This window comes from Carassius auratus, chromosome 43, assembly GCF_003368295.1.
Source record: "Carassius auratus strain Wakin chromosome 43, ASM336829v1, whole genome shotgun sequence".
Taxonomy (NCBI): Eukaryota; Metazoa; Chordata; class Actinopteri; order Cypriniformes; family Cyprinidae; genus Carassius; species Carassius auratus.
Window position 1 is genome coordinate 4,991,827 of NC_039285.1, and position 72,089 is coordinate 5,063,915.

The window sequence follows — 72,089 nt, forward strand, 5'->3', positions numbered from 1 at the left end:
GCAGAAGGAGGATTGCTGAAGATACAATTCTGAAGTTGGTGGAGAAGATCCTGGCAGTCTGGAACAAAACCAGTCTGAGGGAGTCAATGGTTGTTCACACTTAGGTCTTAAGAATGAAGGACTGTGATCAGCAAAAGGGAACATGGTGATTGGATCAGTCTTTGATCAATGGAATGCTGAAGTCCTCATTCTTGCCTTCGACAAATGATAATATTGAGAGAGAACAAATCACTTCCTGTGTGCGGTGTTCTGTCAATGTTGTAGTATGTTAATATAATGTTTTTATCTAAAGGCAAAAGGCAACCTTTATTGCCTATAAAGCATATATATATATATATATATATATATATATACAACACACACACATACACACACACATATATATATATATATATATATATATATATATATATATATATATATATATATATATATATAAACTTAAAATAATTCTAAGTCTATCACATATAGTCATATAGCACATATAGTAAGATATTCCCTTTTTTTCCCCTTCCAAAACAGTCAATCTTGGGATGTGTGCAGTGAAGTACCAATTATTCAAGATGAGCAGAAGCCAAAGAAACAAAAACAGTGTTTGAAATGGTTCCTGTATGCTATTGTTGGTGTACTTGTCTTCACCCTTGTGCTGCTCAGTAAGGTGAGCTGCTTTATTAAGCATTCGCTAATCATTTTTATTCATGATGGGTTAACAATTAAAGGAATAGTTCAAATAAAAAATTAAATATACTGTTACATTACTCATACTCAGACCATGAAAGATGTAGTTTGTAGATGTAAATATGTAGTAGATGTAGTTTTTTTCTTCAGTAGAACAGTAAAGACGATTTTTATCTGAAACTGTGGTTCTTGGTGATTCATAAAATGCAAGTCAACAGCTACTGGTTTTTGAGAATAATAAAAAAAAGCATTTCAAGGAACACAAAATTAATATCCGTCACTCCTGACAATGTATTGATTTATTAATTTACTAGTTTATGTAATCACACAATGACATAACGTAGGTAGGTGACTCTTTTTTTCTTAAGTAGAACAGTGAAGAAGATTTTTAGCTGAAACCGTGGTCCTTGGTGATTCATAAAATGCAAGTCATGCATATATATGCATCGTTTTGCTTCATAAGACCTCAATATATCGGCAGGAGCCATGGGTATCAATTTTGTGTTTCCTGATGTCCTTTTTTTAATTCTCAAAAACCATTAGCCGCTGACTTGCATCTTATAAATCACCAAGGACCTGTTCCAGCTAAAAATCTTCTTTACTGTTCTACTGAATAAAAACTAAATCTTGGATGGCCTGAGGTTAAGTAAATTAACAGCAAGTTTTCATTTTCCACTTTTTTTTGTCTTTACAGACATCATTTCTGATTTTGATATCATTTGGGAACAATCAAACTGATATTATATGTTCAGAACAAAAAACAACAGTCCTACTTGGCATTGGCTTCATTCTGGTTGGACCGAGTGTTCTTCTACTGCTAAAGAGCACATGGAAGTTCATTTTCAAGAGTTCAACCATGCCCTCTAAAAAAACTATTTTTTGGGTAAGCAAACATAAATGTTTAATGAACAGATCTGTACAATAAAGACATTTTTGAAGTTAATAAAAGAGATTATTGGAGTATGTTTCTCAACAAATTTGAGGTTTGATACAGAGTATTAATTGCCATTTCTTTTTTTATTGCTTGTTATACTTACTAGCCATTTCTAAGTGTAAATAATTGTTTTTACATCCAGTTTTTTTTTCAATCGAGTAGCATAGAATCTGATTATATTGTCTGGAACCTTTCTGACTTTGATTTGACCTTTCCCTTAGGTTCTGGGTTGTGAGTTCCTGGTAGGACTGGGAGCTGCAGTTCTAACAATAGTAGCCATGCCACACTTTGACATTGTCACCAATGTGATGATTCTAAACAGTGTGAGCATCCTGTCCGCAGTGTTCCAGGTGGTCGCTGATTGCCTTGCCAAAGAGAGAAAGTGGCTCATAATGGTCCCTGTATGCTCCATTTTCTTAATCGTCACAGGTTATGTGCTCTTTGCCATCAATTATTTGGCATTCGAAAGTTCCTTAGAGACAAAAATATCAGTTGGCCTTGCCATTGGTGGAACCATCTGTGTTTCTGTGAACTGGTGGGAGAGCTATAGCACGCTCTTTAATGTGTCATTTCTAAAGGAAATTTCCGGAGACATTGCTCAGTCCCGTAACATGGTCAGCATCATCTCTAGTTTGATAAGAATCCTGATTACGTCAGCTGTGATTGCAGGTTATGTTCCTCTATCAGGTCAGGAATGGAAATCGGTAAAACTTGTCTTTGAAACAGTTGTCATTGCATTGGTGGCAATCCAGATTATATCCTCTGCCTTGTGCCGCTGGTTTGTGGTTTTGGCTTGTAAGATGCGCGCTGTGCGCTGCAGCTTCATCGTGCCCATGTACCTTGCCTCTATCACAGTTTCGGCTGGGTTTTTGGTTCCACATATAGTCAGGCTCCCAGAATCCAATCAAACTTCTACCTGTTTTGAGAACTTTCAGCCGAAATCCAGTGACGAATGGTTAAATTTGATATTGACTGATGTTATAAGAACTCTGAATGCCAGGGACATTGTGATACACATGAAGACAGGAGGACTGGCCTGTTTGGGCTGCTCTGCTCTGAGCTGGTGGCTTGGACTCATACTCAGTACAATTTACATCTGGTACCTGAAGATCCATCGAATAGAAAGAACCCAAGATCTGTTTGTGCGACCTATGTATGAAGGAGCATTTATGGAACAGTCTATGTTGCTAAACACTCGTTTTGAAATCAGAAAGAGAATCAAGGAGAGACGGAGGTAAGTGTTTTAACTTACCAAGTATAATAGATATTTTTTTATTAATCTATATCAATATTTAGTATTTTATGCTGAATGGTATTGTTTTACATTTATTTTTTTATATTCTATGTAATTCACATATGGCATTTAAAAGTTATATAATTATTTATTTTTAATGTTTTTTTTTCTATATTTAGATAATAAAATAATAATAATAATAATAATAATAATAACAACCATTTATTCGTTACTCTCACATGACTACTTATTGGCTTATTGGTATGAATCAGATACTTACTATGAGAGCATCCCTTTAAATCATCCTCTCATTAAATGTGTTCCCATTAAAAATTACAAATGGGATAGGTTTAATGTCTTAGTTCTTTTTCCGAGATGTTAGTGAGATTGAAAGGAGATTAAATCACCAATTTTTAAGGTGTTTCATCTGAGAAAAAGACCACTGTAATTTCACATGTATCTCTTTTAGAATTTTTTTTAATCACTTTAGCATCTCAAACTGTGCCTACATTTACTAAAGTCCCTGCAATAAAATTTCTGCAATAAAGCCTTTATTTTCTAATATAAACTCTTTAAGTCTGAGAACTTTGAGTCTGTTCATCTATGAAAGTTTAACTTTTTAAATTAAAAAAATTAAAAATAAAAATTAAAAAAAATTTTTTATTTCTTAATATGAAATGACTTCATACATATAATGTACTCCTCAGTGCAAAAGAAACCATCAGAGTGTTTCTGTGTGCAACGATGTGGCATGAGAGCTATGATGAAATGATGAAGATGATCATCTCTATGTTCAGGTAAACAGACTACACTTACTCAATTTGTAAAAATTTCTAATTTATTTGTAATTCCAATACTATTTATTTTACTACCAGACTTGATAAATACAGTCCCAAACACAAAAACAGCGATCTCCAGTTTGAATTCCATATTTATTTTGATGATGCTTTCAAGGATGTTGATAATGGAAGGCATGCAAATGAATATGCTGAAAGTATTGTGGATGTCATCAAAGAAGTCTACACGTAAGTATCCTTCTTATATAACTATATCTGTTTTTATGTGCAAAACTAATCTTCTAATACTTCAAATACATTAGCATTTTCAGTGAAGAAGACCGATCCATATTCAAGCAGAAGGCAGCACTACCACCCCAGAAGATCATAAACACCCCTTATGGGGGGCGGCTGGAATACACCCTCCCTAAAGGCAATCTGATGATGATTCATTTCAAAGACAAGACACTTATTCGTCACAAAAAAAGATGGTCTCAGGTAAGATTCATTAAAGATCCAGTTAAAATGCAGCTACAGTGTTTTTGTATCCACTATTTTACCAATAATCTGTGTTTGCAGATAATGTACTTGTATTACATTCTTGGCTGGAGACTTAACAGAAAGTACTTCAAAGAGTTTGAGGAAGGTAAAGAACTGGAATCCATTGAGGAGAGACAGAAGGTTAGAGGATTAACTTTAGACTTCATTACTAGTTCTTCTAGAAAGTAATACAATATGCTAGGCTTTTGATGTTTTACTATGTTTTTAATGCTCCTTAGAAAGAAAGGGAGAACATGTATATCTTGGCCCTGGATGGGGACACTGATTTCCAGCCATCTGCAGTCATGCTGTTAATCGACAGACTTAAACTCTACCCAGAGGTTGGGGCTGCCTGTGGCAGGATTCATCCAACAGGCACAGGTTGGGATAGATATTAAGCATTGTTGAGAAATTTTATTGTTTTTGATTATTTGGTCATTTCATTGTTTGGTCATTTCCATTGTTCAGTAAAGCTAAGTTCAAACTGACAGGATGAGATAACGATTTTTCCTACATTTATTTTAAAAGCCTCGTCACATACATGGGTTTGCCTACATTGATACCAAAGCAACCCATGCAGATTATTAGTGACAAATAGTCAATTATTCTTTGTTAGATTAATCAATAATCAAAATAATTGCTTGTTGCAGTGATAGTTCTAGAATGGTTTAGTATGATGCAGAGAAGGTGTGAAGAATAATTCACCAAATAAAACAAAAAATAAATAAAAAAAGAAAATAAATTAAAATAATGACCAAATATTTCTGATCTGTAGCTCTGTCTTTTGTATAGGGATAAATGCAAGCAAATTTCAGTTACCATATATTCGCTGCTATGGGGACAAAAGAAACAAGCAGAAGCAATTTCATGTTTTGTTGTTGACAAACTGGTATTTTTCAGCAAATACATTTGTCATTTCGTAGAAACTAGTCAATTTAGGTAAATGGCAAGAAAGACATTTTCTTTGAAAACCATGAAAAAAAATCTATAGAAGGTAAATAAAATACAAGTGACTATAGATTATAAAGGTAATAAATTGGCTAATGAGATAATTTCTTCACTATGCTTGAAGGGCCCATGGTGTGGTATCAGAAGTTTGAATATGCGGTAGGCCACTGGCTACAAAAGACTGCAGAGCACGTGTTCGGCTGTGTACTGTGCAGTCCTGGATGTTTCAGTCTTTTTAGAGGAGCCGCACTCATGGACGACAATGTCATGAAGAGATACACAACCAAAGCCAATGAAGCAAGCCAATACGTCCAGTGTGATCAAGGTCTGCTTGAATCTAACAACTGACAAATAATACCAATTAAACCTAGACTAACATAATTCCCCATCTGTTTGGTGTAATGTCAGGTGAGGACCGCTGGTTGTGCACTCTGCTGCTGCAGCAGGGCTGGAGGGTGGAGTATAACGCAGCATCTGATGCATACACCAAAGCTCCACAGGAATTTAAAGAGTTCTACAACCAGCGCAGACGCTGGGGACCCTCTACCTTGGCCAACACCATTGACCTCTTGGGTTCAGGAGAACTGACCTCTCAGAGGAACAGCTCTATCTCAAAACCTTACATCTTGTACCAGATTATCAACACTGCCGCTTCCATCCTGGGCCCTGCCACTGTCTGTCTCATGATATCAGGTAAAGTTTTGCATTAAAAATAATTATAGATAAACCGACCATAAATTGGAACTGGCTGTTTTTATTTTATTTTTATTTTTTTTGTATTATTATTTTTGCTCCAAACACATGATCATCAAACAAACATTTTTATTTATTTATTTTTTGGCTGATCTCTTTTCCAGAAACGCACACAAACTGTATTGCAATAATTTCCCAAAATATAACTTGTGTGGAAATATTATGAAGTCTATAAATGGCCAAAAACAGAGGCCAGAGATGCTGTAGATGGATGCAAAGAGAAAAAAATACTGTCGCTTGCAGAGCAAGATGTTCACGATGCACAACATATTGGAAGAAAAATATAAATAATTAACTGGGGGTAGGGAGTTTATATGAATATATCACTCAAGGGAACTGATCGTCTTCAGAAAAGTTTAGATTGCCATTTTCTTTTCCTTTTACTTCCATATAAAGTAGTGTTTATAAGAGCATTACTGCTTTGTTTACAACAGTAACCAAGGAAAGGCTATGGAGCAAATGAACAACATGCTTAAACAAAGATAGAAATCTGCCAAAAAAATAAAAACTAAATTTTGTTTGCATCACTTAAAAAATGTTTAAGAAACAAGGTTCACTGAATTTATTTTCCTGTATTTTCAGTATGCCAACAAGATTTCAAGAACTTTTCAGTTACATTTTTCCAAAATCTATTTTAAAGTGCTTTGTTTCTCTTGCAGGAAGCTTTGTGTTCATCTTTAATATGAATGCAAATCTAGCCCTTATTTTGGGCATAGTTCCTCCTACTGTGTTCCTCATCCTGTGCTTCAAACTGAAATCTGACACACAGATTACAATTGCAGCAATCATGAGTGTACTCTATGCATTTCTCATGGTGGGAACAATTCTCTCAATCATAGGTAATGGTTGTTTTTTGTTGTGGTTGTTTTTTTATGTTTAAAAAACAATTGTGATTTTATTTAAACTGCTTTTTGTCTCTTGTCTTCCCAATGTCAGTATATTTCCTACTGACAAAATTATTTGTTTTGGAAAGAAATAAGAACTTCTCTACAGTTAACAAAAATGAAAACTGATACTAAAAATTAATTATATATATAAAACATTTTGTTACCTGAAATAACCTCACTTTAACTAAAATAAAGTGAAGCATTAAAAAGTTCAGCTAGTTTTAGCTAGTTGCCAAAGCAAAACTTCTAATTTTAGCACAATGTTTTAATCAACACTGATAATCAAAATAAATTATTATTAAAGCAATAAGGCAACATATTAGAATAAATTCTGAAGACTGTATTAATGGCTGCTGAAAACTAAGCTTAAAATGATATTTTAAAATATATGAAAGTATAAGACAGTTATTTTAAATTGTAATAATATTTCAAAATAACCCTTTAGTCCATCAATATTTTTAGACTGTTAAAAGATGGCAGTACTATCTAAACTTGGACATTGATTAAAAGCCACAAAAACTCTAATTTTGCTTCTAAATACCCAAGAGAGAAAACATGTCAGTTAGCTGAAGGACTTGACAAGTAACAAATGGGTGAAATATCTATCTATAAACCTTTTTCTCCTCATGTCAACTCTCATAGGTGATCTATTGAGACAACAGACTTTTGTGACTCCCAGTGGTATGTTCCTCATTGGCATAGTGGCTTTGTACCTCATCACGGCAGCTTTACACCCCCAGGAGTTCCCACTGGTCATCTATGGACTGGTATATTTCCTCTGCATTCCCAGTGGGTATCTACTCTTAATTATTTACTCCATAGTCAACATGAACAATGTCACATGGGGCACCCGTGAATCCGGCAGCAAGGCTAAAGCTACAGCAGTCAATACCATCAAGAAGAGGTTCATGAATTCCATATGCTGGAAATGTCCATGCTTGGAATCTGAAGATCAGATTGAGGAGATACTGCCAACAGAAACCATAACACAGAGGTAAAAACATGTCCACACTTTAGGATAGTTTCACACTGACACTTTTATTATAGCGTTTTATTTTGTAACTATTTTTATATATGGGTTTGTTTTTAATACTACTACTAAAACTTATACTGCATTCCTACTACGCAGGGAACACGAGTTTCAGCTTAGTCCTCATCAAAGTAAGTATGACTTCCATACTTAAAGGGACAATTCACCCAAAAATCACCCTCAAGATCTTTCAAACCTGTAAGAGTTTATTTCTTCTGTTGGACATAAAAGAAGAATAAAGAAGAAATATACATTTTATCGAAGTCATCCAGAAACTGATTGGTTACCCTCAATATTCAAAATATATTATTTTGTGTTCAGAAGAAGAAAGAAATTCATAGAGCTTTGGAACAATTTAAGGATGAGTAGGCCTAAGTGATCGACGGAATTTTCTTTTTTGGTTGAATTATCCCTTTAATATCCTAACATTCTAGGTAGAATCACTGAATTTGACTACCATTAATACTAATGTGTGTTTAATTCCAAAAGCTTGGATTGAACGACTGCAGATGAAATCTAACGACTTTCTCTTGTTTGAATCTGAACTCCCTTCGGTAAGTCTAACTGGTTTAGGAGTGCTCATGATTCCTTTAAGTACCGGTGGTACTGAGTAAAAAAAAAACGTAATTTTTTAAAAGAAATAACTAACACAATATCTCTTTCATGTTTTAATTTTAATAGCAAATCCCCTTTATTTACCAAAAAATTTAATGTTTAAATTTCACTTATTAAAATACAAATTAAAATTGGGTGAAAATTGTTTAATGTTTTTCATAATTATATTACTTGTAGAAAAACTTTAAACACGATTCGTCCCCTTGGAATTATAAGGTTCTATCTGACATTTTTGTCAAAATTGAGTTATTCATCTCATTCTGTGTCAACGTATTTACATTATGTGATAGATTTTTTTTATGTTGTGTACATTATGGGACTTTTTATAAAAAAAATAAAAAAAAAGGTTCTATCTACACAGTTGAATGGAACACAAAAACTTCGAAGCTCAATATCTCAAAACTACTCGGAATGCAGATAGAACCTTATAATTCAAAGGGGACGAATTGTAAATAAGTATAAAGAATGGTATTGGTTTTATTTTTAGTGATAAAAAGTGTTGTTGTTTTTTTAATTAGCATATTTTTGTGTTTTGCTTTGGTACCGAAATTGGTACTGAGAACCGTGGATTTTTAACTGGTTTCGGTACAGAATACTGAAATGTTGGTACCGTGACAACACTAGGTGGACATTTAATATACTTTGGCAGCAGGCCCAGGTAAAGTTTGTGTGCGGGAAGCCCTGTTGTGGTAACTGTAAAATAAGCAGAATAATTTACTCTTGTCCACTGATATATAATATGATATAATAAAATAAAATATATATAGAATTATTAGAAAATAATGCGCACCTGCCTCGCATCATTACCACCTCGGGTGTTTTTTCTAATAATTCAATGGCCGTGTTGCTGATTAGATATTAGTATTATGTAAATTTACACTGATATGCTTTAATGCCTCTTTTTCTGTTGCAGGATGAAATCTATTTCTGGAGAGAACTGCAGAAGAAATATCTGGAACCTCTTAAAGAGAATAAAGAGCATCAGGAAAAAATTGCTAATGATCTGAGGGATCTTCGAAATAAAGTAAGTCAGTTTGCCAGCATGCAAAAAGTGCTTTTTATGTGGTTTTGTCTCTAATATTTGCTGTGGAGCAGTAATTTTTTGTTTTTTTTCTTTTCTATACAGGCTACATTTGTCTTTTTCTTCTGCAATGCACTTTGGCTGGTGGCAACTTTCTTCCTTCAGGCAATTGGCACCACAGTGTCCATAAAGATCCCAAAAGTCTATCCAAATGGGACTCATGCCATGTCAGAAGACTTTTCTATAGATCCAATCGCACTGATGTTTCTACTGAGCTTTGCATCATTGCTGTTAATTCAGTTTTTTGCAATGCTTTACCACAGGTAATAAAACATGCACAGAAAAATTTAATAATGATTGCTGATAAAGAGACATATTTGTTTTATGTGCAAAAAAAATGATCAGACCGATTTTATTTTAGTATTTCAATAAAAAAGTAGAAAATCGAGTGTATTATTCATTACACTATTAATGTATATTATAAATTATAAATGTAAAAGCAGTTTTAATATGGGTATATATCATACTGATTTAATCCTATTTCATATATAGTATATGTAAGTAATGGATTATATTTTTTTGTTTTTGTTTCAGAATCTACACATTAATCCATTTTGTGGCATATGCTGACACAGAAATTAAATCTTATAGAAATCGGTCACATCAGGTGAGCCAACAAATCACACACAAAATTAAGATGTATAAAATGTTATATATACATTTATGAACCAACCATGTCCACCATGTTGCACAGATCCCGGACTCAAACCACCAGCCTGAGATGAATGACCCAGACACACCCTTATATTTTGAGAACCCCTCTGTCATGCCTACAAATGCAGTATAATGTTTTGTATTTAATAATATTAATTTTTATAGTCTGGTGGTTACTAATATAGATCAAATATAATGTTCTGAATATTTATTTAGTGTATAAATCTGAATGTTCTGTTGTAAAGTAAAAAATCATGCCAGCCAATTAACTGATTAAAATATTTTTTTATTGTATTTATTACATGAGATGCCAAGAAATAATAAAATAATCACAATCAATCACATATTGAATATTAGCATTACATATTATTCAAAATACAAGAAATGGCTAATTATTTATTGTTTGTTAGTCATTATATTATTTGCTTTCACTTTATTATTTCCATTCCATATACCATCTTTCTTTTTAAAAATTAACCACACTAAAATAACATGTTAAACTGACAGTCATATAGAAATACTTTAAGTTTAGTTTGTACATATTTACTTTAGAGTGTAAATAGGAAAACATTAAATATATTAAAATGATATATGCTCTTTTGAAAATGTCTCTCACTGTGACTCAGTAAGTTTTCATGTTATTAAACAGTTCAGTTTCTGTGAATACTTGTATACTTGCTTTTCTGTCTGAAAAGACAAACAGAGCTCCATCAATTGGTTAGGTTTTTTTAATGCTACAAATAATTATTTTATTGTTTTATGTTATAAAAAAAAATGATGTTACGGGCGGACGGACACCACCCTTAACATCAAGGAGAGACGCACACAGATCAGCTTGTGTCAAAGGAAGGTTTAAAAGAAAGGTTAACAAATTATAGATATGGTAACACACACACACTCACAAAAACAACAAATACAAAGGCGGAACGTTTGCTACAACTGGGTGGACGGCAATCATTATAACTTTAGATAGCACGGCTGTGCATCGGCTTTGTTCTCAGGCTCTCTGTGTGCGCACTCAGATGTGGTTTCGGAAACTCTTTATAGGGCTCCGCACAGGTGTGGATCATAATTAAGAGAAGGGGAAGAGACACTGCTTTCAAACACATGTATATGAACAAACAGAGCTGGGGGATGTAACACCCCCACCCCGAAATGGTGACCTGTCACCATACTTTTGACCTGAGTAATACTCATTTTACTCATGCATTTTGTGTTCAGCTTAATGTTCGAACTAACCCATATAGAGTTCCGACTAATAAAATGTACCTCGATTCAGGCATGCCTATGCAAAAAGGTAGAATTACACAGGAGTGTAGTATTTTGTCACATCACAGGCAATACACAACGATACGCGACGCAATACCTAGAGACTTACCTTAGATTAGCAAGCCAAACAAAAAGTAACACCCCCACCCCCCCAAAAAAAATTAAAATAAAAAATATATACAATGAGGTAAATCACTTAACTGTTACGGTGTTTTTACTTGTTAAAACTAACTTTCCTGTCTACTTTGCATCACTGGTTAAAAGAAATATCGCTCTGAAAAGATTTAGGAGTGTACACGACATAATTATCGCACATATGCGTTAATCGACTTCAAAGGGTTAAATCAATGTGATGTTATAAAATACATATTTTAAATGAGATAAAAACACTTACTTCGGGATTTTCCAGTTTTGAATAAAAGTCATCGTCTGTTCCGCATCGCCAGTGAAAGGAAATGTCTCTGAGAAATGTATAGGCGCATACAGCACATACATATCGTTATAAAACGAGCAAAGAAAATGGTGTCTTTGAAAAATATTCCAGACGGGTCAGGTTCGCACACGAGAAAATGTCCCGGATTTGACTAATAACACTCAACAGTGTTAATAAAGGTTACTCTCAGTTTTTACACCGCAAGAGGGTGCTGTTTACACCAGCTAGTGTTAATTGTTTGAAATTCAACACCACAACTTTAACTCTTTAGTTAACTTTTTACCCTCACCTGCTGTTAGCATTCCATTGACTCCCATTCATTTTGGCGTCACTTTGACAGTGAATAACTTTACATCTGAGGCGTTTCAAGACTCCATTTGTCCATTACTTATTTCTAAAGAAACACGAAAATATATAAAGGGCTCCATTACCTTGTATCTTACGTTATGTTCCCGTAGAAGCAGTTTCTGTATAAAATAGGCTAACGATTGCGTCATTACCAGCGACTCTCTGTCGCACAGTAGAGAAATTACCGTATGGACAGGAGGAGAAGCTCGCAGGCAATCTTTTACTAAGATTCTGTGGTTGATTCAGATTTCTCTTGGCACAGCGATTAGAAGACGTACAGGTTGCTCACGTGACATTTACGTCATCAAGCTCAGTTTGAGTCTGCACGCCCGACCCCCAGGAAATAAGTGCTTCTAACTGAGTTAATTTGTCTCCGTTGAATCCAATGGGGTCGCTTTGTCCATTTCTTTTACTGTCTATGATTTCGCTGCGTTCGAAAGTTCAAGTTTGGTGAACTCAGACCTGCGAAAGTGCTAATTTTAGCCATAGCGCAGCATCCTATTTTATATAATACACATTTAAAGGATAATAAAAAAAAGAAGCTGCATGGTTCGCAGTGTCAATGGAAACTGGAACAGTTGGTACATTCGAATGAGGACACTTTCTATATATTTTTTATTGTTTAGTGTGTATATATTTATAGAGAGCGAGAGAGACAGAGAGTACAATATAATGAGACACTTTCAACGCCGTCGCAAAAGACACAGTAAAAGCACAGATTAATCCATGTTATGATAACTGAGGGGAAACCGTTATATCTTGCTCCCGGCCTATATTCGCAGCGGCGTCCGAAATAATTTCGCACGTTCAAAGGCTAGTGTGACCGCCCCTTTACTCTGAAAGTCCTTAACACTGGGATTTCAACACTGAAGATTTTACTGTGAAATTATGCCATATAAATAAAATGTGTTAATAAAATGCCATAAAATGTGTCAATATTTGAGGGTGGGGTGGATAATTTTATCAGTTGTTTATTTTTCATGCAAAAATACATATTGCTGTTATAGCTTCAATTAACCATTGCTATGTGAAAACTTGGTGCTCTTATATACTGTATGTCTTTAGAATGATTTGAAAATGTAACTATTTTGATATACTGAATGAAATGGTATATGGCTGGTGTTTGAATATTTCATTTCCAGTGTTGGGAGTAACGCATTACAAAAGTAATACATTACCCCACATAGCAAAAGGACTTGGCCCAAATGTGGCCTCATGTCGGCAATGGCATGTACCCTTTCAGCCAGTGCCAGGCCACGTGTGGCAATGACAGCACGGTGGGGATCCGGCAAACAACATGAGGGCCGATTGTTGGTGGGAGGAGTGTGGCCAAAATCAGGCTAAGATCTGGCAGCATATTATGTGACCCATGATAAACAAGATAAATACAATATTGCATGATAATGGTTAAATGATCACATACATTTTTTATGAAGTGTAGTATTGTTAAAATTTATTCTTTGAAAGGGCAAGTCAAAACAGAATATCAAAATTAAGCAAATCAGTCAAGTGTATTAAACTACTTATTTATGATTTTATTAAATTGTATATTATTATTCTTGGCACAAATAATCTTAGAATCCTTACATGAAAATAAAGAGAAAGAGAGAGAGTATTTAACCATTATCATATAATATTTATTTGGTTTACTATGGGACACACACTGATCTATAATAGAGATTGGGGTCACATAATTTTTATTAGTATGCTGTCATGAACAAGCATTAAATGAAATGATAATGAAAGTATTTTATTTGTATTTAAATCCTGTATCCGTGTGATGCTTGGTGTGAGGAACAGATCCATTCAAACGGCATTCATTGGCGATATGTATCTCCTTCCTCTGTAGCTATAGTTACTATTTAAAAATGCAACATTAAGAAGTTTTACCAGGGGGGCAGGGTTCCATATTTTTTTGAAGCACCCCTGGGCGCTGCCATTGGCTAGCAGACCTCCACCTGCTGTTAGCATTCCATTGACTCCCATTCATTTTGGCGTCACTTTGACAACGAATAACTTCACATCTGAGGCGTTTAAAGACTCCATTTGTCAATTAATTATTTCTAAGGAAACACAAAAATGTATAAAAGGCTCCATTACCTTGTATCTCACTGTCACAGTGTCTGGGTTGTGTTCCCTGGGTTTCCACTAGATGTCCTCCTTTCCCACGATGTCTGTCACTTTATTAATGGTCTGTTCCCTTATTTGGTCACCTTCCTCCTTGTTTGGGTTAATTGATTATTCCCCACCTGTCTCTAGTTCCCTCATTACCTTCTGTGTATTTATAGCCGGTCTGTTTGAGCATGTGTCACGGAGTCCTTGTCTATGTTTCATGCTTTCTGTAGTCTTGCCCTTGCCGTGTGTTATTGTCTGTTTTCATGTTGTTTGGATATTCTGGGTTTGACCCTGCCTGGACTGTTTACCCCTTTGGATTTGCCCTGAAATAAACATCATACCTGCAATTGGTTCTCTCCATGGTTTCCTGTATCACTGATCGTGACACTTACGTTATGGTCACGTAGAAGCAGTTTTTGTAAAAAATAGGCTAACGATTGCGTCATAACCTGCGACTCTGTTGCGCAGTAGAGAAATTACCATATGTGCAGGAGGCACATGGAAGCATAACGTCAAGGGAGATAATTATTAAGAATACTTACCAAAATTTGCTCCTGTTCATGCTCGCCTTCTCTGGAAGATTCGGTGGGTGATTCAGATTTCTCTTGGCACAGCAATTAGAAGACTTACAGATTGCTCACGGGACATCTACGTCATCAAGCTCAGTTTGAGTCTGCGCAGTACTTCACTTGTCTCCGTTAAATCCAATGGGGTCGCTGTGTCCATTGCTCTTACTGTCTATGAGTTTTACAACAACTTTTACGGCAGCGATGTCAAACGCTCATTGGCTCTTGCCGGTTTCATTTACTGTCTATGGTTTCAGTTTCGTCAGAGATTGCGACATGCCGTGTTTCCGGTGATTCGTGTTTTGAATGAGAGGTGCTGTGTCCGAAAACGCTCCCTATCCACTATATAGTGCACTATATGGGGTGTCAGCCATTTTGTAGTGCTGTCCGAATTCTGAGTGAACTACTTCATTCCCTACATTTGTCAACTACTTTTTACCCACAATTCATTCTGATTTTGAGTGTAAAACCGATGTACACTCACTGAAGCACTATTTCCCACAATCCAATGCAGAGTAGCGTCGGGCTGGAAGCGAGAGCTGGAGGGAGCGAGTTTGAATGAGAGATGAAGTTTACATCTTTATTATTTCGGTTTTAAAGTTTTTCCTACATTATTTATATTAAAATATGTTATGTAGGCAATAATATTTGACTAATTTACTGAGGTGGCATCGTTGTTAACTTACAAAAATGATGATAATTTGGTGGATAATTTACATAATAACATTAAAGAGTAACTAAACCCTAAACCAACTATTTTTAGTTAATGATCTATCAGAATGGGGCTTTATTAGTGCTGTTCATTGTTTCGAGTAACTTTTTTTACATTTGAGTATAAAGTGTTTTAATTCTACAATATATTATTTCACTAGTTCACGCTTACATATAATTAGCTGAGGTATGGTATGCGTATTTGGCGTGCTGTCCGGGGAAGGGCTCCGAGCTCGGGAATTGCCCGAAACTAGAGTACCCCCCCTTCCCCGTATATTGTAAAGTGAACTTGAAGTGAGGAGATGGGGTGGAGGAGGGATGCTGATAAACCGTCAATGGATAGAGGTAAGTCAGCGATATTTATACTGTGGGATTGATTACTTGATTGTGGTCCACCTGTGATGATTAGGCTAAGTATCTGACGCGCTCCTCCCGAATCTTCATTGATAATTACATTTCACTAGTTCACACTTACATATAATTAGCTGAGGTATGGTATGCGTATTTGGCGTGCTGTCCGGGGAAGGGCTCCGAGCTCGGGAATTGCCCGAAACTAGAGTACCCCCCAAAAAGGCAAATGTACAAGAGGACAGCCGCCAGTTTAAAGAATGCCCCCCCATAAAAGCAGAGTACTGGCGGGGGCTGATTTGGTTTCTGAGAAGTCATCTCGTTGGCAGGCTGGAAGGGCCTACGTACTCCGGAGGGAGCGACATGGGAGTTGGGAGAGTAGGCCCTACCGGCTGCAGCTAGTGAACTACGTGGTTGTTGGCGCCCGGTCGGTAGGGCTCGGGCCGATGCTCAACTGGAGCTTTTTGGCGTTGGAACGGTGAGCCCTACCGGCCGATGAGGAGGAGCAGCGTGGTTGTGGTGCCCGACCGGGAGGACCCGAGTTGCCTCGACCGGAATAGGTCACGGTGTCGGCGTACGGGCCCTACTGGCTGATAGCCCCTGCTATTCAGTGGGTGAAGGGCCTAACGCTGACCGAGAGGGCCCATGAAGCCTCCGACAGGAGATTGAGACTCAGGATGACGGACGTCTGGGTCCTCTCGGTTTGGCAGATAAAAAGCTTTTGGGCTAGCCGACAAGGAGGACTCTGGCAACATCCGAAGGGAGATCCCGACTCACGGCATTGGATGGATGAGACTCGCTTGCGGCTGGCAAGCATAGGCCCGTCCGGGAGACTCTCGCCAGACGTCTGAAGGGAGCACACGCGACAGACGGGTAAGCCTCGGCGGACGGGGAGGGTTGGAAAGGAAAACCCGACTGGGAGGACTCTCGCAGCATCCGATGGGGCCTCTAACTCAGAACATCGAACGGGTAAGCCTCGCCAGACGGGGTTAAAAGATGTGAGAGTAGCTGAGGGTAGCTTTTTTTTTTTTTTTTTTTTTTTTTTTTATGCAGGATTTGGCGAGAGGACGAGACTCGTAGCGTCGGACGGTTAAGCCTTGCCTACCGTCAAATGGAAAGGTAAGTTGCGTGGCCGAGAGACTGTTACCGACGTCCGAAGGGAGCACACACATCGAACGGGTAAGCCTCGCCGACCGTAGAGTGGAAACGTAAAGCAAGTCTGTCGAGGAGGCTCTCGCCAGCGTTCGAAGGGAGCACACACATCGAACGGGTAAGCCTCGCTGACCATAGAAAAGGAAAAGGTAAGGTTGTCTAACCGGGAGGCTCTCACCGGCGTCCGAAGGGAGCACACGCATCGAACGGGTAAGCCTCTCCGGATGGCGGACAGAAAAGGTAACGATAGGTGGCCAGGAGGCTCTTGCCAGCGTCCGGCGGGGACAAAACTGGGTGAGCCTCGCAGGCCGTAGGATGGAAAAGGTAAGTTTGTGTGGTCGTTAGGCTGTCGTCGGCGTTTTAAGGGAGTTTGCTACTCTCGGCAAGAGACGGGTTAGCCTTGGCGACCCTAGGAAGGAAGGAGAGTTTATTGTGTGTTTGGTACTTGCAGCATTTGAACAGCTTGCTTGTAGGTTTGTAACCTAAACCACGCGGGAAGGTCGTGGTTGGCTGGCCAGGAGGCTGTCGCCAGCGTCCGATGGGAGCACTCGCATCGGACGGGTAAGCCTCACTGGCCGAGGGTGGAAAAGGTCAGGTTGTCTAGCCGGGAGGCTCGGACCGACGTCCGATAGGAGCTTAGCTCCAGGAATCGAACGGGTAAACCTCTCTGGCTGAAAGACTTTTTTTTTTTTTTTTTTTTTTTTTTTTTTTTATGCAGGATTTGGCGAGAGGACGAGACTCGTAGCGTCGGACGGTTAAGCCTCGCCTACCGTCAAATGGAAAGGTAAGTTGCGTGGCCGAGAGACTGTTACCGACGTCCGAAGGGAGCACACACATCGAACGGGTAAGCCTCGCCGACCGTAGAGTGGAAACGTAAAGCAAGTCTGTCCAGGAGGCTCTCGCCAGCGTTCGAAGGGAGCACACACATCGAACGGGTAAGCCTCGCTGACCATAGAAAGGAAAAGGTAAGGTTGTCTAACCGGGAGGCTCTCGCCGGCGTCCGAAGGGAGCACACGCATCGAACGGGTAAGCCTCTCCGGATGGCGGACAGAAAAGGTAACGATAGGTGGCCAGGAGGCTCTTGCCAGCGTCCGGCGGGGACAAAACTGGGTGAGCCTCGCAGGCCGTAGGATGGAAAAGGTAAGTTTGTGTGGTCGTTAGGCTGTCGTCTGCGTTTTAAGGGAGTTTGCTACTCTCGGCAAGAGACGGGTTAGCCTTGGCGACCCTAGGAAGGAAGGAGAGTTTATTGTGTGTTTGGTACTTGCAGCATTTGAACAGCTTGCTTGTAGGTTTGTAACCTAAACCACGCGGGAAGGTCGTGGTTGGCTGGCCAGGAGGCTGTCGCCAGCGTCCGATGGGAGCACTCGCATCGGACGGGTAAGCCTCACTGGCCGAGGGTGGAAAAGGTCAGGTTGTCTAGCCGGGAGGCTCGGACCGACGTCCGATAGGAGCTTAGCTCCAGGAATCGAACGGGTAAACCTCTCTGGCTGAAAGACGGAAAAGGTTGTCCGGCCGGGAGGCTCTTACCTTCGTCCGACAGGAGCTTAGCTCCCGGATAGAACGGTTAAGCCTCGCTGGCCAAAGGACGGAAAAGGTAAGGTTGTCTAGCCGGGAAGCTCTCACCTACATTCAATGGGAGCCCTGACTCCATGCATTGGATGGGTAAACCTCTCCGTACGTAAGACAGAATGGCAAAGCAGGTAGCCGGGGGCTTTCACCTACGTCCGAAGGGAGTGTGAGCTCCTGGCAACGAACGGGTAAGCCTTGCTGGCCGCAGAATGGAAAAGGTGAGGTTGTCTGGCCGGGAGGCTCTCGTCAGCATCCGATGGGAGCTCAAGCTCTTGGCATCGAAGAGAGAAGCCTTGCCGGCCATAGGATTGAAAAAGGTAAGGTTATCTGGTCGGGAGGCTATGGCCAGCATCCGGTGTCTTTTTATTTATTAATTTATTTATTTTCTATATTTATTTTTATTTATTATATTTATTAAAATTTGCGACACCAGATGGGTAGTCTCTCCGGCCATCGGAGGGAAAATTTAGATTGTTTATCTGCGAAGAGCCCGTTAGTGTTTGGCGAAACGTAACTTGCGGTATTGGATGGGTACATCTTGCCATCGGAGGGAAAATTTGTTTGGGCTGCAATGTACTCATTGGTGTTCGATAGGTAAATGTTGGTTTTTTTTTTTTTTTTTTTTTTTTTTTTTTTTTGGTTAATCGGCCTATTTTAATCGGGTAATCTTCGCTGGTGGTCGGATGGAAAGTCCAAGATTGCTTAAGTGGGAAAGCATCTGGCAGGATTTTAATACTTGCGATGTCAAACGAGAAAGCTTTGCTGATAGTTGAATGGAGAAGGCAAAGGTTGGTTCAGCCGGGAGCCTTCTTGCAGGGCCTGGCAGGGAGTTCGATACTAAAGATGATTTATTTGTCTACGAGGGTAGACGCTGTGAGGCTTACTTGAATAATTGTTTAGCAAATCCAATGAGCTGCTTCCGATAATGAGTCAGAAAAAATCTTGGTGCAGTCATAGTATCCGAAATTAAGCTTGCAAAAATAAATTGGATTTCCTGTGCCAGTGTACCCCAAATAGGTGCCATGTATCGGCGATGTGGTCATTGTCAGCACGTGAGATCGATGGTACATATCGACGATGTAATCGTGCATGGGTGGAGTAAGAGAAAGATTCTTTATACTGTCTGAGCTTACTATTTACCATTTTGACCATGCAGGTGCACGAAAAGAGCCTATGGAATCACCAATAATCAAAAAATATACTTTCGGACGTACTGATACGCTGGTATTAAGTATAAATACTATATTTAAATACTGCTAGTTCATGTAGTCGGCACTACGGTCATCTCGCTTGTCCAGTGAATTTTTTTTTTTTTTTACCTACGGGCTCACATCATCCTTTGAGAGCACGGGCGAGCGGGAAATGCAGTGCTGAGATGGGATAACGGAGCGGTTTGATAGCCGATTTAAGGTAGGCCACCTAATGATTATTATAAAAAAACGTTGGTTGGAAAATGGGCCTAATATCGTCTTGGCTATTGTCGATACATGATGCTATCACCGCAACCTCGGATGCATGGCATGCCTTTAGGCGGAGGTGATGTGTGGTTTTTTTTTTTTTTTTTTTTTTCTTTTTTTAAGTGTTTTTTAAAAAGTGTTTTTTAGGTGTAGGAAAGGCTCCTGCGGGAGCAGACACTGCTACGGCAGTGGGGAGAACGGGAAAGGCTCCTGCGGGAGCAGACACTGCTACGGCAGTGTGGAGGTATAGGAAAGGCTCCTGCGGGAGCAGACACTGCGCGGCAGTGAGGAGGTGTAGGAAGGCTCCTGCGGGAGCAGACACTGCGCGGCAGTGAGGAGGTGTAGGAAGGCTCCTGCGGGAGCAGACACTGCGCGGCAGTGAGGAGGTATAGGAAAGGCTTCTGCGGGAGCAGACACTGCGCGGCAGTGAGGAGGTGTAGGAAGGCTCCTGCGGGAGCAGACACTGCGCGGCAGTGAGGAGGTGTAGGAAGGCTCCTGCGGGAGCAGACACTGCGCGGCAGTGAGGAGGTGTAGGAAGGCTCCTGCGAGAGCAGACACTGCGCGGCAGTGAGGAGGTTTAGGAAAGGCTCCTGCGGGAGCAGACACTGCTGTGGCAGTGGGGAGAACGGGAAAGGCTCCTGCGGGAGCAGATACTGTTGCGGCAGTGGGGAGATACAGGAAGGCTCCTGCGGGAGCAGACACTGCAGCGGCAGTGGGGAGATACAGGAAGGCTCCTGCGGGAGCAGACACTGCAGCGGCAGTGGGGAGATAAAGGAAAGGCTCCTGCGGGAGCAGACACTGCAGTGGCGGTGGGGAGGTACAGGAAAGGCTCCTGCGGGAGCAGACACCGCTGCGGCAGTGAGGAGGTACATAAAAGGCTACTTGCTTCGGCTGCTGTAGATGTTGGCTGTGGGAAGAGTAAAAAGTGTTAGTAATATTTGATGGGGCAAGCTAAATATGGATGGGTAGCCTACTGTGTTACCAGCTTAGCAATTTGTCGCCTGATTTGACAATTCCTCAGGTCTTGTCCACCTTATTATGTTCCTGTTGGAAAAGCATCTTTCCTCTCATTTGGCCTCCGGGCTCTTTAGACGGACTCCCGAGCGGATACGTTTGGAACGCTGTTTTCACGTTGTATTATGGACTGTGGAAACAGAGGCCTTTGGAAACGATTGAGCATGTTTTTTAGTCTTGTAAGGCGTTGTACCGAAAGACATGATTATAGCAGTAACGTTAACCCCTTACCAGACACCCCCCATTTTTGGCATGGAGGCAGAAATTATATACCCAAAATAAAGATGTTTCTGTTCATGATTCTTTCTGACTAGATCCATGATCAACATTTGTCCACGAGCTAACACTTTGACGTTTACCGTTCAGGAATAGGAATAGTTTTCCTGACATGATGGAAAATTAATCACTGGAATTATGTTTTAGCGAAATATTGGTCAAATATAAAAGCCAAAGTCTTTGGACTTCAATTGATGCGCGGTTTATCCAGATCAAGTAAGAGAGTGATGTTTAACGTGCTGTGGAAATGAAACGTAGACTGGGGCCGTTGGTGATGCTTGCAGCAAATGGGTTAACAGCAGTTATGTGCTATTCGCTTCCAAGTAGTTTCTAAAGAGATTTACTTTCCGGTTTTTTCGGATTACGGTCCTTAAGAGGCGATGGTAATTTTACTCACGCTTGCTATCCTGCATCTAAACACGAGGGCAGATGTGTTTTAGATTAATTTTGAGTGATCACGCCAGTGAATGGTAAAATAGGTCCCTAAATGATTTGGTCCTACCAGAAGACTTGCATGGAAATTAAAATTTTAAATTAAATTAAGCCTTTAGCAGGCACTTTTATCCAGAGACTTTTTTTTTTTATTTTTTTTTTTTAACTTATGTCTGTATCATTTCGGCGAGGTTTAAACGTGCGCGGTAAGGCGAATGTAACAATGATAATAATAATAATAATAATAATGCATTTTATTTGTAGAAACAAACGCCAAAAGCAATACAACAATTCATTAAAGACAGACAGTCTTGGATAAATGTGACTTAATCAACTTTTTAAAATCGCCCAACATAGGTGCATATCTGACGTGTAGAAGAAGTACATTCCATAGCTTAGGGGCTTTATATGAAAAGGCTCTTTCCTCCATGGTCTTTAGCTCAAATTATGGCTGGTGAAGTGAAAGAGAGAGCGAAGAGAGCGTGATGGAATATAAGGACTGATGAGTTCACAAAGATACTCAGGTGCAGTCCCATGAAGTGCCTAGTATGTTAAGATAAATTTTAAAATCAATTCTCACGTTTACGGGAAGCCCGTGTAATTGTGAAAGAACCGGTGTAATGTGTTCGCGAGGAGAAGTACAAGCGTGCGGCAGAATACTGAAGCTTGCTCAACGATTTAGCTGGAAGGCCTGAGAACGAGGCATTACAATAATCTAACCTAATGCCTTTGGCTTCGTGGTTAAAAAGTGGCATCATCATCCGACGGAACGGTGTATCTGTAGTCCAAATCTATGCGGGATCAACACCCCGGATCAGCGGGTGGCGGTAATGCACCTTTACGTTGGTTTGCCAAAACCGCCATAAAATGCTACTAGAAGAAGACGGAACTACGTCAAGACGTAGTTTAACAAAACTTTAGCCGCAAAACTGCTTTTAAATGCAACACTTTGAATGCAAACTGCCGTAAAGATCCAATGAAGAAAAAGAAGAACCTGTTTTTTAGCGTCTTCGCCTGGAAATGTATTAGTCTGCGCCGCTAGAGGAAGCGGCCTCAAACTGCCACTCGGCCGGAACGCCGTGGTGAAAGGCTGAGCCGTGGTTGGATTCTTTCTGCTGCAATCCAGCGCTCGACGAGAGCTCGGTCTCGGGCGGCACGATCGTATATCGAGCAAGACGAGCTCGGAGTTGCACGGTCTATTGGCCACGATGTGTGGCTTGGCGAGGATAGCAGCTGTCGCGATGACGCTTAATGCTGCTCGACGGCCGTGTTTGGCTGGGTAGAAATGATCTCGGGTCCGGCAAAATCAGCAGGTCTTATAAATCCCCTGTTTAGCGCTCTTCGTTGGTACGAAAATTGGGTCTGTGATAAGGTGACTGACGAAGCGAACCAGCATGCTGATAAACCGTCAATGGATAGAGGTAAGTCAGCGATATTTATACTGTGGGATTGATTACTTGATTGTGGTCCACCTGTGATGATTAGGCTAAGTATCTGACGCGCTCCTCCCGAATCTTCATTGATAATTACATGTAAAAACGTCTGAGTGCTGCCCTCTTCAGGTTGAACGGTGGCTACTGCAGTTGATTTTTCCTATTGGATGTTGCGGTGGCAAGTGACATAAGTGGTGGCAGGTGACGTAAGCAGTTTCCAGCTCACCATGCCCCTTGGTACGAGCTACCACGCCCTTGGCAGTATAAAACCATCTTGTTCCGTCGAAATCACTGTAGTAGTGAGTCAGGTGTTGGAATTGACAGTGGTCAGGATGGTTGTGACAGCACTGCTGGACTGCATAGTTTTCCAGCAGACTTTAAAATTAGGCGCCAGTGGTTGCATGCACTTGGCCTGGAAGACCGTGAGTTCCCGCCTAGAGCTGGAGTGTGCAAACTGCATTTTACACGGGATTGCTTCTCCAACGCAATGGAGGTGGAGATGGGCTTCTCCACACAGCTCGCGCTGAAAAGCGACGCGATGAGGGAGTTAAGACCGCAGTTTGAGCCAGTTGCTCGAATAGGGCTTGGGCGTTGTGACGTCATTACTTGGCGTGGCTGCAACGTTGACTGCCTCCTTTACTGCCACTCGGACTACTGCGCAGTGTTTAAACATACTCCCTCTCATCCGTGTGTCTTAATTTGATTAATTAAAAATCTATTTTAACCATTTTCAACCATTGCTGTATTGTGGGGTGTAATAGCGCAACACATAATCGCCATGGGGAAAATAAAATGAGAATGGATTAACTTTCCACCGCTTTCCTGCTTGGAGGCGCAACTACGGAGACCATAACATCTGAATATTAATTTATATAGCTTAAGTCAACATTGAAAATAAGGGAAATTTCTCGAGTTACTCATCCAAAATACGGGAAATTTCAACATTAATCTTTTTGTTGCAATCCGTCTGCTGACAGCAAAAATTCGTACTATCAAACTGCTGCATTAACTAACGTTAAGCGATTTGTGCAGCTAAGTCTAACGTGACTTTAGTTACAGATTGGCGTGAAGTCATGCTCTCACAACAACCACGCTATCTTAAAAAGCCCAACATCACGCTAAGGTTGCTTTCAAGTAAGAAAAATTATGCTTTGAAAACATCTGTTTCGCTGGAAGGGCAAGGAGTAGCAACAGGACAACAACACAGAGACTTGACAGGTCTGATGGAAGGGCTAACGGGATATTTTACAGGAAAATACTACAACGGGAAGACAGCAGGGAAAGAGCTCAAATACGTGAGAACACCGGAAAAAATGGGAGGGTTGACAGCTGCTAACTACACTTTTGAAACACATTGTTAAAAGTCCATGTGTGAATGGTTGTTAGCACTAACGGTTATTAAACTAGAGCTAGGTAACATTAGAGCGCAGCTTACCAGATTACTGTATACTGTTTTGCTGCTGTTCCGGTTCTATGATTTGCAGCTCCTGAACCCATCCATTTGTGAACTGTACATGAGACTTCAATGACTTGTAGCTTCGGAACTATTCTGAAGTGTAGGCGCTCACAAAACAAACAAGGTAGCCGAAGATATCTGTAATGCAAAAGTGGAGCAACAAGTCTCCGTCGGTACTCCACTATTTGTTGGGAATTTCATATGGATCCAAACCGTTAATAGTGCCGATTTTGTCCACATACCGGTCCCTGGCATCCCTATTTAACGTATCACTATAAATACCACACCCTTTTCGCGATTTTGACATTTTTTTTTCTTTCTCCCAACTCTGCTCTTCTTGTTCAACTTGCTGTATGTTTACATCCACGAAGCTGGCAACATGGCCGCCACATCCCAGAATGCAACTCGGTGCCCAAGCCCTATTGATATGAACAGACACCTCGACATCTTCCACTTCAGGTGAAGGTAGGTGAGAAAAGTCCTCTACTTCAAATGATCGCTCTGTTGCAAAGCTTCTTGCGTCATTACAGTCACTCCATTTTAGCGTCCCTGACAGCAGCTGTCAATCAATTCGTCACAGCGGGTCTCAGGTTCACGCTGCACTCGCTCAGCCCCGCCCTCGGATCTCCGCTGTGATCTGCCCACTTTTCAGCATTTTTCAAATATTGTCAGTGGGTGGAGTCAGGCTCTGACCAGGGGTTTAGTTACAGTTAACAGGTAGTGTATTCTGATGTAAAATTAACCTGAGGACGCTCTACAACCATCTTATCTAAGCTCAAAACGCTTCTTGAGCGGGTGTCAAGTTACTAAAAATAATAAATACATAATTATAAACATGTTTATTTTTGTTCGCAGTACGTTATTTTAATAGCATTTAATGATTATGAACATAAAAGCATTACAAACAAATTATAATTATATAACATCGATGAAACCACGAAGCTGACGTGGAGGTATGTATAACTGCAATATAAAGTAATTTTGAGTATTATTGCTATTAGTATTATTTTCTAAAATTAGCTACATGTAATATAAAAGTACATATGGCAATGTTTTTGCAACAGCTCCAAGTCTCACGGTCAGTGTAGGCTATACGTCACTGTCCGAATCCGTTCACTGTTCACTCCTTCCTGATATATTGAACTCAACTGCCATACACTATATAGGGATTAGTGAATGAGTGAATGAGTGAGTGATTTCAGACACAGCAAGGGTTTGGCTGCAGACTTGCACTTGCAGACTTGCATTCTCAGACTTACAAGGTGTTTCTCAATGTCAAGGAAGGATCCTCGGAAGCCAGTATTTCGAGGATGCTACGTCATTGACATCCGTCGAAGGACTGTTCCAATGTCGAGGATCCTCGGAATTTCAACCAAGGACTGAGTCCTTCGTTCGAAAAATATGCCATACACAGAAAAGGATGCATATGTGTATCCTTCGCGCTCTCAAATCACCCACAATCCTATGCGTGCAGCTTTGGCATCTTGTTCAAAAATTCAAGTCGGAGTGTTAACGGTTTTTATTTACGTTATCAAACATTTGTTATAACTAGAGGTGGGCATAGATTAATTTTTTTAATCTAGATTAATCTCACTGTGATCTTGAAATTAATCTAGATTAATCTAGATTAATTTAGATCAAAATGGCTCATTCGAATTCTGCCGGAGGCATTCAAAATATTTGTTACCCAAATAAAATTGACAAACAGTAAGCCTTTGAGAAGGGGTTTATCAAGCTAGCTTAGAAAAGGGGCTCATCTCCTGTTTCCAAAATGCATCACAAAGTGCTTGAAATAGCTGTAAACTAATTCCACATTGCACAAGGTGCAAACAACCTTACGCCTGTTTCGCACCACTGTTTAAGTTTTTTTTCCAAGTTTTTAGGTGTCAAGGTACAGAAACCAAATAATTAAATGTAAAATAGCACTGGATAGTCTTCAATGTAAAAAATAATTATACAATCAAACCTACATTTATTCAGACACCTTCAACATTTCTCACATTATTACAGTTTTGCTATATATATCAAAAGTTATATCTGGTGTCTGAATAATTTTTTATTTTACTGTTAAAACTTAGTAATTCAGTCAAGAGCAGTGAGTGATTTTCATTTTCATTTTCTTGGATTAACATTACAGCAGCCAGCAGCTAAATTAGGCGCGGCCCCTTTAAGAGACGATGAACGCATCCAATATAATTCACATCCCATTTTTTTTCCTCAACTGTTTACTTTCACTTAAGAAATAACTGACTGATACTTTTTCGAGCATAATTTCCAATGTGGATATTTTGACATAGTGTATGTATTTGTCGGCACAAGCACAAAAATAATCAAATTCGATGTTCAAGTGTTTTGAGACGCCTTTCTCTGCGTGAGCCCTTAACACCAGAACACCGCGGTACTGAATTGGGCTCTTTCACATCTTTTTGTTTGTTCAAACTGCGATTTGTATTTGTTCGTTCAGGAGCAGGAGGGACTTTCTCAGAACTTCTCAGAAGACAGCTCGGTTCAGTGTCGCTGTCCGTGATATGCGGCTCTCTCTCTCTCTCTCTCTCTCTCTCTCCGCACCGAACACCAGTAACCAGATACTCTGTTCAGCTTTTCCGTGTCTTGTGTTTAGATGCTTTAATGTTTAAATCCACAAGTGGTAAGGCTTAAAAACATGTGAAAAAGATAAGCTTTCATGACGATGCACAGCAGTGGCCCGTCAACTGTCCTGAGCATCAATTTAGGCTGGCCTCAGCCAGTCGGTTATATAAAATATCAAGGTGAAAGTCTTCATAGCATGCTTAGTATAGACCCAGCTCCCAACCCAACTTTGAGAATAGATTAACGGCGATGTTTTTTTTTAATCGCCCGATAAGAGTCTCACGTTAATGCAGCACGATAACGCCGATAACGGTCCACCACTAGTTATAACTGTAGTAAATATAAGTAAAGTTGAACATTTAAATGCCAGTACAAATTACTACCATATTGATATTGTAAATTATACAAATACAAATGGTTAACTGAACCGGACCTGTCATTTAACAATTGTTAACTTGGTTGCGTCATCGGCATTTCTTTTATAAATAACTAGTTAAAGCTGCAGTTGGTAACTTTTGATGCTCTAGCGGTTAATAAACAGAACTGCTTGCGTCTTGCGTAGCCGGAACTACTTCTCTCTGTTTATGTCTATGAAGAATCACAAAGGTACCGGGTTACTCCGCCGCGGTACCCCCGAAGCAATCTAAAATAGTCAGAATATAAACACTTATTATAGGTGCACCCTAGTGATTCAGGACAAGCTAAAAGCACGGTTTGGAAAATGGATTCATGGTGTACTCACTTATTATATACATTTTTCTACATTTTGAACACAAACAAAGTTATGGACCACAGCTCTGATTGGTTGTTTTCTTACCGGGAGCGGTCAGTAACTGCAAATTGCAATAGGACCACTGGGAGGAGCCAGAGGAGCTTGATTTTTTCACAGATTATCGGTCTCATATTCTACTGTCAGGACATAATGACAGGTTTAACAAATATGTAAATAATATATTTTTACAAAAGTTACCTACTGCAGCTTTAAGTTTTCCAAAGTAATTTAACGATACCATCCACAGCGTTATTCAAACGGACCTTTTCACTGACGTAATGACGCAATTACGTGCACTTGCTAGCCTGTTCCATTTACGTGTTCTCTGAATGCTAAAGAGGAGTCTCGTCTAGCCTCTGAAGGAAGTGACTTCGAAGGATCAGTCCTACCAAGGAAGTATCCTTGACATTGAGAAACGCCTACACTCTCAGACACTTTACACTTTCGCTAGTGACATCACTTGCAGTCTTTTTATTACTTTTTGTTTGAATTTCCCAACATTTTATAACAGTAGCCAGGTGGCGAAGACAAGAAAAAAGAAACTAAATTACAATGTTACTTGCACTCTCTGCTACCTGTGACACTTGCAATCAACACAAATCGTCCTTGTTGCCAATGGAGACAAGACGCTGTGGTGGTGATTTATTTTTCTTGTCTTTACCACCTGGCTACTGTTGTAAAATGTTGAGAGATTCAAACAAAAAGTGATCAATAAATAGAATATATATAAAAAATAAAGACTGCAAGTGACGTCGCTAACGTAAGCACAAGTGTCTGAGAGAGCAAGTCTGAGAATGCAAATCTGAGAGTGCAAGTGGAAGTCTGCAGCTAGACCCTTCCACACTACTATTATATTCTGCCAGAAGGGACTGCAACTGCAATGCATCGTCATTTGGATTACTTTGGTACTGCTCTTTGACATATCTGTAATAAATTTTTTGATTAAGTTACATGTCTCTATCTGTTACGTTTCTCTTATAGACAGTATACACTCACTCTTTATTGTTTGATTTGTTCTTTATAAAAATAAATAGAAAAACCAATGTTTTTTATTGCACAGTTACATGAGGTGTGGTTTTTTTTCAGGGCCAGCTAAAACTGATTATGGCCTGAGTCTTTAATCCAGTCCTGGGCCGAGGGAAAAGTCATTGTGTGGCCCAGATATGGGCCAGAAGACATAGGGAAGGTAGGGAAAGAGGAAGAGGGAAGAAGGGATGTTGGGATGAGAGGATAGGAGGGGGAGGAGGTAGGGAAGCTAGGGAGAGAGGAAGGGTGGAAGAAGGGATGTTGGGATGAAAGGATGTTTGTGAGTGGGGTGTATTGCAAGATGCAGGGAGGGGTTGAAATGGAAAGAGGTTTGTAAATGGAATTGGAGGTTGAAGGAGACCGGCTGGTCTGTGTGAGCAACAGTATAGAACATGCAATGCTCAATAGATCGCTTAAATCACAGGAAGCCCCACCTTCTGAACGAAAGAACCAAACACTGCACGTCACTGGAGTTGCCATTAGAAGCTTCCTGGTTGCTATAGAAACAGTCAGCAGTCTTACACATGCACTTAGGACTGTGCGCTTTCACTGACTAATCTTAGCCTGGATAAGGTAACAATGCTGTTGTTAGGAGCATGTTTGTCTACTTGAGGTGCTGCTGAGGTGGTGCAGATGGCTGCGGGCCCTTCTGCCGAGGTCTAGGTGGAGCGGTTGTTAACTGTGTGATCGTTCACCTGAGGCTCTGCTGTGGTATTGTTGCTGAATGATCGTTTTATGTGAGGCGCTGCTGTTGAAGCTGTATGATCGTTTCACCTGAGGCGCTGCTGGTGGTGCTGTATGATCGTTTCACCTAAGGCACTGCTGGCGGTGCTGTTGTAGCCGAATTATCGCTCCTCCTGGTGCGCTGCTGACGGTGCTGTTATAGCTGAGTGATCATTTCACCTAAGGCGCTGCTGGCGGTGCTGTTGTAGCTGAATGATCATTTCACCTGAGGCGCTGCTGGTGGAGCTGTTGTAGCTGTATGATCATTCCACCTGAGGCGCTGGTGGCGGTGCTGTTGAAGCTGTATGATCGTTTCGCCTGAGGCGCTGATGGCGGAGCTGTTGTAGCTGTATGATCGTTCCACCTGAGGCGCTGATGGCGGTGCTGTTGTAGCTGTATGATTGTTCCACCTGAGGCGCTGTTGGCTGTGCTGTTGATGCTGTATGATCGTTCCACCTGAGGCGCTGATGGCGGTGCTGTTGTAGCTGTATGATCGATTCGCCTGAGGCGCTGGAGGCGGAGCTGTTGTAGCTGTATGATCGTTCCACCTGAGGCGCTGATGGAGGTGCTGTTGTAGCTGTATGATTGTTCCACCTGAGGCGCTGTTGGCTGTGCTGTTGATGCTGTATGATCGTTCCACCTGAGGCGCTGATGGCGGTGCTGTTGTAGCTGTATGAATTTGCCTGAGGCACTGGTGGCGGAGCTGTTGTAGCTGTATGATCATTCCACCTGCGGCGCTGATGGCGGTGCTGATGTAGCTGTATGATCGTTTCGCCTGAGACGCTGGTGGAGGTGCTGTTGTAGCTGTATGATCGGTCCACCTGAGGCGCTGATGGCGGTGCTGATGTAGCTGTATGATCATTTCGCCTGAGCCGCTGGTGGAGGTGCTGTTGTAGCTGTATGATCGTTTCGCTTGAGGCGCTGGTGGAGGTGCTGTTGTAGCTGTATGATCGTTCCACCTGAGGCGCTGATGGCGGTGTTGTCGTAGCTGTATGATCATTTCACCTGAGGCGCTGATGGCGGTGCTGTTGTAGCTAAATGATCACTTCACCTGAGCGCTTCCGGTGGTGCTGCAGTTTACTGCAGGCTCGACCGCTGGGCACTGTAGAGGTGGTGCTGTTATTAGTTGTGAGGTCATCCACCTGAAGTATCACTGTGGTGGTGGCGGTGGTGATAGCTGCAGATTTAACAATGCTATTTGGGCAGAACTAACAACATTATGACACGGTGCTTGTCAGATTAGTTAGATAATTAGAAACACAGGGCCATATTCCTGTAAACAGCTGAAGTTAGGGTGAAAAAAAGGATTTTAGGATGAAAGGATGCTTGTGAGTGGGGCGTGTTGCAAGATGTGGGGGGGGGGGGGGGGGGGGGGGTTGGGAGGTAGAGAATGAAAAGAAGATTTAAAAAGAGTTGGAGGTTGAAGGGAGACCGGCTGGTCTGCATGATTGAAGACTAAAGAATACAGAAGACATGTCACTCCTTTAGTTTTGGGTGGCGTGAGGGACATTGAATGGGCATCTGGAATTTAGAAGTAGTTGTAGAAAATTATTAGAAAACACGGAGCCGTATTTCTGATAGTTTCTATTTACTTATTAAGCCATACCAGCATATGAGGCTATATGTCATGACAAAATCAGTTAATACATACAATCAATCCGTGCACAAGTCTTTAATACATACGAGTCAAGGGGGGAACAATTTAGACTGTTCAATTTGACCAACCTGCATGTCTTTGGGCTGTGAGCCGTATTGCTTTAATCAGCTGAAAGGAAGGGTATAGGAATGGATGTTGGGATGAAAGGATGTTTGTGAGAGGAGTTATGAACGAAATGTGAGCATAGAGAAGAGAGATCAGTTGAATGAAAGTAGGTGGAATTACGTCTTGCCTGCCGCTAGGGGGCGCTGTGGTTTGATGCTGTGGAGGATAATTCACGTGATGTCACGTGTGACGGAGAGTAGAGTTGCCGGAAGTGCTGGGGGGCTCAAAGTTTGTTATGACAGAAGTTTAATTGAACTCAATATATAGAATGAGAAGTTGTCGTCATAGCACAAAGCCCCTCCCTCGATATCACGGTCTCCGCCATGTTGGAATCAGAATCAGAATGAGCTTTATTGACGGATATGTTTACACATATGAGGAATTTGTTTTCGTGACAGAAGCTCCGCAGTACAACAGAATGAAAGCGACAGCGAATGATACCGGCGGCGAAACAGGATTGTTTAAATGTGTTGTTAAGAGGAGGTTCTAGCAATTATGCACTGTTTTACCATGCCTGGAAGTTACTGCTGCGTTAAAAACTGCTCCAGTACCTCACACGATACATATGGAAAACATAGGAACAATGAAATACCGTTTTTTTTAGGTTACACCAAGCGCAAAACAGCGGTATTTGGAGAAGCTCTCAAGTGGCACAGAGACCTGGACCATTTACCTCCATGCACACATATGGACATTGGGAATTATATTGTTTTTGGTTTAAGTTACTACACAATGCAGGAATTTAAAAGCCACAAGTCTTTGGAAAGTTACGAGGCTTTCTGCTGTGGCTGGGTCCATTTACAGCAGCTGATGAAAACAGTGTTGTACTGGCCAAAGTAAGTTTATTCACATGCGTTTTAGTGTGCTGTAATTACATTGCATTTAGAATTAACTGCGACTGAACACTATATTGTAACGAGATGTTCAATTTATACGAACGTTTCCAACATGTTTTGATGTAGGCTAAAGCTGTGTATGTTTAGTTATAATTTGATTTTGACCCAATGACACATACTGTGCCAGGTTTTTTTTTTGTTGGGGGCTGCAAAGTGGACAAACCAGTTCTGGGTTAGCTAGGCTAGTTAAATGTGTGATTGCGAGATGTAAATGTCCGGGTTAGAATAAGCCATTAACAGCGTGAATGCAAATTGACTTACATTGTAAACAATATTATTCCCAATGTCCATATGTGTGCACAGAGGTAAATTGTTCAGGTCTCTGTGCCGCTGCAGGGAGCTGCCTGAGAGCTTCTCCAAACACCGCTGTTTTGCGCTTGGTGTGAGCTTGTTCCTGTAAGGTCCACTTTCTTTCGCCTTATGTTTTTGCATTGCTTTAATTTCTTCCTTTTCTTTCTCGTATTCGTAGATCCGTCTCGATCTGTTCCGCCGATAAAATAAATGCGCAAAAATGAAAGCGCTCTGAAATGTTTAGTCGCGCCTCTGTGAAGTTCTGAAGGCATTGCCCCTGGTAACAGATAGCGTATCCTTCCATCAGGGACGACCGGCTCAGACCCCTCCCAAATCAACCCAAATCGGCACATGACTTCTCATTCTCAATAGTTGAAATGACTGTTTGTTATCTGCACGATTGAACTGGATACCTTGGATTTAAGGGCGTGTTGAAGGCGACTCGTGGTTCAGTTGTCCTCGGCTCTGGATTCTAGAAGACGTACAATGAGAGCGCTGAGGAAGCGTGAGCGAGCGGCCGCGACGGGAGCGGGAATTCAGTTTCGGCGTTCACCTCGCTAATGAAGATGGCGAATTCGAATTCTCGCTGACGGAGAGCAAGGAGGTTGGGCTCAGGATCCGCCTGAGATGAGTGTGTGAGTGGGCGCTCGAGGCCCAGAATGTGGATGATCGAACGCTCTGAAAGAGACTGTGATCATAATGATTAGAGGTGATCGTCGAGTGCCGTCAGTGACGATGAATCAAACAGCGCTCCGTTCAGACCAGGCAAGTACACCTGTCCTTCTCGAGAACGAGACTAGCAGAGTGGTGTGAGGTGGACCGGTATATATGGAGGTTTGGAAGTCAGGTGATTGTTTGAGGCGTGGCCCTGCTCCTGAACTTTAGTTAACCTCGCTTAACCCCATTTAAATGAATGGCAGGATCTATTCTGACAGGGCTAGACCTAAGTTCCTAACATGATTATATTACATTTTAAGTAGTTCATTATACATTTCCATACGCCATAAGAGCAGGGCTTTGAAGTTGTTTTTTGAGTGATTTAAAAAAAAAAAAAATTAGATTAGAGAAATATCTTTATTTAACCCGTAGTTATTACTCACATACGGGTCATACTTGTGATCCAAAACAGACTGAAGTGTAATTTATTTTTAAATGATAATAATGTAAAAATATATTATATAGTTATTTGAGTATTTTTTTGTATTACTTACTTTAATTAGATGTTTCCATTTAGATGCATTTTTATACATTATCAAAGATTACTTTATCATGGTTGATTAGACTGTACACCAGGAAATTGCTTTGTATTTCTTTGTATATGTACATCTGTATTTTTATATTTCTCATTTCCTGTGGTGGTCATTTTTGAATATGAATATCTATAAAGTGTGTCTTATTTCTAAGACCATTGAACCTTTTCTAAACATGTCCAAATTTTTGTGTGTATGTTCACATAGCAAGGGCCACAGAAGTCACCAAGTTTGGTCTAAATCAGTACCATTCTAATGAAATAAAATATGTAAAAAGTCACAACGTAACATTTTTCAGTCTAAATTTGTCTGAAGACCACCAGAGGGGTTAAAACATTAATAATTCAAGGACAATGTTTGTTATTATAGTTTTATACAGAAATAAAAAGGATTAATTTGGCATGTGTGATGCAGAATATTCATTTAAAGACTGATAATTTTTTTTTTTTTTTTACAATTAGTTGGGGTTTTTGAGAACTATTTTTTACATTTTTAATAGTGCCAAATAGTGACACAAAACACCTTTGATGAGAGTAATGTCTTTTTACTACAGCTTGTGTGACATTATGGAGACCAAACAGACATGTTTCCTGTTTACTTGGGCTGGTCATCTATCTGGGCTCTGTGGAGTCCTTCAACATCAGTTGACACAATAAATAAATACAATTTATGAATAATGCAGTGCTAATTGACATATAATTTATTACACTACAGAAACTATAATGTATAGGTATAATGTATATTTTCTACCTTATTCTACCTTATTCTTAAAATTATGATAATATACACTGTAAAAAAGAGTTTTTTCAACCCAAATGCTGGGTTGAGACTGCTGCGTAGGACATTGGGTTGTATTAACCCAAGTTTGGGTTGAAAATTGGTCAGGATTATAACCCAGCGGCGCTGGTTTGGGAACTCGGATGTGAGAGAGAGCATGCTCGTCACGTTAAGATCGTACGTCTCCAGTGCGAGCAGCCGCCATTTTCTCAGCGTAAAAGAAGCGAAAAGCGAGTGAAAGACATTATGGTAAGTAAAGATTCAAAATGTAATGTTATCGTTTATTGTTTACCCGGTTTTATGAAACGTGAAAACAAAAGAGCTTAACATTATATAGAAAAATACGCGTATACGGTTTTTGCCTCAGAAACGGAGGTCTTAATGGCCTCCTTTAAAGTTACTGAATGGAAGAGGTACTTTTAATATAACTTCCCTGAGTGTCTTATGTCATATTTACATAAGATTTTACAATATCTGCACTTTTTGAGGTGTTAATAGATGGTTATGGTTACGGTTTACGCTCATATTAATTTCTTATTTTTCGCGGTTAAACTGAATGTGCGTTAGTCTCCTAAAGGAAACGGCATTATGTAAAAAGACTAGCATAATTATTTTGAGGCTGTTGAAGTGGTAATTGTTCAAACTATGTTTCACATGTAATATTTCAGAGTTGTTGGGCTCGTGTCTTCATTGTCCCCGCCCTGAGAGTTAAAGACGCAGAAGCTGTTTGTTTGAGGAGTCACAGACTGTGTGAGGAGGAGGTGGTGTTCTCAGCTTCTTCTGAAGAACGGGACAGGTGGGTTTAAGGTGAGTAAACTAAATAATTCCTTCATGTTATCTTTTTTTTTCACCAAGACTAAAATAATGTTTGTTTTTGTAGATGTTGAAATCCAGATAGAAAATTGGTTTCTGTTGTGTCCTGCTTCTGTTGTGTTTACTTCACATTTTGATGCAACAACAGTGTGATTATATGTTCCTATTTTATTGAAACCATTGATGTCCCTTTTTTGGAGTTAAGGACACAGAAGTCTGCTTGTGTGAGGAGGAGGTGATTTTCTCAGCTTCTTCAGAACACAAGGAAATACATTTTAAGGCAAGTTAAGAGCAAACTTCATAATTTCATGTTATCTGTTATAAGTTGTTGTTGTTTTTTTACTAAGAGTAAAATAATGTTTTGTTTTGTTTTTGTAGATGTTAAAAGCCAAACACGGGAGAGCATCATGCTTTTGAGATTTATGCAAGTAATTTTTTGACAAATAAATGTTTCTGTTGTCTTCTGCCTGTTTACTTCACATTTTGATGCAACAACAGTGTGAGTACGTGCTCATATTTCATTAAAACCATTGTCTGTGTTTTTCATAGCAGAACTCAAGCCATATTTGGAGTTGTCTGATTTGGAGAGTCATCATTCCTGGTCTTCCCTCTTAAAGTTCCTGTAGCTCAATTGGTAGAGCATTGCTTTAGCAAGCACAAGGTTGGGGGTTCGATTCCCTGGGAACACATGATAGGTAAAAATTGCCTGAATGTACTGTAAGTTGCTTTGGATAAAAGCGTCTGCTAAATGCATAAATTTAAATTTAAAGGAATAGTTCACAAAAAAAATAATTTACTTGCCGTTCCAAACAAGACTTTTGTCTGACTTTACAACACAAATAAATATAAATTCTTATTTTTTTTGTTAATCCATTTATAATCTAGATAATCAGTATTTTCAAGCCTCATAAATACAGAGTTGTTGTATATGTAATCCATTCCGATATTTATATATGAATAAATCTTACATTTAAAATCTTACATTTCATGAGTGCACATGAATGTTCAAAATAACATATTGTTCTCCCAGACTAGCAATGGAGGACAAAAATTAAGAGAATATTAAATATATTTGTGTTCCTCAAAGTAGCAAAGTTTGTATGGGTCTGGACCAGGGGTATGCAAGTTCAGTCCTAGAGAGCCGCAGACCTGCAGAGTTCATCTTAAACCCTAATCAAACACACCTGAACAAGCTCAATCCATTCAGGATTACTAAAATACAGGCAGGTGAGTATTTTTTTTTTTTTTTTTTGAGGGTTGGACCTGAACTGTGCAGGACTGCGGCTCTCTAGGACCGAACTTGCCCAATCCTGGTCTGGACCAACATGGAGAGAGTAAATTATAACCATTTCTATTTTTTGGTGAACTAACCCTTTAAAGAGCAGCCCTCCACGTACATGAACATTTGTGAGGTATGTGAATGTCATGTTTGTTTTAATGTTTCAGTTGTTATGATCTCTCTGTTGGAGTCTCAACAAAATAAGAGAGTCACCACACACCACAACTAATTTAATAAATGGATTTATTAATCCGTATAACAGAACACCATTAGGAATCAGTGTAAATGATAATCAGTGTGTCAGTAGATGGGTGCAAATGTATATGGAAATCAGTAGTCCAACCATCACAGAGGAGATGGATCAAAGTGCGGTGGTGATCTCCCAAATCCCCTTAAATGATGCAACAGAGGTTTTAAAGGAGGACGCTGCCCTGGATGATGGAAAAGATGTCACATGTGCTGATGGGACTTCTTCATGACTACATAAATTATGCTAAAGAGATCATGAAAGTTGACAGTGATGCATGATCTGTATTTATGGATTATGAAACAAACTGGGTGTAATTTGTAAAAACAATGTTAAATGCTTGTTCTGTGTTGTTTAGTAGAAGAGTTAGATTCCACACGTCTTAAGTGTTATAATATCAGTGTTAATGTTATGGTTTATTTGTGTACTGTCATGCTAGAATAGTTTAAGAACTTTACTAATTGTACCTTTATTGTATAATAGTGTGTTCGTATATTTTTATTCAATATATAAAATGTAACAAAGTTAAATTTGATCTTAATTTATATTCAAGAAATTTCAATACTTTATGAGCTCTGTAGCTGTTAATGCCATAATTTTCTGCATTTCTTCTTACATGCATGTTACTTTTTTTATTTTTTACTTTTCTCTTGTACTTAATAAATATTTACATTTTGATTGTTATGATTTGTGTGTAGAAATGATTTTTAAAATGAACAAGATTTTTAGGTATAATGCCTAGCTCAATTTGGGTTCATTTTAGCCTAGCAATGCAGTGTTTCCCACATCCTTGCACTCAATTCATGGCAGCACTCCACAAATTCATTTTCAGCCAGCAGGATGTGCTTTAAGAGTGGGAGAGGTGGAGGTTTTTCCGGTAACTGCTGCAAAGCAGCGCTGAGCTCACAAACATTGCCTTAACAAGCATTACATGCAAAATTAAAGAGAACATTTTCTAAATACAGTTGGTTTCCTTCTGAAATACAGTGATAAAAAAAAAAAAACACCCTCTGTGTTTTTTTAAACCCTGCAATGTAGTAATTTTAAACCATAAAAAGGCAACCCAGCATGCTGGGTTAAACATAATAACCCAACTGGTTGGGTTAAAATAACCCAGCGTTGGGTTCGTCCCTTTTTGACCTAGCACTGGGTTGCCAAAATAACCCAAACTGGGTTGGTTTCAACCCAGCAGTTTTTAGAGTGTAGGCTAGGCTACATACAAAATTATTGTATTATGTGCTTTTACACATCACAATCATAATGTAAATACATATTGTATCTTTTTTTCTTGTAAGTCAAGTCATTGTTAATGACTTAACAAGTCTTTGGGCTTTTTACACTTGAAAGAGTTAACCCTGGTTCATTCTAAACCAAGGTTAAACAGACTCCTGTTTTAAAAATAGTCATGGGCATCTAATCCGCTATCTAACCCTGTGTTACAGTTCTTTTTTACATATTTGTGGTGTCAGTTTTATTGACTGGATGACTTCAGCATGTGACCTGTTCACATAAAAGCTATTGCTATGAAGTTTTAATATCAAGTTTTTTTTTTCTTGAATAGACCTTTTTTCGAACTATACAGGTAAAACAGTCTCTTATCACTTCAAGTCACGTGTTTTCCATCACCAATTGATATTTTTCCTCAGACATCAAAAGCACTGTTTACTACCTGCATATGAGGCACATGATTGGCTGTCTGTTTTAAAACCCAGCCGTAACATCATACTTACACTGTTTCAATCTGTTTGACACTACAATGTGGGGTTAACACTAGAGCATTATAACTCTGGGAAAAAGCAGTGCTTACCCCACTTCTAAATTACAAGTGTGAAACATACTTTCACCTGGGGTTTAGAATAATGATAACCTTGGAGCAATGCAAAAAAGCTCTTACTAGATCATTAGTTAATGTACGTTTCATTGGAATTGTATTCAAATATATTTATATTTAAATGTAAATGTACATAAATATGTAATGTCTCATATAGTTAGAAGAAGAATCTACATAGGCACAGTTGATGCTGATTTTATTGTACCATTGTTTTTACTATTGTTAAAGGTCCCCTTCTTCGTGATCCCATGTTTTAAACTTTAATTAGTGTGTAATGTTGTTGTTAGAATATAAATAATATCTATAAAATTCTAAAGCTCAGAGTTCAATGCCAAGCGAGATATTTGCTTTAACAGAATTCGCCTACAAAAAACGACCCATTTGGACTACATCCCTCTAGTTCCTGTAGTAATGACGTCACTAAAACAGTTTTTTGACTAACCACCACCCACATGAATTCACAAACGGGGGCGTGGCCTTGTTGCGCTCCGACGGAGTAAAAGGAAGAGCTGTTTGTCGCCATGTCGTTGAAATGCTGTTATTTTCATCTCGGGGTCCAATCATCTTTTTTTGGGCTTCCCAGGGATGCTGTACTTGGAGATTAATGGTTACAATTTATGTTTAAAACTCGGTTCCCGAAAATTATAATCCACATGTAAAACTATGTGCAGCTCATTTTGCTGAGGACAGCTTGATGAGGACAGCTTTCTCAATCTCAATCAGTTTAATGCCGGATTCGCACAAAGATTATTCTTGAAAGATGGAGCAGTTCCCTCTTTGTCTGGAGAAGGCGTTGTTTATGGACCACAACCGGTAAGTGTATTTTATTATTTAAGTTGGTGCATTTAACAGTTTCTGTAACTTATTACACAAAGAGCAACGCTGTTTAGCTTTGTTAACTAGATGTTAGGGCTGTGCAAAAAAACAAATGTGATTTTCATGCGCATCTCGTCAGTAAAAACGCTCCTGTGATTATAAGTACATCTCCAGCACATGCGTTCTAGCCCAATCACGTTACCAGGAGGGCAGCCTGCTCTCAGCTACTGTCGAATCACAACACAGGAACCGCTGGCCCATTCAGAACCCGTTACGTATTTCTGTAGGAAAGGCTTCATAGAACAAGGAAGTCATCAGCCTTTTTTATGACAGTGAAAACAGCGGTATACAGATAGGTGAATTGTGTGAAAAATACTGTGTTTCACGCGAAACATGAACACATGTTATATTGCACATTGTAAACACAATCAAAGCTTCAAAAAAGTGCGTAAAACGGGACCTTTAACAAGTAGTACTTCAACAAATAATAACTGTGTCTGAAATCTTCCTCATGGTTTATTTTTTTTATTTTAGCACAAAACATAAGTTTTTTGTTTCATAGCATTCAAGGATTCATAATATAATGCTTATGTTTTTCCTCTTTATTAATTTATTTTACATCAAAAAACAATAAAATAATTATTTCTAGCATTAAAAACCCCAACCAATGGATGGGAATGGAATCTTCCAGACAGAAAAGCAAGTACACATGTATTCACAGAAATGGAATTTCTCTTTAATAACATTAAAACTTCCTGAATCACAGTGAGAGACATTTGCAAGAGTATATATCATTTTAACATATTAAATATTTTTTTACTAACTCTACAGTAAATTAGTACAAACTAGATTTAAAATATTTCTATATGACTGTCAATTTAACATGTTATTTTAGTGTGGTTAATTTTTTAAAAAGAAAGTAAGAAATATAGTGGCATTGTATATGGAATGGAAATAATAAAGTGGAAGTAAATAATATAATGACTAACAAACAATACGTAATTGGCAATTTCTTGTATTGTGTATAATATTCAATGCTAATATTCAATATGTGATTGATTGTGATTATTTAATTATTTCTTGGCATCTCATGTAATTAATAAAATAAAAAAATAATTTAATCAGTTAATTGGCAGGCATGATTTCTTTACTCTACAACAGAAAATTCAGCTTTATGCATATACACACACACACACAAAAATTATACATTATATTTGCACTATATTGGTTTCCACCAGACTATAAACATTAATTAATAAATAAAACACTTTATACTGCATTTGTAGGCACAGCAGAGGGGTTCTCAATACATAAGGCTGTGTCTGGGTCATTCATCTCAGGCTGGTGGTTTGAGTCCGGGATCTGTGCAACATGGTGGACATGGTTCATGAATATATATATATATATATATATATATATATATATATATATATATATATATATATATATATATATATATACAATTTAATACATCAGCATTTTGTGTGTGATTTGTTTGGCTCACCTGATGGGACTGCTTTCTAAAAGATTTAATTTCTGTGTCAGCATATGCCACAAAATGGATTAATGTGTAGATTCTGAAACAAAAAACATAATCCATTACTTATAAATACTATATATGGAATAGGTTTAAATCTGTATGAAATATACCCATATTAAAACTTTTGTTTTATATTTACATTGTATAATATACATTATACATTAATAGTATGATGAATAATACACTTTTTCATCATTTACAGATTTTCTACCTTTTTATTGAAATACTAAAATGAAATAGGTTTGATCATTTCTTGTGTATAAAAGAAAAATGAGTCTTTATCATTATTTTATTCTTGTGTGCATGTTTAGTTACCTGTGGTAAAGCATTGCAAAAAATTGAATTAACAGCAATGATGCAAAGCTCAGTAGAAACATCAGTGCGATTGGATCTATAGAAAAGTCTTCTGACATGAAACGAGTCCCATTTGGATAGACTTTTGGGATCTTTATGGCGATTGTGCTGCCAATTGCCTGAAGGAAGAAAGTTGCCACCAGCCATAGTGCATTGCAGAAGAAAAAGACAAATGTAACCTGTATAGAAAAGAGAGAGAGAATATATACATATATATTTACTGTTCCACAGCAAATATTTTAGACAAAACTACATAAAAAGTACTTTTTTGCATGCTGGCATACTTTATTACGAAGCTCTTTCAGATCATTAGCAATTTTTTCCTGTTGCTCTTTATTCTCTTTAAGAGGTTCCAGATATTTCTTCTGCAGTTCTCTCCAGAAATCGATTTCATCCTTCAACAGAAAGAGAGGTATTAAAACATATCAGTCTACATTTACATAAAGCTTATATCTAATCAGTAACACAATGCATAGAGTAAACGCATGACAAAACTCAGTTGTTGTAGTTTAGTTTATTGGAATGGTATTTTAGTGTGGTCAAATGATACATTTAAAGTATTAATATGCAAACTACATATCTGACATATAAAAAAAAAGCTGCAAGATGTATTATGCCACAATAATACATGACTACTTTTGAAAAATACAATTAAAAAACAACAATTAAAATAATATTTAAATTAAAATTATATATAAATTAAATTATAATATAATGAATAATTGATTATGGCCATTTAATTATTAGAGAAAAAAAAATTACACCCGAGGTGGTAATGATGTGAAGTGGGAGTGCATTATTTTCTAATAATTCAACGGCCCATAATCAATTATATTATATTATATTATATTATATTATATTATATTATATTATATTATATTATATTATATTATATTATATTATATTATATTATATTATATTATATTATATTATATTATATTATATTATATTATATTATATTATATTATATTATATAGACCAGATCAATTATTCTGATTATATTACAGTTAACACACCAGTGCTTCCCGCACACAGACTTAACCTGAGCCTATAAGTATATTAATTGCCACCCAAGTATATTTGGTAGCACATGCTTTTCATTATTTTTATCCTCTTATAATTTTTATCCACCCAAGATGATGAAACCATCTGCAATCGATTTGGAGGCCATTCACATTCTTGTCTAAAAACACATGGAAAATGCTGGCACACCACTTGAGCAATCCTTAACCAGTTAAACTTACATAAGGGAGTTCAGTTTCATCCAAGAGAAAGTCGTTAGATTTCATCTGCAGTCGTTCAATCCAAGCTTTTGGAATTAAACACACATTAGTATTAATGGTAGTCAAATTCAGTGATTCTACCTAGAATGTTAGGATATTAAAGGGATAATTCAACCAAAAAAGAAAATTCCGTCGATCACTTAGGCCTACTCATCCTTAAATTGTTCCAAAGCTCTATGAATTTCTTTCTTCTTCTGAACACAAAAGAATATATTTTGAATATTGAGGGTAACCAATCAGTGTCTGGATGACTTCCATAAAATTTATATTTCTTCTTTATTCTTCTTCTTTTATGTTCAACAGAAGAAATAAACTCACACAGGTTTGGAACAACTTGAGGGTGAGTACATGATGAAAGAATTGTCATTTTTGGGTCAACTATCCATTTAAGTATGGAAGTCATACTTACTTTGATGAGGACTAAGCTGGAACTCTTGTTCCCTGCGTAGTAGGAATGCAATATACGTTTAGTAGTAGTATTAAAAACAAACCCATATATAAAAATAGTTACAAAATAAAATAGAATAAAAGTGTCAGTGTGAAACTATCCTATAGTGTGGACATGTTTTTACCTCTGTGTTATGGTTTCTGTTGGCAGTATCTCCTCAAACTGATCTTCAGATTCCAAGCATGGACATTTGCAGCATAAAGAATTCACGAACTTCTTCTTGATGGTATTGACTGCTGTAGCTTTAGCCTTGCTGCCGGATTCACGGGTGCCCCATGTGACATTGTTCATGTTGACTATGGAGTAAATAATTAAGAGTAGATACCCACTGGGAATGCAGAGGAAATATACCAGTCCATAGATGACCAGTGAGAACTCCTGGGGGTGTAAAGCTGCCGTGATGATGTACATAGCCACTATGCCAATGAGGAACAGACCACTGGGAGTCATAAAAGTCTGTTGCATCACTAGATCACCTATGAAAGTTGACATGAGGAGAAAAAGTTTTGTAGATAGATATTTCACCCATTTGTCACCCGTCAAGCAAAATTAGAGTTTTGTGGCTGTCCAAGGTTAGATAATACTGCCATCTTTAAACAGTCTAAAATATGGATGGACTAAAAGGCTATTTTGAAATATTATTACAATTTAAAAGAACTGTCTTCTGTTTTAAGATATTTTTACATTTCATTTATTTCTTTGAGGGGAAAGTTTTCTACAAAATTCAGTCTTCAGAATTTATTCTAATATGTTGACTAAGTGCTTTAACAAACTTTTCTTATGATTATCAGTGTTGATACCAAAACATTTGTGCTTTAATTAGAAAATTAGAAATGAGAAAATCAGAACTTTTTTATGCTTCACTTTATTTCAATTAAAAAAACAACCATTACCTATGATTGAGAGAATTGTTCCCACCATGAGAAATGCATAGAAAACACTCATGATTGCTGCAATTGTAATCTGTGTGTCAGATTTCAGTTTGAAGCACAGGATGAGGTAGACAGTAGGGGGAGCTATGGCCAAAACAAGGGATAGATCCGCATTCATTTTAAAGACGAACACAAAGCTTCCTGCAAGAGAAACAAAGCACTTTAAAATAGATTTTGGACAAATGTAACTGAAAAGTAAAATCTTTTTGGCATACTGCAAAAACAGGACAATAAATCCAGAGAACCCGGTTTCTTAAAAATTTTTTTTAGTGATACACCCATAATTTTTCATGGCTGATTTTTAGATTTATTTAAGCTAATTTATATGTTGATTATTTGCTCCATAGCCTTTCCTTGGTTACTGCTGTAAACAAAGCAATAATGTGCTTATAAACACTACTTTATATGGAGGTATAAGGAAAAGAAAATGCCAGTCGAAACTTTTCTGAACACGGTCAGTTCTCTTGAGTGATATATTCATATAAACTCCCTACCCCCAATTCATTATTTATATTTTTCTTCCAATATTTTGTGCATTGTGAACAGTGATCTTGCTCTGCAAGCGACAGTATTTTTTTTCCTTTTTCTGTTTGCTGATCATGTGTTTGGAATGAAAATTCAACAACAACAACAACAACAAAAAAAAGCCAGTTCCAATTTATGGTCGGTGTATCTCGAATCTACATTTTTTTTAATGCAAAACTTTACCTGCAATCATGAGACAGATAGTGGCAGGGCTCAGAATGGAAGCACCCATGCTGATAATCTGGTACAAGATGTAAGGTTTTGAGATAGAGCTGTTCCTCTGAGAGGTCAGTTCTCCTGAACCCAAGAGGTCAATGGTGTTGGCCATGGTAGAGGGTCCCCAGCGTCTGCGCTGGTTGTAGAACTCTTTAAATTCCTGTGGAGCATTGGTGTATGCATCAGATGCTGCGTTATACTCCACCCTCCAGCCCTGCTGCAGCAGCAGAGTGCACAACCAGCGGTCCTCACCTGACATTACACCAAACAGATGGGGAATTATGTTAGTCTAGGTTTAATTGGTATTATTTGTCAGTTGTTAGCTTCAAGCAGACCTTGATCATACTGGACGTATTGGCTGGCTTCACTGGCTTTGGTTGTGTATCTCTTCATGACATTGTCGTCCATGAGTGCGGCTCCTCTAAAAAGACTGAAACATCCAGGACTGCACAGTACACAGCCGAACACGTGCTCTGCAGTCTTTTGTAGCCAGTGGCCTACTGCATATTCAAACTTCTGATACCACACCATGGGCCCTTCAAGCATAGTGAAGAAATTATCTCATTAGTCAATTTATCACCTTTATAATCTATAGTCAATAGTGAATTTTTCTAGAGCAGTGGTTCTCAGATTTTAAAATATAATTCAATCAGCAAAATGGTTAAATATTGTACTTGTTTTATCATGGTTTTCAAAGAAAAGTGCATGTCTTTCTTGGCATTTACCTAATTTGACTAGTTTCTACCAAATTATAAATGAATTTGCTGAAAAATACCAGTTTGTCAAAAAAAAAAAAAAAGAAATTGCTTGTGCTCGTTTCTTTTGTCCCCATAGGAGCGAATGTATGGTAAATGAAATTTGCTTGCATTTATCCCTATACAAAGGACAGTGCTACAGATCAGAAATATTTGGTCATTCTTTTAATTTATTTTCCTATTTAATTTATTTGTTGTTTTATTTGGTGAATTTATTCTTCACACCTTCTCTGCATCATACTAAAATATTAAGTTTTACATATTCTAAATAATAAATAAAACAAGATAATAACTTCAGCTTTTAAAAATGTCAAACAATTATTTTAATATAATGCAATTATAATAATTGTATTATAGTTTAGTAATACATTACAAATAAATATATTTGGCACACACAATGAGATGACAGACATTGTCATTCACCATTTAATTAACTGTGTGAAAATAATAAGTGGCTGACACATCATTCTGCCTAATACCTCCTTTTGTAAATCATTTATTTTTGTGTGATCCACAAATAATCTGCATGGGTTGCTTTGGTATCAATGTAGGCAAACCCATGTATGTGACGAGGCTTTTAAAATAAATGCAGGAAAAATTGTCATCTCATCCTGTCAGTTTGAACTTAGCTTTACTGAACAATGGAAATGACCAAACAATGGAATGGCCAAATAATCAAAAACAATAAAATTACTAAACAATGCTTAATATCTATCCCAACCTGTGCCTGTTGGATGAATCCTGCCACAGGCAGCCCCAACCTCTGGGTAGAGTTTAAGTCTGTCGACTAACAGCATGACTGCAGATGGCTGGAAATCAGTGTCCCCATCCAGGGCCAAGATATAAGTGTTCTCCCTTTCTTTCTAAGGAGCATTAAAAACATAGTAAAAAATCAAAAGCCTAGCTGATATTGTATTACTTTCTAGAAGAACTAGTAATGAAGTCCAATGTTAATCCTCTAACCTTCTGTCTCTCCTTAATGGATTCCAGTTCTTCACCTTGCTCAAACTCTTTGAAGTACTGTCTGTTAAGTCTCCAGCCAAGAATGTAATACAAGTACATTATCTGCAAACACAGATTATTGGTAAAATTGTGGTTACAAAACATCTGTAGCTGCATTTTAACTGGATCTTTAATGAATCTTACCTGAGACCATCTTTTTTTGTGACGGATAAGTGTCTTGTCTTTCAGATGAATCATCATCAGATTGCCTTTAGGGAGGGTGTATTCCAGCCGCCCCCCATAAGGGGTGTTTATGATCTTCTGGGGTGGTAGTGCTGCCTTCTGCTTGAATATGGATCGGTCTTCTTCACTGAAAATGCTAATGTATTTGAAGTATTAGAAGATTAGTTTTGCACATAAAAACAGATATAGTTATATAAGAAGGATACTTACGTGTAGACTTCTTTGATGACATCCACAATACTTTCAGCATATTCATTTGCATGCCTTCCATTATCAACATCCTTGAAAGCGTCATCAAAATAAATATGGAATTCAAACTGGACATCGCTGTTTTTGTGTATGGGACTGTAATTATCAAGTCTGGAAGTAAAATTAAAACTATTGGAATTACAATTAAATAAAAAAAATATTACAAATTGAGTAAGTGTAGTCTGTTTACCTGAACATAGAGATGATCATCTTCATCATTTCATCGTAGCTCTCATGCCACATCGTTGCACACAGAAACACTCTGATGATTTCTTTTGCACTGAGGAGTACATTATATGTAAGAAATCATTTAATATTAAGAAATTCAAAGAAAAGGTAGGTATTTTATAGATTAAATGACTTAAAGTTCTCAGACTTAAAGACTTAAAGAGCTTATATTAGAAAATAAAGGCTTTATTGAAATTTTATTGCAGGGACTTTAGTAAATGTAGGCACAGTTTGAGATGCTGAAGTGATAAAAAAAGTTCTAGAGGAGATACATGAGATATTACAGGGGTCTTTTTCTCAGATGAAACATCTTAAAAATTGGTGATTTAATCTCCTTTCAATCTCACTAACATCTCGGAAAAAGAACTAAGACATTAAACCTATCCCATTTGTAATTTTTAATGGGAACACATTTAATGAGAGGATGATTTAAAGGGATGCTCTCATAGTAAGTATCTGATTCATACCAACAAGCCAATAAGTAGTCATGTGAGAGTAACAAATAAATTGTTGTTAATATTATTATTTTTATTATCTAAATACAGAAAAAAAAAAACATTAAAAATAAATAATTATATAACTTTTAAATGCCATATGTGAATTAAGGCATCACAATATTATAATGTACAGTGTTAAAATGGATATTTATTGTAAGTTTTAAATGAAATTAAATATAATATAATACATTATATATATATATATATATATATATATATATATATATATATATAAAATTATTAGTGTTTATAAAGATGGAATTGAACTAAGCATTAGATAACAACAAAAAATATAAATGGTAATAAATGGTTATATTTACATTTTTACATTTTATATACTATACATAGAATATAAAAAAAATAAATGTAAAACAATACCATTCAGCATAAAATATTCAATATTGATATAGATTAATAAAAAAATGTCTATTATACTTGGAAAGTTTACCTCCGTCTCTCCTTGATTATCTTTCTGATTTCAAAACGAGTGTTTAGCAACATAGACTGTTCCATAAATGCTCCTTCATACATAGGTCGCACAAACAGATCTTGGGTCCTTTCTATTCGATGGATCTTCAGGTACCAGATGTAAATTGTACTGAGTATGAGTCCAAGCCACCAGCTCAGAGCAGAGCAGCCCAAACAGGCCAGTCCTCCTGTCTTCATGTGTACCACAATGTCCCTGGCATTCAGAGTTCTTATAACATCAGTCAATATCAAATGTGACCATTCGTCACTTGAGTTCGGCTGAAAGTTCTCAAAACAGGTAGAAGTTTGATTGGATTCTGGGAGCCTGACTATATGTGGAACCAAAAACCCAGCCGAAACTGTGATAGAGGCAAGGTACATGGGCACGATGAAGCTGCAGCGCACAGCGCGCATCTTACAAGCCAAAACCACAAACCAGCGGCACAAGGCAGAGGATATAATCTGGATTGCCACCAATGCAATGACAACTGTTTCAAAGACAAGTTTTACCGATTTCCATTCCTGACCTGATAGAGGAACATAACCTGCAATCACAGCTGACGTAATCAGGATTCTTATCAAACTAGAGATGATACTGACCATGTTACGGGACTGAGCAATGTCTCTGGAAATTTCCTTTAGAAATGACACATTAAAGAGCGTGCTATAGCTCTCCCACCAGTTCACAGAAACACAGATGGTTCCACCAATGGCAAGGCCAACTGATATTTTTGTCTCTAAGGAACTTTCGAATGCCAAATAATTGATCGCAAAAAGCACATAGCCTGTGACGATTAAGAAAATGGAGCATAGAGGGACCATAAGCCACTTTCTCTCTTTGGCAAGACAATTAGCGACCACCTGGAACACTGCGGACAGGATGCTCACACTGTTTAGAATCATCACATTGGTGACAATGTCAAAGTGTGGCATGGCTACTATTGTTAGAACTGCAGCTCCCAGTCCTACCAGGAACTCACAACCCAGAACCTAAGGGAAAGGTCAAATCAAAGTCAGAAAGGTTATGCACAATATAATCAGATTTTATGCTACTCAACTGAAAAAATAAAAAATAATAATAATAATCCTGGATGCTAAAACATTTTTCACTTAGAAATTGCTAGTAAGTATAACAAACAATTACAAAGAAATGGCAATTAATAAACACTCTGTATCAAACATCAAATTTGTAGAGAAACATACTCCAATAATCTCTTTTATTTGCAACAACGTCTTTTTATTTGCAACAACGTCTTTATATTTTACACATCTGTTCATTAAACACTTAAGTTTGCTTACCCAAAAAACAGTTTTTTTAGAGGGCATGGTTGAACTCTTGAAAATGAACTTCCATGTGCTCTTTAGCAGTAGAAGAACACTCGGTCCAATCAGAATGAAGCCAATGCCAAGTAGGACTGTTGTTTTTTGTTCCGAACATATAATCTCAGTTTCATTGTTCCCAAATGATATCAAAATCAAAAATGATGTCTGTAAAAAAAATAAAAGTTCTGAACACATGATCTCAATTTGATTGTTCCCAAATGATATCAAAATCAGAAATTATGTCTGTAAAAAAAAATATATCTAAAACAGATCTCTCTTGTCTTCTAACCAGAGACTCTTATCTATCTCCAAGACAAGGGGGAAGTGCAGGGGTGATCACACTTTTTCTACAATTGTCCCAAGACTCTGGAATGACTTCTCAATTTCTGTTAGAATGGCTTCTTCTCTGTCTATTGTTAAGTCTAAAATAAAACCTTAAATTTTTTTTAATTCTGGTTGAGGTACTCTTGTCTTTGTTTTGTGTTTACTTACAGCGAAGCTTACCTGACCCAGGCAACCTGGAGATTGAGGGGACTGCTCTTTTCCAGAAGGTAGTGACAGTACCATTACTTACCCTGAAGGAGGGCCGGGCAGAGAATCTTTTTCTGAGTTTATAATCTGTTGCACCTAAGGGATGCTTTGCTCCCTCAAACATCTTTAGCTGACCCTTTTGTGGGTAGCCGGATAAGTGCCACTTGTATGGAGTCTGGGAGCCTAGCTGGCTCTTTCCAGCCAGTCCTGTTGGCTTATTCAGACAATCAGACTCAGGTTTGCAGTTTAGTTCACCAGGCATTTCCTTTAGTTCAGCGGCATCCTCTTTAGCTTAGTGGCAGCCAAGGAAGCTCCTGTCCTGTGGATGGAGATTGTGGTCTTCCTGGAGAAAGACACAATAGAGCCTATCCTGCCAGCCGATATGAGGTTGGTGTTTTACAGTCTCTGCTTAATCGTATCTAAGAAAAGTGGTGAATCATGGCCAATCTTGGATCTTCAAGTCATGAATCGGGCCCTGCACAAGCACCCTTTAAAAATGTAGATGCAGAAGTGCATTCTCACGTCCCACATCTCAATTTTGCCTCGAAACAGACATTTTCTGTGTTTAGCTTTCAAGGTTCAGGTGTACCAGTACAAAGTTCTCCTTTTCAGGCTGTCCCTGTCTCCTGTGTCCAAAGTCACCGAGGGTGCCCATGCCTTGCTAAGAACTATCTCAACTATCTTTCTGACTAGCTCATTCTGGCTCACTCTCATGATCTGATGTGCAAATAGAGGGACCTGGTGTTCTGGCACCTCAGTCTGTTGGGGCTTTGGGTCAAATGGGAAAGGGCAAGCTCTCCCCTGTGCAGAGCATCTCTTTGCTCTGGATGGAGTTGGACATCGTCAACATGATAGCTCAGCTCACGAATGAGAATCCACCTCACTGGAGAATCCCCCTGAGGAAGGACCTTCTTTCTTTAATTCTCAGGGGAAGGGCACAATTTGATATCTGGGTATATATCGTGGAACCTCCACCTGTGGCTCCTGGATGAGACACGGAGGACATAAATGTTCTGCCAAAGGCAGTGATATCACAAAGATCCATACCTATACCATGTAGGCTTATGCCCTGAAGTAGAGTCTTTGCACTAGTTTGTGCTCTTCTCGTTGAGAAGATGCCTGGAGATGCCTGATCAGGCCTATGCTTTCATTTCTGCAAGATGGGTTAGAGAGGAGTCTTTCCCCTTCCACCCTGAAAGATTATGCTGCTGCCATCGCAGTGCATCATGATGCAGTGGATGGCTGGTCCCTTGGAAGGCATGACCTGATCATCAGATTCCTAAGAGGTGCCAAGAGGCTGAATCCTCTTAGGTCATGCTGCATCCCCTCTTGGGATATCTCCATGGTCCTGGCTCGACTCTGAACAGAGATTCTTTTGAGCCAGTGGAGTCAGGTGAGCTAAAGTTCCTGTCTCTGAAGACAGCGGTCCTGACTGAGCTCACTTCAATCAAAAGGGTTGGGGACCTGCAGGCATGTTCAGTCAGAGAAACATGCCTTGAATTCTGGCTTGCTGACCCCCATGTTGTCCCGAGATGGCCTGGACACTTAACCAAAGTTTCCACCACTCCAGGACCAGATGGTGAACCTGCAAGCACTGCCCTTAGAGGAGGCAGAACCAACCTTTGCACTGATGTGGTTTGTTTGAGCCCTTTATGCTTGTGTGCAGCACACACAGAGCTTCAGAAACTCTGAACAGCTCTTTATTTACTTTGGAGGTTAGCAGTAGGGGAAGGTTATCTCCAAGCAGAGGCTGGCCTACTTGCTAGTGGATGCCATCACCTTGGCATACCAAAAGGTGAGCCATGTTACCTAGGAGTTAGAGCTCACTCCACTCAGAGCATTGCCTTGTCTTAGGGCGTTGATGCACAGCACCTTTATAGCAGAAATCTGCAGAGCTGCGGGCTTGGCACAAAGTTGAACAATCTCCATGCTGAGCTGGTCTCTTCCCATGTGTTGGGTACAAGCATGTAAGTGACAGGGAGACTGGCTCGGTGTCTAACTTCTGCACCATTCCCCTTCAACAGGGGTTGTGAGCACCATTTCATCTCTCCGGTTTTTGGTAAACTGAGGAAACTGTTCTGACTCGGACTGAAGACAGATGTGCTGGTGATATTGTTTATGTAACAAGGTGAGCTGATAAAGACATGCTTTAGACATCCAGGTTTCCCATAATTATTTGGTGCTTTAATAATATAATTAATGTAATACCGTTATGTCACTGCATCATTACGTAAACAAACTAGTAAACAAGCTAGTAAATTTATATATAAATACATCATCAGGAGCCACGGGTATTTTTTTTTTGTTCCTCTATATACTTTTTAAATAGTATTATTATTCTCAAAAATTGCATTTTATGAATCACCAAGGGACCATGGTTAATTACATTTAATTACATATGGTGCGTAAGTACATAAACTAGTAAATTAATATATCAATAAATGATCATGTATTGATTGTCAACATCATCAATAAAAATGATTAGCCAATGTTTAATAAAGCAGCTCACCTTACTAAGCAGCACAAGGGTGAAGACAAGTACACCAACAATAGCATACGAGAGCCATTTCAAACAATGCTTTTTTTTCTTTTCCCCCTGCTCATCTTGAATGATTGGCACTTCACTGCACACATCCCAAGATTGTCTGTTTTGGAAGAAAAAAAGGGAATATTTTAATGGAAAAGTGAAAATTCACTTGACTGAATAGTGTTAAAGATGTTCAATGATAACTAAAGTGTGGTATTTATCAAGCAAGATGTTGTAAGAAAAAATTTGTTGTATCTGGGTCAAAGACGTTAAGATGTCCCCATCAAAATTTGGTTGAAATAATGTTACATTGTCATTCAGTGTAACACAATATTTATGCAAAAATTCAAACAACATGATTATTCTGATGTGTACATATTAAAATATCTAAAAGAATAATGGAGCATTCTAAATTTTATTTTGTTTTAAATTAGTAAAAAATTCTTACTGACAATTGGGCAAATGACATGAATGACATTTTACTGGGTGTCTTCTGTAAATCAGGGTAAAATGTATGATATTTATTTTTTGCTCAGATAAAACAATAACAAAATTGCAATTAAATAAAAAAATTTGCGTTTTTTTGGGTGGTGGTGGTGGTGGTGGTGGGGGGGGGGTTAGGGTCAGGGTTAGGGTTAGGGTTAGGGGACTACAACATTTTAAAGCAGTATTACACTTTATTATGCTTAAACACTTTTTCGTCTTTGACCCATCTATATATTTCTAAATACATATTTTTCAGACTATATTTGATACATTTAGAATTATTTTCATACACACACATACATATATATATATTACTCCAGATGCGTGTTCTAGAACAAGGACCTTCTCAGTGCTCAAGAATTGAGCCCAAAGAAGCACAAAGTCACTTTTATGGACTTTTAAGTTAAATGTTGAGGTGGCCACTCAGACTCAGCACATGACCAGGCTGAACGTAAATATAACTTTTTCTTAACCTCTTTCTCATTTACATTTATCGTACATTTTTATCCAAAGCAACTTACATTTGTCATATATGTCAGTGGTCACACACCTCTGGAGCAACTAGGGGTTAAGTGTCTTGCTCAGGGACACATTGGTGTTTCACAGTGGATTCAAACCCGGGTCTCTCACACCAAAGGCATATGTCTTATCCACTGCGCCAACACCACACACATTCTCAGAGACCATTGGCTTTAGTGAGTATTTTCAATGTATGATTATATAATTTGCATTAGATTTTATATAGCTGATTTAAGTAAATAAATAATCTTTCAGCTTATTTGTTGAATTAAAAAAAAAAGGTTTACTTTATTATCTCCAAAGGAACAACAGTTTATCTTTCCATAAAATAACATGTAACATCCATAGTAACATCCAATTCAATCACTTGCATTTTTCAATCTCTTGCGCTTTAGTTAACAATCTGTTGCACGTTGTTAATGGGTTCAAATTTCACACAAATTGCTAATTTGATGTAACAAATGTCAATTATTTAATTTAAGTAAAAAGGTGGCATATATTTAAAAGGAGAATAGTTTTAATATTTAATATCTACAGCAAAAACATATTTTGATAACTTGATTTGCGGTTAAAAGTTTAGGTGCGTGAATCGCCACAGGTTGTAACCAAATTCAGCCTTTTTACTTGTCTTCTTTCAGACGTATTTCAGTCGAATATCAAAGGATGTTTCGTGTAAACATTTATTTAAAATTTTGATTCCATGGAATTGTCTGCCTTGAGCAATTATATAGAAATGGCATATGCTGCTTTTTTTTTATTTTCATCAAATTGTCAGCAGAAATGTTCTCCTGTGGGACTGTAGTCAAAATGGTGCAATAGTATTGGCTTATGCAAGGCACCTGATTTAATTTTTAAGTGTGTTTTGCCAGATTGCAATGTGGTTAAGTCTATTGTGTCATGAAGTTGAACTGACATGTCATGTCATGACATGAAGTGGAGCTTATTATCAAGTCACAAATCACACTGCATATAAGCTTGAATAAAGGCATAATACGTGAACTGTTTCCTGTGCATAGAAAAAATTTTTCATTCAGTTTTCATTCAGTCTCTGACGATTGTTTTTTCAGGCACTTCATATGCATCAATCTCGAAAAAGGGACAAAGGCCAACCGGGGAAAGGTCGAAGAGGACAGGGGCGATTGTCCAGCAAAAAAACCAAAGTGAATGCACATCTCCATACTATTGAAGAACCTGATCGACTTTCAATGGGACTTCACATAGGTCAGTGAGCTATCCTCTTGTTTCTGTCTTTGTTGTTGTGACAGACTGATGTTGCCACATTTAAACCACAAAATTCATTAAAAAAAGGTAAAATAGTGCTAAAAAAACAAAAGCTGTATAATATTTAAAAATGTTTCAGAGTGTTAAGGAATGAAATGCTTTAAAAAAATTCAATGCTGTCAAATCAAACTGACCAGTGCTTCTCAAACCTGTCCTTGAGTACCACTAGCACAGCACATTTTGTATATTTCCCCAATCTATCACACCTAATTCAACTCATAAGCAGAGACCGCAAGACTTGGAATGTATCAGATATAGGGAGTAATGTATGGAAGAGTTGAGTGCAAGAGTATTATACAGCAAAAAATAAAGCAAATATGGCAGAAAGACTGGGCAGAAGGAAATAAAGGCAGACATTATTTTTCAATTCAGCCTACATTAATGCACACATCATACACAATATATGTAGTGTGGTAATCACTAGATTAAGACTGGGGCATTGTGCACTGAATTATGCTCTGGCAAGGGTTGGCAAGCATCCTGATGGCAGATGTTTGTTTGGAGAATTGAAAACCGTGAAGCATGTAGAAATGGAGATTGAAATTCTTCGTACTGCAAGACACCACAAGTTTTCTGAGCTGTTGGAATCTGGAATTTCATCTTTATCTTTAAAATCCATTAATGGAAATTACGAATATGAAATAACAAAGGTTGTTATAAGATTTTTACTCCTCACTGGTATTTATTTGAGGATTTAATCTTGGAGTTCTTCGGATGAACTAAGGAGGGCAGCAATACGCCTTTGAAGTGTCTAAGCTGCTGCAAATCATACAAAAAGAAGAAGGGCAACATAAAAAAGTGGTGGGCTGGTGATACTCTAGTGGGGCATTGTACAAAGGCAAGATAAGAGATTAAGCTGTGATTTTCCAGTTATCCTGGTTGAATTTAGCCCTGACTCAGTTGCATGAGAGCAGGATAAATTAAGCTTAATTATGTTACTATGAAGATTTATCCTTTGAAGCTAGCCTGCTCCAGAACAGGCTAACAACCAGGCTAAAATTAGTGATTTATCTTTAACATTTAGTATATATCGGCTAGTCAGATTCAGTGTGCCCTTTTTTAAAAAATGCACTAGACGTAGATTAGAAGTGTTTATACTCAGATGAGCATTCTGGCATGAAAGAGTCTTCTGGGACACGTCAGACTTGTTGGCCTTTGCAGACGAATATCTGATTGAGAGGTACAGATTCTCAGGTGATGGCATCCGATATCTGTGTAGCACTGTGATTCTTAGTGGCATGTTCCTTTATTCTGAGATCCTGAAAACCTCAATAAAGGCACTATTTGCCACACAGTATTTTGCACACACATTCATCACCTTCCCTGGCCACAAAAGATTCCTCCACATCAATAAGGAATTCTACAATATTGCAGGCAAAACAAATAACAGATTACAAAAAAAAAAAAAAAAAGGTGTTACGTTAACACAGTCACAGTATGAATGCATTATTTTGTTACAGCTTTCTCAAATGTTATTGGTGCAGTGGATTGCACCCATATCTATATCAAATACCCCTGAGGGGCACGTGAGGGCGATTAAGTTAATAGGAAATCATTCCACAGGACTGTATCAACAATCAGGTAAGAATGATTTATGGTTACTGTCAGATACATAAATTAGATCTCATCTATGAATTAGATAAAATCAATAAGATAAAAAAACTAAATAAAATAGATAACAGTAGATAGATGACATAGATTAAACAGACAGATAAAATGAACAAAATACATAAAATAGGTGCGCATAGTGGATAAGTGATTGCAACTAATCATTCATGTGTTTGCATGAGTAACATGCATGTCCACTGGTCACATTTAAGGCAAAGTGTACAACTGTTAATTTGTGTAAATGACAAGTAACTCCTTGAATTATAATTATGATGTCTTCAGTGGAGCACTGATTATTTTGACTTATGCATTCAGTTGGTCTGCTTTTAGGCTTTTGTTCTTTGTTTTTTTTTTAGCAGCTGTATTTCCCTTTTTACATATTATATGTTTCACTTCTTCATATGTTTCCATTATAAGCTGTTGCTCAGTTGGCAAGAAGTATGCTGCATGGGTTTTATCCATTATTGAATCATTGATTCTGTGATTGATCCCGTGAATGCCATGAACGTCCACTTATCCCAACTATCTACACCTGGCTTGACATAGCTTCACGCTCTCATCTTGGCTCAGCAAACGTGCAATGGACTAAGCCAGAATTTGCTGATTAAACTTGTTCAAGCTGCACCTTTTCTTTTATCCTGGCTTTCTTAATTATACTTTTGTGCAATCACCCTCAGGGCTGCATTTACATGGGCACCAAAAAAAAAAATCGGATTTTGTACTCATATCTGACAGATCAGAATTTGTTGCACACTTGTGAACACATAAATCTGCACAAGATATGATTTTTTTAACATCCAATCTGGGCCACTTTCAAATATGGTTTTAAATCTGAATTATATCTGATATCTGGACATGCGACCTATGTCTAAACCTGCATATCCAAGTCCTATTGGAATTCTAAGCCATCACAATACAATGACAGCACGTTTGCTCACTAAAAGTTTGCTTTTATGTTGTATTATGAAGCTGATGTGCCTGTATATGCACTCACACTAAAAATTGGCAGCATTATAACTGAGGTGGGAACTTTAGGTCTATCTATTTTTTCCTTTAAAGAAATTGCACGCATACGCAAACACACATATTCAGCAGTTGTGTTTTTTTTTTTTTTTTTTTTTTTTTATAGAAACCAAAAGCTTCACTGGATAGGCTACTCTCTATCTCTGTGTGCTCTCTCCCTCACTTGCTCTCTCGTTATCATTATATTTCAATTAATTCAAATAAATGTAATCTTACCTACTACTTTATTTCACTTCAGATTTCTAGTTCTAACGAGTGTAGATACAACAACAAAAGCAATTTTCAACACAAGTGAATCTGAACAGTAGAAGCATGTAAAAAAAGTTGTTGAAGTAGCTATGTTATGGAAAAACAAATTGAGTTGAGACATGCATGAAGGGTTTTGGCAACACTATCAGCTGTTTCCTTATCATCTGGGTTGTTCTTTACAATAACAATTATAGAGTTATTTTGATAAAGTATTTTGTTTGCTGATGTTTTACAGAGATACCAGTTGGAATACTTAATGAGACAACATGCAGCCAAGTCATCCTGGTTAAGTGGGTGAAAAATAACAAAGTCATTCACCCAGGACTAAGACTCTTTTGAAAAGGTACACATGCCTCTTCACTGGAAAGTTAAACAAATTTTTTTTTGTTTTTTTCACTAAAATGTTTTTCACTAAAATGTTTCACAAAATTTGTTGGATGTTCTTAGAAGTGCAGATCAAAAAAAAAATCCCAAAACATTCAAAACATTTTCATTGTGTTTAATCTTAGGTTGTCATGTTTGTAACTTATTTTGTTATGTTTGTCTTATTTATTTATTTATTTTTAATTGCGATTGTCATTGTCTTTTTGTTTGTTTTTTTTGTTTTTTTTGTTAGCCAAAATCAGCTTTCTCCAGTTTGTTACCAATTTATAGTTTTGAATCCTTGTTAAATGTTGACTGCACTTTTAAATAAACCTTTTTTATTTTATTTATATCTTTTTAGTCTTTGATTTTTTTTTTTTAGATCTTTCAAAATAATTTGTTTTAAGTAGATGTGTGTAGCCCACAGAACAATAATGTTCTACTGTAAATCTAATTATAACATCATTGACAGTAAACTGCTGGTGACTGCTGAGAGCACATTACTGTTTTTTTTTTATTAATTTTTTTTTTACAGAATTTGTTTTACATTGTGCCCATCCCTTACCAAAATGAAATATTCATATCAATATTTAAGCCCAAAAACCATTACTTTCATGGTGCTACTTGGGTCTAAAACCTCCACATTTAATGGTGCCCTGTTTGATGCCCCCTAAGACTGAAATCACTACATTTAATGGTGCCTGTGTCAGGCTATCTTACATTGAAACCACTACATCTAGTGGTGTCTCGTTTGAGGTTACCTTACTTTAAAATCATTACAATGTAACAGAAATAAGTAATTAATAATTATTTTTCAAAAAAAAAAAAAAAGTTTGGGGAAAATAGAATATTACATGTTATTATGAATTAATAAATTAACAAGTTTGATAAATAAAACAGTATTCAAATTTAAACATTTAATCTTTAAATGAGTGTATTCTTTAAAAAAGTTTTTAAGTACCTGAATTCATGTCTCTGATGCTGTTCCATAGTGATGCTTCCAGAACAGCAAAAACATTTGATTAATAATCTGTAAAGCATGACCTTTATATATAGATGGGAGGGATCAATACATTATTTAATCACGCTCTTCTTATAAAGTGATGCTATTTCCGATTTATGATGAAAATATTTCTCAAGTTGTTTCCTTATGATTCACCAAAAACATGGCCAAATATGTGGCCAATCATTTTTTAATTAACTCGTGATACTAGTAGTGTTTTCCTTGGTAATGCTATGCCAACTGCAACATTCTAGAAAATTCTGTGCTTCCTTATGTTTTCTGAATGACGATTCTAACTCCTGTTTAGGTTAATTAAAGAAGGGAATGTTGTTTGATGTTTTTATTGCTGCAAAGAAGACAAAAGAAAACTGGTTTACTCCTGACATGCACATGTGTGAAAAACATTTTGAATTAATATCCTCCTTAATATAGTGACTTGTGAATATACAACAGCACAAATGGACAACACTGTAAAAAATAAGTGTAATTTTAACTAAAATTTTGTAAAAACACTATGGAAAAAAAAAACTGTTAAAAGGTTAACAGTAAGTGTGGCAAGGGGGAGCGTGGTTTAGCGAACCCAGGTGGGAACTTTAGGTCTATCTATTTTTTCCTTTAAAGAAAATTGCACGCATACGCAAACACACACATAATCAGCAGTGTTGTGTTTTTTTTTTTTTTATAGAAACCAAAAGCTTCACTGGATAGGCTACTCTCTATCTCTGTGTGCTCTCTCCCTCACTTGCTCTCTCGTTATCATTATATTCTAATTAATTCAAATAAATGTAATCTTACCTACTACTTTATTTCACTTCAGATTTCTAGTTCTAACGAGTGTAGATACAACAACAAAAGCAATTTTCAACACAAGTGAATCTGAACAGTAGAAGCGTGTAAAAAAAAGTTGTTGAAGTAGCAATGTTATGGAAAAACAAATTGAGTTGAGACATGCACGAAGCGTTTTGGCAACACTATCAGCTGTTTCCTTATCATCTGGGTTGTTCTCTACAATTACAATTCTAGAGTCATTTTGATAAAATATTTTGTTTGCTTTAGGAGACAACATGCAGCCAGGTCATCATGGTTAAGTGGGTGTAAAATGAAAAAGTCATTAACCTAGGACTAAGACTCTTTTGAAAAGGTACACATGCCTCCTCACTGGAAAGTTTAAAAAAGGTGTGGAAAAAACTCTTAACAAATGTTTTTTTTTTTCTTTTTCTCACTAAAATGTTTTTCACTAAAATGTTACACTAAATTTGTTGCGTGTTCTTAGAAGTGCAGATTAAAAAAAAATAAAAATCCCAAAACATTCAAAATATTTTCATTGTATTTAATCTCAGGTTGTCATGTGTGTAACTTATTTTGTTATGTTTGTCTTATTTATTTTTTATTGCCATTGCCATTGTTTTTATTTATTTATAAAAAAATTTTGTTAGCCAAAATTTTTGTTTGGAGTTTTCTCCAATTTGTTACCATTTTATAGTTTTGAATCCTTTTTGAATGTTCACTGCTTTTTTTTTTTCATTTATATCTATCAAGTGTTTGCTAGTTCTTTTTTTTTTTTTTTTGATCTTTCAAAATAATATATTTTAAGTAGATGTGTGTAGCCCACAGAACAATAATGTTCTACTTTCAATCTAATTATAACATCACTGATGACTTTAAATTCACTCTCATAGGCATAAAATAGCATTGGATTTAAAATAAATCTAAAAAAGGTTATAAATAAATTAAATAAGTAATGAGTCTTCAATCTAATTGAGTCTTCAATCTATCCATTATTTTATGCCTCTGTACAATAAAGAGTCTATATAAAGTAACCATAATGATGCTGTAAATTGAATATCACAGAAATATACTGCATTTAATTTTAACATAAAAAAGCTGTTAAATAAATCACAGTATGAATACTGTAAAATTACAGTAAACTGCTGGTGACTGTGTCCAGTATATCAATATTTAAGCCCAAAAACCATTACTTTCATGGTGCTACTTGGGTCTAAAACCTCCACAATTAATGGTGCCCTGTTTGATGCCCCCTAAGACTGAAATCACTTCATTTAATGGTGCCTGTATGAGGCTATCTTACATTGAAACCACTACATTTAGTGGTATCTCGTGTGAGGTTACCTTACTTTAAAATCATTACAATGTAACAGAAATAAGTAATCAATAGTTAATTAATAAAATAATTATTTAAAAAAAAAAAAAAGTTTGGGGAAAATAGAATATTACAATTTATTATGAATTAATAAATCAATAAGTTTGATAAATAAAACAGTATTCACATTTAAAAATGTAATCTTTAAATTAGGGTATTCTTTAAAAAAGTTTTTAAGTACCTGAATTCATGTCTCTGTCGCGGTTCCATAGTGATGCTTCCAGAATAGCAAAAAAATTTGATTAATCATCTGTAAAGCATGACCTTTATATATAGATGGGAGGGATCAATACATTATTTAATCACGCTCTTAAAGTGAATTAAGATTTATGATGAAAAGATTTCTCAAATTGTTTCCTTATGATTCACCAAAAACATGGCCAAATATGTGGCCAATCATTTTTTTAATTAACTCGTGATACTAGTAATGTTTTCCTTGGTAATGCTATGCCAACTGTATCATTTTAGAAAATGCTGTGCTTCCTTATGTTTTCTTAATGACGATTCTAACTCCTGTTTAAGTTAATTAAAGAAGGGAATGTTGTTTGATGTTTTTATAGCTGCAAAGAAGACAAAAGAAAACTGGTTTACTCCTGACGTGTGCAAAAACATTTTGGATTAATAACCTCCTTAATATAGTGACTTGTGAATATACAACAGCACAAATGAACAACACTGTAAAAAATAAGTGTAATTTTAACAGTAAAATTGTATAAAAATGCTGTGAAAAAAAAAACTGTTAATAGGTTATCAGTAAGTGTGGCAAGGGGGCGCACACAACCCTGCACACCTTTTGATTTAAGTTGCAAATAAAAGCAGCCAGTAGTCAAAGTCGACCCTGCTGTCTTTCCTCCTATACAATGAACATTGTTAAGCCCTGTTCACACCAAGAACGATAACTATAAAGATAACTATAAAGATAATGATATTAGCGTCCACACCAGCAAACTATATTGTCTGTTTATTCTGAGCGCACATGCGTCTGCCGCTTTAAATCCTTGAGCTTGTTACTGCAGAATGGATTCTGATTGGATGTCAGTGTTTATATCGTTCATCAGCTGGAAAAAAATAGTTCTGAAAATGATTCCAATGATACCGTTTCTCTATGCCTTTATCATTATAGTTGTAGTGTGGACTCTGCTATTCTTTAATATTGAAAACGATTTTTAGAACTACATCTTTTTAGTTATCTTTATAGTTATCTTGCTTGGTGAGAATGGGCCTTTACACAGGTGCCGAAACCCGCGAACCTCTCCCATCAGCTTCTCTCTATCCTTCTTTTCTGCTCCTTCTCTCTTTCGGCCTGTCCCTTTACCCAGGTCCCGTCCGCCCGGCCCTCCTCCTCCAATCACTATGCTGCTCCCGATTCCCGCCCAGGGGGTTGCATTGGCCAGATTGGACCCTGACTCTGTTTCTCCGCTCTCTCCATGCCAACCGGTTAACCCATTTCCTGCCACTGGAACGGGGGTGAGATCTGGACCATTTTGTGGACAGGTACGGATGCCTCTTGGGGAAAGAATGCACAGGAGGGCAATGCGAGTGACCCAAGATGCTCAGACAAAAGAAGATACAACCCAGTTATTAGTTCCTAGGAGCCGCAGGAAAATGCTTTTACAGGCGGCTTATTCTAATCCAATGGCTGGTCATTTTGGACAAGGAACGACACTAAATTGCCTCATGAGCCAATTTTTTTTGCCGGGCATTCATGAGAATGTGCACAGGTGGTGTGCTGCTTGTCATGAATTTTAGTTAGTAAACCCACCAGTCACCCCAAAAGCGCCTTTGCGTCCCCTCCCATTAATGCAAGTCCCCTTTGAGAGAATTGGCATGGACCTCATCAGGCCATTAGAGAGATCAGCACGAGGACATAATTTTGCATTAGTCATTGATTATGCAACACGATATCCAGAAGCAGTGGCTCTCCACAACATTTCCGCTAAGAGTGTTGCTGACACACTGTTTTCTTTAATCTCCCGAGTGGGCATTCCTAAGGAAATCCTCACTGGGCGTGGCGTTTATGTCAAGGACGTTATGCGAACTTTACAAATTATTGGGCATTAAATCGATTCGGATCAGCATCTTTCACCCAAAAACGGACGGGCTGGTCAAACTTTTTAATCGCATGCTTAAGACAATGATTCGTAAATTTGTTCAAGAAGACACAAAAAATTGGGACAAATGGTTGGAACCCCTGTTGTTCACTGTGCAAGAGGTCCTGCAAGCCTCCATGGGGTTTTCCCCCTTCGAGTTGCTCTATGGTCGCAAGTCCAGGGGGGTGCTGGACGTCATAAGAGAGACTTGGGAGGATGGACATTCTTAGTTTGTGATGGAAAAGATTGCATGTACTTTTACAGTAAACTGCTGTAAATTCTACAGCTTTTAGAAGTAAAAAAGAACAAATCAATATATAATTTCCAGTCAAAAACTATAAAGTGATATTCCCAGAATTCCCTGCAGGACACTCCATGTTTAAAATTATTTTGTTTAAATAATCATGTTTTTAAATAGTTTTTTTGTTATCAGATAATGTACATTGGGCTTTATATTACATCTTCTGTTGTTTAATGAAAGTTTATTGCATTATTTAAGTACCATCAAAGCATAGCAATGTTTTTCTTCCAAAATTTTGGATTATACTGTATAAAGGAATATGTTACACACAGACTCTGAGACAGAAGGTAAGAATTGTTAAGTTTTATTCCAAGTTGGATGTTATTGGGCACAGGAGATGAGATGATAGTGTTTGGTGAGATTGCTGAATCAGGTTTGAATGACAGGATGGGGTATTGGTATTTCCAGAGCCGCTGGTGGGGTGACCAGGATAGCAGACACGTTGCCAGTGGTGTCAAAAGTATTGGCATTCATTACTCAAGTAGAAGTATAGATACTAGGGTTTAAAAAGACTTTTGTGGAAGTTGAAGTATCATCTCAAGCTTTTTACTCAAGTAAAAGTGTAAAAGTACTGGTTTAAAAAAACTACTTAAAGTATAAAAGTAAAAGTAATGTAAGGGGAAAAAATGCCATTAAGAACAAAAGCTTGGGCCATGCCACAGGGGCCTATTGTGCACTACCCCATCTCCTCAAAAAAACATTTTTCTAAAGGCCATAATGACCATAATGTTATATTAAAACATTCATGTTGAAAAATTTGGGATCCACTAGGCTACCTGTTTCAGCCGCATATATGCCCATTGAAAATGAACGCATTTTAGTACAGTGCAAATACATTAAAGAGATAGACATATGGGCCCGGTTTCCCGATAACGCTCACTCTTAGCGTGCTAAGAAGACCTCGAAAGATATATCTTCCCAAAGTTGTTTATGTTCCTAAGTGTGTTCCCCGTTGTGTCACTTAGGATGCTTCTTAGCACGCTGCCTCTTACGTCCGATGTTACAAGAGCGCTGTCCCAAGCGAAGGTGCTGAATTAGTTGGCATCGATTGCTCATTAATCGATTTTCCGATGGTGCAATACAGCGTTAAGAAAGACAACACGTTCTATGCAAATGAAACATTCACACGATATGTTGTGACGGTTAGACGAACCGGGTATGCCTTGCTAATCATCCATTCAGGGCTTAAAGCAAAATTCCGCCGCGTTAGCCTGCGTACAGTACAGATACTTGCGTGAAAATGTAAGGAGTAGAAGTAAAAAGTCGGCTGAAAAATAATTACTCATGTAAACTATAGATACCCCAAATTTCTACTTAAGTACGGTAACAAAGTATTTGTACTTCGTTACTTGACACCTCTGCACATTGCACACACCTCAGGGTTCACGCTGAAGAGGAGAGCTTGGAGAAGGGATTGTAGGAGACACTCGGGAGGAATGATAGAGGGACACCAGAGAAACACAGGAGTCAAGAAGAATGGATCAATAAGAGGTAAGTAGCGAGGTTAGTAGAGAGTCAGTGCAGGTAGTTAAGCAAGATGAATGGTTCCTGACCGACTTGTGACAGAATGACTATATAAGTTAATTTTTTCTTCTATCAGATTGTAAAAATATGGATATGTCTGTTGCTCCCCACTTGTTGGTTTGAATGGATTTTGTTTTGTTGAAACAAAAACAAGACTTCTCTTTAAGGAAATAGTTTAGGCCATTTTATGTTATATTGGGACAGCACGCTTGCAACCAAGATGCATGAAGAAATGGTGTCTGATGTGAAAGAACTTAGTTCCCTTTCAGTACTTCACTCATACTGCATATGAGGGAAAAGCTCCTTTTTTCCCAGATGCTGAAGCCTTTTTTCAATAGTGCAGTACAACTGCACTGCCATTGGTTTAATCTAAACTCTTTAAACCAATGATGGCGCTGTGTAGCTGCGTGAGCCTGTGGCGATGCAGCTTGCCAAAATGGGTGGGGCAAATGGCTATATAAGCAGGCAAATTGCCAGAGGAATTCAGATCTCACTCCTTCAGCAACAATTTCACTTCACTGGATCCCATTTTGTGGCACCGCAGTGGACCAGCTGAGATTGCCGATCCCCTGCAGTGCCAGCGATCTTGCAGACTGCAGCTCTCTAGCGCGGTTCTCGAGCTGCCTGCTTCTGCTTTCGACTGCAATTCTAAAAGTGCCGTTTCCAGCGGTTTCACCACTCTAAAGGGCATTTCAAATGCTGTTCTCACGGCGGCAGCATCCGAGCAAATGCTGTGCCACAGCTGAGCCCCTCTGCATGAAGATGACGCCCACAGTGAGTGCGTAGTTTGCCTAGGAAAACCCCACGCTGAGGCGGCGCTCACAGACTTCATGCTGCTTTTGCAAAGCATGAGTCTCGCCTCTCTGCGCACCCGGATTGCTTTCTTCAATGAAAGTGGTCCCAACCCTAGCAACCCCCATCTTCTTCATCCCACAAGCCTGCCAGGAAAAGTCAGCAGGGTGGAGGGGCTCAGCGCCCGGATTTGGTTGAGCTCTCCTTGGCCCAGCACACGCATGCTTCACCCTCTCCTATGAGAGAGCTGTCCCCTGTCCTTTTCTCATGAGCAAATGCTGCCCTTGGACGAGGCTGTGGCTGCTCACCTCTTGGTCGCCACCTCTGGCTCAACTTAAAAAATCAAAGAGAGCGACAAAGTGATCTTTCTCGATGCCCCAGTCTCTCCATCCAGTCTCTTTTCACACGGGCCGAGGCCTGGCAGGCCATCCCCGGAGTGTCCACGTGGGTTTTGGGGATAATAAAACATGTCTACTCACTGTAGTTAATCCCTGAAGACCCCCGCATTTCCGTGGGGTGATTCCCACTTTGGTAGAACCGGACAACGCTCAGGTCCTCTGCACTGAAGTGATGACTCTGCAAAGGAAGGGAGCCTTAGATATAATTCCCCCCTAAGAAAGCTGATTGGGGTTCTACAGCTGTTATTTCCTTGTCCCCAAGAAAGATGGTGGTCTCAGACCAATCTTAGACCTCAGACTCCTGAACCTTTCCCTCATGAGATGGAAGTTCAGGATGTTGACATTGAAACAGATCCTTACGCTGATTTGCACCGAGGACTGGTTCCTCTTGCTGGACCTGAAAGATTATACCTTACTTTCACATCCAGATAGCCCCCCATCAAAGATGATTCTTGAGATTCACGTTTGAGGGCATGGCTTACCAATATACAGTCCTTCCCTTCGGGCTGTCTCTAGCTCCTCGCACTTTCACGAATTAGGCGCTTTCCCCTCTGAGGCAGATGGGAATCCTCATTCTAGCCCAGTCGCGAATCAAGCTAGACCATCACAGATCCGTGCTCCTGAGCCACTTAGAGTGCCTAGGACTCAGTGTCAATTTTGCCAATAGCTCATGCTCTGGTAATTCAGCAGCTTGCGGCTACTGCCAGGAACAAAGCCTGTTTCCCTCTGAAATTCTTTCAGAGGATTCTAGGGCTGATGGCTTCCGCCTCCCCAGTTTTACAGCTCGGCCTCCTACGAATGCGGCCCCTGCAATATTGTCTGAAACTCCGGGTCCCACCTCACGCTTTGCGGCACAGCTGCTTTTGCATCAGGGTCAACCAGGACTATCTGGCAGACCTGAAACCTTGGATGAACCATGTTTGGTTCAGTCGTGTAGTACCCCTGCAGGCGGTTTCCAGAAGGACGGTGCTCTTGACACATGGTCACATGAGGAGAGCCATCTCCATATCAACTGCCTCGAGATGCTGGCAGTGGAACAAGCCCTTCAATCCTTCAGGTGATCCTGAAGGGGCGTCACATCCTAATCTTATTGGACAGCATGACAGTGGTATCCTACATTAATCACCATGGCGGCCTTTTGTCCAGCCGGCTCTGTGCATTGGCATTTCGCCTCTTGGAATGGGCATTACCCAGGCTGCGATCACTCGTGATGCATATACCTGGCAAGACAAATCTGGGAGCAGACATGCTATCTCAGATCAATGTCCCTTTGGATGAGTGGATGCTCCATCCCCAGACGGTTCTCAATATCTGGAAGATCTTCGAGAAGGCAGGTCGACCTCTATGCCCCATAAAGCAACTCTCATTCCCCAACCTATGTTTGCTTTTGCCTGAGCAATGCTGTTTAGCACATCCCTGGGGAGGCTTAAAGTCCCTAAGTGCAAAGCCCAGAGTTCTGGCTGTGGATGCCAGATTGTCCTGTTTGCCTGAGAGAGGAGGTCCCACTTCAGGGGGATTGGCCATGGGGCTTTCGTGGAAAGCCTCAATAGCTCCGAGGACCAAACTTGGCTCCCCCAGAGTGGGGCCACCAGGAGGACTCTGTGCTTGTCTTCCCTGACTTGTCTGATGACCTGGAGGATCAGAGCGATCGGGGGAAAAGCGTAAAGAAGGAGGCTGGGCCAGTTGTGGGCCAGCACATCTGTGTCCTTCAAAAAATAGGTTGGGCAATGAGAGTTGTGTAAATAGAAGTTAGGTGGTAGATATTTATATTTCAGTACTTCAGTACATTATAAAACAGAATGTAATAACAAAGTGTGTTTAAATGATCATACTTAAAAATTGAATGAAACTTTATTGGGACAAAAACCTATGTCACGAGGTGACAAAATTCCACCTGTCAAGGCTGAACTAATGTTCGCCGCGATTGCCTCCCACCGGACCAATAACAACTAAACACCGGGCTAGTTCCGGGTTAGCGCAAAATCCCCGAGAATGGGGTGATCAGCGGAAATCGCCAGCAGCTGTACACGTTGGGACACGTTGCCATTAGTGTAGGATAAAATGAGAGAGGATGCACCAAAGAGGGGGCTGTGTTTGGGGACTTTGAATCTCGGAGGAAGCGTGAGCGGTGGAGAAGAGGAAGTGGGGCTGGCAAACGGGCATGACATTGTGAGTTTGGGAGAAAGAGCACGCCGAATCAACCGGAAGGAGGAAATCGCTGGACAGTAAGATCGTTTTTGAGAGACTGTGAGTAGTTCAATTGATCTCCATCCTCTCTCTTGTTTATGGGACTCCCTGACGTGAATACCAGGTCAGAAAATGGGCAATGGCCATCTATATATGTATTTCCCACTGAGTGTTGAATTGCAGTGATGAAGTGATGTGATGCACTGTTTTGATGTGTGAAGTGTGAACTTAAACCCGCCGGGAGTCCACTACTTACCTGAGTTTTCTGTCATGTTCTAAGACATAAGAAGAGGCTAACACTGTTGTAATCTACAGATATTTGAGTGTACTACTTCATACTGGAATACTCACCTGACTCCAGAGGTGGTGGTGAAGAGCATGCAGAGCATTAAAGTTGTATTATATGCATGCACATGACGTCAACCTTTTTACTAATTCACATTTTTGTTGCAAACATAGATATGATACAGGAATCATGTTCAAAAGGTGTTTTAATGCCCCCAAAACAGAGTTATTGAAGACATGTAAAGTTCACAAACAGAATCACTGATGGAAAAAAAGATAAATTATTGGTTAACATTATAGTGTCAGTATTTGCTTTAGTTGGGGTCTTGACCCTTGATTTTTTATATTATATATTTTATTGCTGTTTAACTCTATTATAACAGCTAGACAAGCTAAGAGAAAAGATGATCAGGTGGTGGTGTTTAAGCTTTTACATAATCTTTGTTTTACCTGAATATTTGAACACATTTAGAGCCCGGCCTCTTAGTTAAATTAACATTAATCATAGCAGCCCTGTGATTCAACAATAAAACACCTGGAAGTTTCAGTACAATCCAGAGTCTAAGAATTCTGATTAAAAAATGTAGGGGGGAGGGGAACATTCTTTTGGCACACAGTGACATCAAGAACTGTGACAAACAGCATATTCAGATAAACTGATGAACTGTAAGCATCACAAAACAAGCTACTAAAAATGTATTCATGCTGCAAAGCATGATGGGAGCCATAAATGAGTTTTGATTGGTGGCACCCAGAATGCAGTGTAAAATGCTTTTTGATGGTGACCATAGTTGAGGTTCTCAGGCTTATTCTTGATGTATTTTCCTTTTAAACAATGCTTTGATCAGAAGTGCTTTTAAGAATCGCCGATTATGCTTAAAATACCAGACATTATATTGTACAACCACAAGATGCCTGTTGTTGATAAGACACACCCAACACAGAAATCCAGGTCAAATGATGTCAAAACAAACACTAAGGTGGTTAAACTAACTCTGAGTTTAAACTTGAACTGAATTGACTTACCCTGAGATGGGAAACTCGGTTACAGAACAGCTGAATGAGTTGGTTTAATCAACTCTACATTGACTGACTCTGAGTTAAGCGCGTGCACCACAACTATAAAAAGCCATTATCAATGGAGCGCTGATATTATGATTCACCATGGCAACAGCCCCCTCCAAAAAGCCGTCTGCATACTTCAGACTTGATACAAATGTAATTCTTCTCAGTGTTATAATATTACAGGTGAACACTGGCAGAACGTTAGATTAATGAACTAATAGCTAACAATTTTATGGTATCTCATGGGCAAAAAATAAATAAAAATAATAATAATATTAATAATCATATTTTAAGTGCATTTTTCTTATTTTAGAATTGATCTGCCAATAGAATAATATGGTAGTGGCTATTTACACTAAGTGGAATTAACATACTTTCTTAGCGATAGATCCTATTTACAGTAGGCTAAGTGCAAGAACTGTAGCTCTAGATGCTATTTACAGAAAAAATGTACAGTGAAAATCATGATATATTCTATTTACCATGTAAAAGTAGCAGTTCTTTGCAACAGGCTATGTGTAAATAATAATTAGATGCTAGTTATACTTTATATATGTATAAAGTGTATATAATATTTAGCATTATTAAACACTCATTAGGCACTTTACTTCCACTTTTAGATCATTTTGTTAATTTTTATTGAAAATAAATTCTAATGTGACATGTGATGGGAAAAGTGAAAAAGAATGAGGTTGGCAAAAGCCGGACTCGAACCCAATCAATCACGTTAGAAAGCTAGTTTTCCGTGACCAAAATATTACTTCCTACACCACTGAAGCCGTTATAAACATTTGTCGTGTTTAAGCTTATGTGTCAATGGAGGGCAGAGCTACAGTAGATTTGCGCTTAGTAATAGATACTCAGAATAATCTTATTTTCCATTTGCATTAAGATAATTTTTATTACCACACTGGCATATTATTTTACTTAAGCAAAGTGCACTTAATTTAGATCCCCCCAGGAAACAAGACTAAGTATCTTATATTGTTTTTTTTATATAGAAAATCAATCTTTATTTTATATATATATATATATATATATATATATATATATATATATATATATATATATATATATATATATATATATATATATATATATATATATATATATATATATTTGTACTTGGAAAAAAAACTACTTAGTAAGAAGAGCATTTTTCCGGCGTGCATCAATGAAGTGTTTAAAAAAGGGGAGGAGACAGAAAAAAACTCTGGGTTTATCGAAGAAAACCTGCTCCTGACCGGGTTAGGTTCATAGAGTAAGTTACCATGGTAACTGATTCTGAGTACAAGTTAACTCTTTTTCAGAAATGGACTTACCCTGCTTTCTCGGTTTTAACAAACCTCCCATTCTGAAACAGAAAACCTAGAGTTTTCCTCATTTCAGGGTTAACATACTCAGAGTTTTCACTTAACCTCCTTTGTAAAACTGGCCCCTGATCTAATTTCTTTTCTAGCTTTTCTAGCTGTAGTATCATAACTAGAGCAACCAATATATATATAAAAGTTTAAGGGTCAAGAGCCCAAATAATTTTTTTTTTAGATTTTTCTCCTTCAGTGATTCTGTTTGTTAACATCAGGTGTCTTCAAAAACTCTGTTTTGGGGGCTTGGAAACATAAGCTTTTGAACACGATGCCTGTATCATTTCCATGTAATCAGCAAAAACATGAATTTGTGAAAAAGGAATTTGCATGTGTATTACAATTTTGCAATGTGTTTCTTTCTATATCTGTGTTTCTTTCTATATTACCAACTATAGGTATGTGGTGGTGTGACACAAGCAACCCCACCTCTAACTGCAGGCTGCAGCCAGGTGTTTTTTTAATTTTGTCCAACGAAACCAAAACTTTTGTGTAAAATTTTATTTTTCTCATTTTGAATAGTAGCTTGTAAGCATCTCATTTGATTA

The 72,089-nt window shown here is 38.3% G+C and overlaps 2 protein-coding genes across 2 annotated transcripts; one reads left to right on the plus strand and one right to left on the minus strand.

The window, feature by feature from the left end:
- The first annotated feature begins 543 nt into the window (after positions 1 to 543).
- Positions 544 to 10,605, plus strand: LOC113061526 (chitin synthase chs-1-like). The gene is made up of 18 exons (XM_026230691.1): positions 544 to 658; positions 1,373 to 1,561; positions 1,834 to 2,846; positions 3,554 to 3,643; positions 3,722 to 3,871; positions 3,946 to 4,120; positions 4,202 to 4,303; positions 4,402 to 4,543; positions 5,235 to 5,435; positions 5,519 to 5,803; positions 6,523 to 6,702; positions 7,393 to 7,744; positions 7,880 to 7,911; positions 8,270 to 8,334; positions 9,309 to 9,419; positions 9,522 to 9,739; positions 10,011 to 10,083; positions 10,171 to 10,605. The coding sequence occupies exons 2-18, from the start codon at positions 1,535 to 1,537 to the stop codon at positions 10,261 to 10,263; spliced, it is 3,309 nt and encodes a 1,102-aa protein (XP_026086476.1). The 5' UTR covers positions 544 to 658; positions 1,373 to 1,534; the 3' UTR covers positions 10,264 to 10,605.
- A 29,751-nt stretch (positions 10,606 to 40,356) lies between these two features.
- Positions 40,357 to 61,779, minus strand: LOC113061527 (chitin synthase chs-1). The gene is made up of 19 exons (XM_026230692.1): positions 61,717 to 61,779; positions 52,825 to 52,960; positions 49,761 to 49,949; positions 48,442 to 49,451; positions 47,459 to 47,548; positions 47,230 to 47,379; positions 46,981 to 47,155; positions 46,798 to 46,899; positions 46,556 to 46,697; positions 45,415 to 45,615; positions 45,047 to 45,331; positions 44,300 to 44,479; positions 43,531 to 43,882; positions 43,368 to 43,399; positions 42,920 to 42,984; positions 41,960 to 42,070; positions 41,637 to 41,854; positions 41,286 to 41,358; positions 40,357 to 41,143 (listed from the first exon to the last, which is right to left on the minus strand). Exons 1-19 carry the CDS (start codon positions 61,743 to 61,745, stop codon positions 41,051 to 41,053), a joined length of 3,633 nt encoding a protein of 1,210 aa, XP_026086477.1. The 5' UTR covers positions 61,746 to 61,779; the 3' UTR covers positions 40,357 to 41,050.
- Positions 61,780 to 72,089: the final 10,310 nt, after the last annotated feature.

What these genes read in the sequence shown, in the direction of transcription:
- LOC113061526 (XM_026230691.1), top strand. Translation starts at nt 1,535, where the DNA reads ATGCCCTCTAAAAAAACTATTTTTTGG. An exon ending in CCATTGAGGAGAGACAGAAG is followed by an intron (nt 4,304 to 4,401) that starts GTTAGAGGATTA and finishes AATGCTCCTTAG; the next exon opens with AAAGAAAGGGAGAACATGTA. An exon ending in ATACGTCCAGTGTGATCAAG is followed by an intron (nt 5,436 to 5,518) that starts GTCTGCTTGAAT and finishes GTGTAATGTCAG; the next exon opens with GTGAGGACCGCTGGTTGTGC.
- LOC113061527 (XM_026230692.1), bottom strand. Translation starts at nt 61,745, where the DNA reads ATGGAACCGCGACAGAGACATGAATTCAG. An exon ending in CGACAGAGACATGAATTCAG is followed by an intron (nt 52,961 to 61,716) that starts GTACTTAAAAAC and finishes CTTCCAAAACAG; the next exon opens with ACAATCTTGGGATGTGTGCA. An exon ending in ACAGAAACCATAACACAGAG is followed by an intron (nt 43,400 to 43,530) that starts GTAAAAACATGT and finishes CCTACTACGCAG; the next exon opens with GGAACAAGAGTTCCAGCTTA.